This window comes from Corvus hawaiiensis, chromosome 3 (assembly GCF_020740725.1).
Source record: "Corvus hawaiiensis isolate bCorHaw1 chromosome 3, bCorHaw1.pri.cur, whole genome shotgun sequence".
NCBI lineage: Eukaryota > Metazoa > Chordata > Aves > Passeriformes > Corvidae > Corvus > Corvus hawaiiensis.
In genome coordinates this window covers 73,440,604-73,512,692 of record NC_063215.1, presented here as the reverse complement: position 1 = coordinate 73,512,692, position 72,089 = coordinate 73,440,604, and the positions used below count along the sequence as shown (strand labels likewise).

Genomic DNA, 72,089 nt, shown 5'->3' with positions numbered 1-72,089 from the left:
TGTACTAAGACCTAGGAGTGAATAAGGGACAATATTTAGGGTTTGGAGGTTGTAAAGATGGGTGAGGTTCGTAGAGAAAGAAAGAGATGGAGATTCAGCCGGGAAGCTGTCACTGTCTCTCTCTGGATTCTGGACTGGTGTCATTTAGATCCCAGCTGACTTATGTGGCTCCAAACTACATGGTTTGATTTCTTTTTTACTTGGTCAGGGCCTTAGCCAAGGACTAGTTTCCCCAATATGAAATTCATTGTGCCCCCTTTATAACCTGCAGTCTTTTAATCTTATCTTCCTTCAGTTTTCCATATCTGTTTTGACATCATCTATTCTTGTACAATTGAAACTGTACTGAAAGAGGAGCTCTTTGGACTACTAGGGAAATCCACAAAATCCATCAAAAAATATTATTCAAACATAAAAAGAGCCAATTTAGGCTCAGTGAGATCTGATGCTGGACTTCTGTAATAGCGTTTGCAGCCCCAATTTCTGTCCTTGACTTCCTCTATTTCTTAATTTTTTACTGTCCTTTGTCCATTCCTCAAGTGCATTTCCTCTTTGATCAATTTCTTAGTTTCTTTATTTTCCCTATTCCATGTGTAAGAACCGGTTTTTTTGTTGTTTTTCCTCTTTCTCTTAGGCCTTACGCTTTCCCTTCCTCTACCTTTTACCATTTTTCTGACACTTGCTTCTTCTCCCCCTCCTTCCTTCCCTCACCACTCCTGGGGCTCAGCTGTGGCCACTGGTGACCCTACACCAAACCCACAAGTGGCTTACAGGTGTTCAGGGAGGGGACATGACCCTGTGCTCCCCCCAGCTCAGCCTGAGGGCACAAAACACTTGTGTTCCCATCTCTCTGTATCACTTCTCCCTGGGGAAAGCTGAGCAGATGCTGGACTAGACAGCCCTGGAGCCACCTTCCAGCCTGAGCAACACTCATGCTGAAGAAACCTGCATGGCTTTTTCCCTGGATTTAGAGCACAGCAGTAATTTGCTGAATGTGAAGCTGTAATTAGGGCACATGAGGAACCAGAGCCCAGTTCCAGATCTGGTACTTAGACCTTTAGTGAATTGACTTCAGTGTTGCTCATGGGGACTGTTGAGTCTCTGGGGGAAGGATCTGTACTGGAGGGCTGATTTAAAACTTTTCTTCTCTTACAGTCAAGATCAAATATCTTATAACAGGGAACACTCCTTGCCTAAGGGGCTTGATGTTGTCCTGCTAACAACAATATTCCCTGAATAGATTTTAACATATTTTTTTCCTTGTTAACTTAATACCACTTGAAAGTGGTATTTGAAAGTTTCCTTTAAATGCATTTAGACATGTCCCTGGATGATCAATTACTGCAATTCATGTAAAGTTCTCAGGCATGAGCATTCCCTATGACAGCAATAAATGAAATTTGGTAATAAACTCTTATAAATCTATTAAGGTCTCTCAGCCACAGATCACCATTGTCAGTTCATATAATGCTTTCCTAGCTACTTAAAAGCTGTATTACATGCCATTACACTTAAAATCCCACTTACTATTAGTCCACTTAACAACCTCTCAAACATTTGGGATTGAATTTTACAGTCTCTCATCAGTGCCTCTCTGAGGTTTATCGTAACATTTCCTCTCTAAATGTTTCTGTGGTCTGAGAAAGGATTATTCTCATTGAAGTGTCATAAGCCTTGCTCAGCTGTCGGCAGTTGAATGATGGACCCAGACTGGCAGGGAATCTGAATCGTTTATTCAAAGGAATGAGTTGGTTTTATACACTTTTCTAGGGCACAGTATTTCCTTATATGGCGTGACCTATCCTGTGTTGCCACATCAGCAGCACACTTTCTCAATGTCCTTCTATGGGATGGTCACTCCCTGTTCACTCGTCTGTCAGCTCCCGGCAGGCTCCTCTCCGTCCGGGTCTGCTGTGTGACACCTCCTCTAACGCGGTCCTGGCTCGTTGGGTTGAGCTCTGGCTTGTCCTCGGTCAGAAGGGACCCAGTGTTACTTCCACGACGTCCCCAAAGAATGTCTTTGGTGGCAGGGAAAGGCGCTGGTTAGATGCGCGTGCCTGCTCCTCCTCAGAGGAGGCACGACAAGTAGCCGATGACTAGGGCTCGCATCGACCTGGAGGCAAAGCAATAGAGAGGGACCTCCGGTGTGGGTTCCAACACAACTATCGCAGGAGGGTCCAGGGACCAGAAGGGCCCCGAGGAGGGTTGTGCACACCGTTTTATAGGGGCGTGGAACAACGCAGGGAAAAGAGAGGCAACCAATGGGATACAATCAAGGGGGAGGATAAAATCTAACAAGAACCAATAAGGGAGACAGGGAAGCAGGAGTCACAACAGGGAGGAACTTTCTAGAACAGGGGAAGGCGGTTTGAGCCCAGGTGCCACCCAGGGCGATGCGGCCTAGACTTCGGTGCCGCTTAATGACCCACCTTCCGATCCACTGTCTTGGGCGGGGAAACCCATCCCATGGATGGCCCTGGCTTGATTGGCATTGAACTGCTTAAGCCCATTAATGGGCCCCCACAACACTCCTCCCCCAGGGTCCCGTGGAGACAAGCCTCTCTGTGCCACCATGTGCTCTTTTGTGCTGCCACGTGCCTCTGCAGGCAGGTTTTGCAGCTCACAACTCAATTCTCTCTCATAATTCCCCATAATTCCCCCTTTTCTGTTTTATTCAATTAAGAATTATGGCAGTGATTGAACAGATAGAACTTTGAGAAACAATGTAAAGTTGTCTGAAACTTTTACCATCAGAGTCTGCAACTGTCCTGTTTCACAGTAAAGACTTAGAAAGTCTTTCCTAGGCAAGTCTTTTAAGTTTACTTTGAAAGAGGGTCCAGCTTTTTTAAGATCAAATTAGCAAGTCAAAATGACTTGATTACACTTTTAGGGCAGAAAGACTTGGGTTTGATGGTATAATCCCTAGTCAGCCACAGCTAGGGCTTGGCCAGAGCCTTAAGCTTTGCCTGAGAGGGTTTCTCTAAAATACTTATAAAATTGCTTAAAAACTTTTTTAATATCATTCTGAATGTGATTGAAAAATTAAGAACATATAAACTTCTTTACAGTCCTTTCGCAGGGGGCACACCCCATCTCTGCATTCCTCCTTTTCTGTTCTAACAGTATGCAACACAAGCATCTTTCAATTTACTAAATTCAGGAAAATGTGTAACATAACATGCAGTTTTCTTACTATGAACAGTGAAATAATACATCTAACAGAACAACAAGCACTCACTGAGCAAAAATAACCAAGGTAGTATCATCAACTGCTTAAATACTATTTTACAGAATGTATATAAATCCAGGCTTTGGACATTACAATTATGATAACATTAACTTTCTAAGAGGTTTTAAAAGGTTTCAAAAAGTAACAAGTCTAATTCTTGCTTAAATAAATAGCTTACAAATTATAATTATTATCCATCACAAAAAGCAATCAGAACAATGCAGGGTATTACAAGGTGGTGTGGTAAAAATGCCTATGGACCAGCTGCAGGAACAACATGCCTAGCCTGCAGCCATTCCCGCACAAGCTGGTGCAAATGCTGTATGCTGTAGCCTCCCCACCCCTGGGGAAGGGGCTATGGGTCCACTTAGTCCTTTTTTCCAGCACAGTATCAGCTTCCAAGAGTCAGCAAGGAAGGGGAGCCTTAGCTGTAAGAGTCCGGTCCCGCTGGCTCGCGCGGGCCCCGCCAGCTCACCTCTTCATCTCTCACATGCAGAGAGCCACTTGCAGCCTTCGAGCTGAGCGGAGCCGCGGCCCTGCCAGCTTTCGGTGCCGCCGATCCCGCCCATGGGGAGCCGCGGCCCTGCCAGCTTTCGGTGCCGCCGATCCCGCCCATGGGGAGCCGCGGCCCTGCCAGCTTTCGGTGCCGCCGATCCCGCCCATCCGCGGCACGGGAGCGGCTGCTGGGCGCAGCCGTGGCGGGGCTTTGCCGCATGCTCGCCGCTATGGCTCGGCACCGTGCGCTCACCGCCGCCGCGCAGCTCTGCCATGTGCTCGCCAGTGCCGTGCAGCCGTGCAGCCGTGCAGCCGTGCAGCCGTGCAGCCGTGCAGCCGTGCAGCCGTGCAGCCGTGCAGCCGTGCAGCCGTGCAGCCGTGCACTTGCCGGCGTGTGCTCCCTGGCGTCGCGCTCGCTTTCCCCCCTGCCGCTGCTGCTGCTGCACTTTCGCAGAGGGCAAACAGAGATGGAAAACGCTACCAGGACAGGACCTCCCGGCTCCAGCCACTCACCGTGACCCGACTCCAGCTGATGCCGCATGACGCGGGGCGGCGGGTGCTTCTCTACGGTACCGTCTGGCTTCCCTCCTGTGTCAAACAGTCGGGGGATGAGGGGCCACCTTCTGGTTCTCCTCCCACAGCCCCGACAGACTTACGGTCGCTCGCTGGCGGCACAGAAGGGCTCGGCACAGCTGCTGCAGTGACACAAGAGTCTTTATTTGTCCAGTCTTTGGGTGCCGGATGCGCCATGAGCGCCTTGCACACTGTCGTCCACCGACATAAAAGCTCTGTCAGCACTGTGTCACCACGTGTGACTCGGTCCCACAACGCGTCTAAAGCGTCCCATGTCCAAGGATCAAAAATATCGGTTCTAACCAAAGTTGAATCTCAGTTTTTTGCCCAGAACAAGAGTCTGTTCAAATCTGTAGACTCAACTTTCCTGCCATGTTTCTTTAAAATCCATTTTAACGTCTCTGGGATGTTCTGTTCTTGGGATACTCCATCCCCTACATTCCCCATGGCTCACCTACAACTTGTAGGGATTAATCGCTGGCCAGCGTTCCTGCTTCTTTCAGCAGCACTTCAAGTCCCACGGGGCTCACCGACAGCGTACAGATAGGCGTGTAGAAAATTCCTCACACAGGGCACCATTTGTCGGCAATTGAATCTTGGACCCTGACCGGGAGGGAATCTGAATCGTTTGTTCAAAGGAGTGAGTTGGTTTTATACACTTTTCTAAGGCACAGTATTTCCTTACATGGCGTGACCTATCCTGTGTTGCCACTTTCTCAATGTTCTTCTATGGGATGATCACTCACTGCTCACTCATCTGTCAGCTCCCGGCCGGCTCCTGGCTCCTCTCCGTAGGGGTCTGCCGTGTGACACCTTCTCCCCCCAGGGTTCCGCGGACACAAGCCTCTCTGTGCTGCCATGTGCTCCTTTGTGCTGCCATGTGCCTCTGCAGGCAAGTTTTACAGCTCACAACCTAATTCTGTCTTATAATTCCCCACACTCAACAACTCACTTATTTCTCCCCTCTCTATTCTTTATGCCTTTTTGCTTTTTCTTACTAGCCCATTTATTCTGTATTCCATTCAAGCTAACCCGTCTCAATGCAGATGACAGCCTTAGGTCCTGGTTGTAAATCTTCAGTGCAAATAGCCCTAGATCCTGCATGTTACTTGCAGCACCAGGAAACAATAACTTCTGGGGATGTCATTGCCTTTGTAGCCTTAGCTGCTGTTGTCTTATAAAATAAGCTTTACATCTCTGCTTTCCACTGATTATCTGTAAAAATACACAGCACTCTGAATCTGTATCATCCCAACATCTCTCCCGGACTAATGACCCCACGTTCAGGTGGATCAGGTATGCTGACAGACCCAGGCCTGTGTTTCCAGCCTGAAATATATAACCAGTTCTCATCTAGTGTTGCTGGCCAAGTAAAGTTCAAATAGGCTTTGCTATTAGAAAAGCCTCTGGAGCATGCAAACCACAGTGAACTGGAACTATTGGTTTGTGTTGTCACCCTCAGATCAGAGGGCTTCTGAATTTGCCAGGTGAGGCACGACATGAGTTTTACCTTTTTGTCATGCTTTCTGCAGGCAGCTTCTACAGGAAATGTCTGACAAAGTTCCCCCTGTCTGACAAAGTTTCCTGGGCAAGTACATAACTGCTCAAGTTTATGGTGATTTTTCTCCCTGTAATGAAGGACATCAGTATTACGTTGTAAAAGCAGCCATCCATAAACATTACAGCATCATGCTTTTGCAAGGACTTTTGTAGAAGATCCTCACAAACCATGGGTTTGCCAAGAATCTGAATGCAGATCGAGGATCTGCTTGCCAGAGCCAAGAAAGGTGGACCAAGCTAACTGCTGATCCTGTCTCTACTCTTCCGCTTATCCTGCCAGTAGCTTTTTTCCCAGTAACACTGCACTGGACTGCAGGGGTACAGGCTTCCTGTCTTTCACAGCCCTTGCTGCTGGATCAGCCCCATGACTGGATATGGCTCAGCCTCTCCCAGGCTGCTACCCTCCAAGACCTGTCTTTTCTTGTTGTATAGCTGGCTTTGTCATGAAATAAGGCTTTACCGACAAAATGCTCCAGCTTTTGTGGAAACACAGGAGCACACTGTACACGATGTACAGGTTGGAAAACAACTCTGGCAGAGAACGGGAGCACTGCTGTGTGATCAATACTGTCCTGAGCTTTTTGCAGCTCTGCTCAGCAAGGGGCAGCCAGAAAGCTTCCAAAATCACCAGGACAAAGCTTTTCCCAGATAACACTATTAAGATCAAAATATGTCTTTCTATTCCTACATCTGTGTAGTTTTAATTAGGACTTTTTGGCCAGGGGTGGTTTTCCTCCCTCACTTGGTGCTGTAGGCTCCAAGACAGTTTTTTCATGTTCCTTGATGATATGAAATGAAATGAAATGAAATGAAATGAAATGAAAAGAGATGGTGCCTCAACAAGACAAAACAAAAGGGCAAGGACACCTTTTTCAGCAGAAGAAAACCAGCCCGATGATTAATCTCTGCCACCTGAGGCGCAGACACAGACAGCAACCTCTGCGTGCTGGTACACAGCCACCCAACAGCTGCCTGCCAGCCTTTTAATCTGGGACTGCCCCTTCACCCCCAAGGGAACTGCCTGCTACTGGAGGATAGCAATGGGGAATTAAAGGCATTTGCCTCTCAGTTGCTTCCATAGAACATCTGGGTCTTTAGCTAAAAATTACAATAAGGGAAACTTTGTTTATGACTTCTAGGAGGTTTGGGGACATACCTTGCTCTCCCAGCCCCGCTGCATGGGCAACACTCTGGCAAAGAGGCTAAACATTCTGCTGAGGGTGGAATCACACCTGGCCCTCTGCAGCCTGCTCCAGAGTGGTCCTGCAGCCTCACCTGCCCTGCCTGCTCCTGTGGAGATGCTTCCATTCCCATCTGGTCTGCGCCATTTCCACAAGCAGCAAGCTGGGCTGGAGCTTCTCCAGGGAAGCAAATGGCAGAAGACAGCACAGTCTGGTTCTCTAAACTGCTTTATTTTTGGTGGGAAATCTGGTTTGTCACACAGAAGCTTGTATCACCTGCAACCTATATATTGATAGAATTACCCCGGATCAAAAGGTAAGCCTTTTCTGTATATTTAAGCTGTAGCACTAGTGATTTTGAAATTTCCTGAAAGCCCCTTGCATGCTTTTTTCACATCAGTTTAAATTAGGTGGATGATGATATAATTGTCATCTCTTTGTTTTGTCTTTATGGATGCTGTAGAAGGGATTCTTTTCTCTTTTGCACTTTGGTATTTTTTGGTCTTGGTATTATTAGGCTGAGGCTTCAAACAGCTGAGTTGTCTGGAAGTTCATATTTCCTCAGAAGAACCATTTGGCTCATCTGCTGATGGCAGAGAGCAAAAGTTGGCACACTTTCAAAAGAGAAAGCTTATTTTACCAGCAGCAACTGTCTTTCATTCAACCTGGACCAGGAGATAGGAAGCCAAGGGACTGTTCAAGAAGCAATTCCAGGCAAATTACTATCTGAAATCAGCTTTGAAAGAGCTGTGATGAATGGCAACTATTATTTCTTTGAGTTTTTGTCTTGTCGTTTTCCCCCCTTTTGTTCTGTTTTTTTTTAAAAGAGAAAACTAGAGTCAAACCAATCTTCATTCAGGAGGAAAGTAGAAAGTATATTGATTCAGTTTCATGTCTTTCAGATTATTCTTCTCTCTGATTTGTGAGGTCCTAAAAGGACACTTTCCATCACTTTGGAGAGGTGATGTGTCCAATATTTGAAATTTGTGTATTTTGATTCCTCAGTGATTTCCTTGACTTAGAAGTTGGGGTTTTTTATTATTGTATGGTATCTAGGCTTGAAATAGACCTATGAATAAGCCTATGAAATAGCTTTTGTTTTATCAAGAGACATTCTTTCATTCCTTTAATGAAATAAATTTTATTTTCATGTGAGATTGTAATCTTGATTCTCTCACAGCTTTAATTCTACTGAATGGAGGACTGTGCCCTGTGGCTACACTTCTCAGAAAGGGAAAAGGTCCCAAGTAGCAAAAGGTACAAAGCAGTAACACTGGATAGAGTTCCTGTTTCCTCCCAGCTGGTGGTCTTGGAGAAGAAAGCAGATGTGTTGCACATACTGAATGCTGTGCCTTTGTGTGTGTACGTGTGCCTTTTCCAGTTTATAACATGCCAAAACTTGGAGCAGTAGAAAACTGTACAAGAGTTTGAAAAGTAAGAACTGAGGCAGTAACTGCAGTGCACCCAAAGTCTAGGTCATATCGTTCTCCACCAAGAGATCAATTCTCTACTTTGCTTTTGTGGTCTTTTATTGTAATAAAAGTCCTGAAGAGGGTACATGTGCATGTGGTTCTCCATGTTATGGTGCTGGCTGAGGCCACGGAACGCATCCTGCTCGTGGCCTGCAGGAGGTTGTGGTGACTCTCCTGCCATGGTGACCCTCGTATCGTGGTGGACACTTGAACGCATGTTCTAGTGCAGTAACATTGCTGTGCAGAAGTAGTCCAGAACTCAGATGTACTGTCCTAGGGCCACAGGCTGGGCACCCTGGTACCCACCTCAGGGTAGTTTTACTGCTGAAGGCATGATGGACTCATCCACTTACTCCTCATCATCCCATGGAGGTCAGCATCTCTCACAGCTCTTCTCTTACTGTCTTTCTCATGATATGGATGCCTGAAATAATGCTATGGCAGCCTAGTGAAGACTGTAATGGATATATAAAACATCTATGCTGTGTGAGTTGAAAGATCGACCCAGCCTCCAGCTGTGCCCAGAAGCAGGTCCTTATGAGAGAGCAGGACAAATGCAAAGTGGTACCTTCCCAGCTACAGGTTTTTATAAAGGGGCTTCCTGAGCCAAAGGTTGCATCCAGACAGTCACATTTACTCACCACTGGTGGACGTTCATGCTTACATGAATTTGTCTGATCCCTTTTTAAATTCATATATGGGTTTAGCCTCTGCAACCTGCATGAGCAGTTAGTTTCGCAGTTTAATTAGATGTTAGGGGAAAAGGCATTTCTTTCTCATTGTTTTAATCCTGCTGCTGATAATTGGGGTGCCTTCTAATTGTCATAGTGGGTGGAAGATTGAGTAATTGTTCCCTGTTTACTTCAGTTATCATTATAAACCTCTATTATCTCCCCTCGCAGCTGTCTCTTCTTTTCAGCTGAAGAGTCCAAGTCTAATTAGTCTGTCCTCATTTCTGCAAGGCTGAAACCAGCTCAAAATAATTGCCAAGCATGATCCTAGCACACTGTCCAGATCACACCTACAGTACTCTGGAGGTTATTGGGCTGCTTATAAAACCAATGCACATCTTTACAAGGCCGGCTGTGAATGCAAAGGGCATGTCCAGGGTACTCGGAGCAGAAGGATAACACAATAAATATGTGACATTTTTGTACATGGTGTCACTTTTGATCAGCTATAAGGTGTAACTGAATGTACTGGTAAAGACCAAGTGCTTTTATGTATACAGGAAACTTGCACCTGGCACAGAAACACCTGAGAAGATGCCAAGTAAACTGTGCTTCAATTCTGATTTCTGCAGAATGGGAAAAATTAGGACAGACCTTTAACTGGCAAAGTTCAACAGTGGGAGTTCTGCAGTGGTCTGTTGTTTTGTGACATGGATAAATCCAGCTGCCAAGAAATGGATTGGGTCATCATGCACCAAGAGCTAAGATGTTTTGAAACTAGATAAATATAATTTAAAGGTGTCAAGATTATATAAAATCATGTTAGTAAATGAACCACAGGTACAAGAATTAATGCCTTTGGTATGCTTCATTCAAACTAGATGAATATCGGAATCCCACTTGTCTTAGCCAAATCACAAGGAAGGGGGTTCTGTCCTTTGATTATATTCTTCTCCCTGTTACACTTTGCAAACTAATCTTTTAATGTTCACATCCATTACAGTATGTAAAAATGAGACAGACATAACTTCATCTATATGCATTTTAAAATCAATCTGATTTCACCAACAAAATTAAGAATGTGATTGTACTGAGTGTAAAAGGAGTCTGCAATCATGAAGCTCCAAATCTGCTGAAATAATGTGTATAAGTTTCAAGTGAAGGGAATTTCGGTTAGATTTCACATGTAACCATGTGTCTCGGTTTTGAAGACAAAACTTCGGGAGGAAACACTCTGGAATGAGTGTCTCCTCCGAAGGGAAAAGGGCTTCCCCTTTTCCTCCACCAATAAAACAAGTGGGTCACAGCAAGGGAGAGTGGAAAAACCCAAACTGTTTATTAACACACAAACAAAATAGAGTAGAACAGGATAAAAAACCCCTCAAAATACAACAAATTCCTGGAGAGGGAACAGACACGTGGGCTAGGACCAGCCGGGACCACCCCACAGGCTCCCTGGACTGGCAAGGGGGGAAGGGAGGCAGTGAGGCAAGGGGAAGGAAAGGGAAAAAAGAACAAGAAAAAAAACCCAACAGAGCCTTTTCCCAGCTAGCTGGAGCACAACAGAAACCCAAAGAGCAGCACAGCACTCCCAGTGCACTCCCTGCCGAGCCCCTGAGCCGCTGGGCCCCCGTTAAACTGCCCCACACTCGGTGCTGTGGCCCTGGCCCCGGGTCCATCCTAAAGGCCCAGCGTCCTTGGGCATCGAGCGGGCGGGTAAGGAATAAAGCGGCTTCAAAACGTCACCCCAGGACACCATGGCACTGCAACGTACTATATATTCAAAATAATCACATACAGATTTCTGTGCACAACCTGAAAAGAGTCTGAATTTCTCTTTAGAAGCACTTTTCCCTCTGACAGTATTTGTCTTTCCCCTGCCATACACACAAACTGTGTTTTCACTTCCCACGTGGCTGTCAGGGATCCAGGAGTTTGGGTACCTCCAGGCACTGGCCGGGCAGTGGCACTTTGGCCTCCTGGGCTCCTGGTCCACCTCAGTATAGACTGTTCCCTTCCAGTTTATACAAACTTTAGAAATACAAACTTTAGAAATCTGGAATACTATTATAGAAATTTGGAAATTTCTAGAATACTAGAAATACTGGAACTGGAGGAAAACCAGATTTTGAAACATCTGGTTCAATTATCTCTGTGAGATAAAACTGACCATCTCTTTCTCACTCAATTCTAAATCTGAGGCATATTTCAACCAGGAATTTTGTCACGTGCAGAAATTCAATAACCTTTATAAACCAGAGATTTAAGTTCTGTGATGAGTCCCAGATTTTCAGATGACATTTAGGCTTAGAATATGGGTGTTGTCTGGGCAGCTTAAAGGGAGATGGAGGGAAGTTCCTGAATGGATGTGATGTATCCTAAAAATAAAGAAAATGCAAGCTGAACACCCAGCTATGTAAAGAAAAACAACAGGCAAAGATAGCCAAAATAAGCAAAATTGAAGAAATACCACTTAAGAACCCAGTCAACTAATGAACATTCAGATCTTGCAGATTTAAGTGTGGAAAAATGGGATGTGAAAATGCAGACAGGCACCTGGGGAGTGATATTCTGCTGGCTTTGTACTTGTGCATCGTGGGGCTGCCATGCACAGGCAGAAATCGGGCAGTGAGGAGCTGAGTGGCCCAAAGTGAGTACCCTGAATTTGCTCCCAGAGGTGCTCAATCCTGGCCACCTGGAGCAGGAGGCATCTTTCAGGCAGTTTCTCCACACTGAAGATAGCACTTGCTGGACTTAACCTTGGCTCTTCTGAGGTCATTCTGCCTTGCCTTATTTGCCCTTCATCACAAATCAAGTGTATCTTCACCCACCTGAGTGTGAATTATCTCTCTGGTAGTCAGCAGCACTTGCAGAATCTTGCTGGCCAGCATCTTTTAAATTGCTTGGTATTTTCCACATTATAAAGATTATTTGTACAGTGACTGCCAGTTGCCTCCTCCTTATCCTTCTTCTAGGCTAATAAAAAACATAGCTATTAATAAAGTCAAGAAACCTGGTATAGTACTTCCTAGATCTGTGAGATATCATGCTACCTGGTTATGGAAAATCAATTTTCAGACTCTTGAAATGGAAAGAAAACTCCCTAGTGCAGCAAAATCTCAAATGTTCCTCCAGCAACAAATTAAAAATTAGTTCAGACTTTGGGACAGAGTCCCACATAACTGTTTTCTTCTTTGCTTTTCTAAAAGTGATATAGCATCCTCATTTATGTTCAAGGAACTATGGTTAGCTTCTTGTTCTGGAATTGGAATATTCTGGAATATTTCAAGGCACACATTTAAGGAAATGTAAATCCTGATATCTCATGGGTGGTGGGCTCTTTCAGTTTCCTTTAGGATTCAGAAGGCAGGCACAGGGGGTACCAGTCCTCTTGAGTAACCTATAGCTGAACATAAAACCTACATCTTGCAGGTAGCTGAAAGGAAAAATCCTGAGTTTTCTGTAGTGTGGGGCTACTCAAGGATGACACATGGAAGCAGGTAGAAATGCATTGGTCCTGAGCTTTCATCTGTTCATTCCTTATGAGTACAAAATGAATTTGAAGTGCAAACTGAGAAGAGTTTTACAAGCACTGAACATGCGTGTAAATGATTACCCAGGCTGGGTGTTAGTAGCAAACAGATACTGACGTGGCAGCAATTTCTTAACTCCTTCTTTCCTTTCTGCTTACCTGGGTATCAAGGAATGAATTGGGATGCATCAGTGGCTCACCCCAAGCCTTATGGAAATGTCCTCTCTCCTACATGTGATGCTCTGTGTTATGCAGCTGGTGATGTGCCCCCTTGATCTCTATTTTGTCTCAGTTGTCATGTTTGGAGTGTTATAGGTGTGTTGCACAGCATAACTACGTGGTGTGTTACATGCTTTAACTATGGAGTAAAGCAATAAGGAAGGAAAGGATCAGAGCCAAGACAGAAGCAGGAAAAGCATCTGTCAGGGAGTACAGCCTTAATCTCCAGTGACTTGTGCTTGCATTGATGTCAGTCAGCATGAAGTGTATGTTCTTACATGTACCTGTGTGATTCCTGGTTGTTCTTATTTTATGTCTGTACTGCATTGTTTTCCCTGCAGCAGTGTGCCCTGGGTAGGTCTGATCCTCTGTCAAGGAGCAGAATTAGAGACAGTGGGGCTGTGTCAGTGCAGCAGAAGTCATGCTGGGGTGGTAGGATTGTCAGCAGCAGCTGCTCTCAATGCAGCAGGGCAGCTCTCAGGAATGCCTGCTGAGTGCTAGAAAGATGCTTCTGATACAATCCCAAGCAAGCAACAAGGTTTATTTTGGTCAGTCTGTGACTCTTTTAATTACAGATGATTCTGTGATTTTGGAAATCATCTCTCCTCTTTATTAAAGACCAAAAAATTCAACTGTTCACCAAATATAAACCAAGGTGGAGAAATGGTGATATGGAACAAAAAGTGCTGGAACATATAAGGTTGATATATGTTTTGTGTGTTAAGAATCATGAACATCCATACCCTGAGAGGCTGGTTTTTCTTGCTGTGCTTAGTGGAGATCTAGTACAAGGAGAAACAGAGCATCTACTGATTCACTGATCTGGTATGTAGTAGATTTTTCAAGCAATATCCCCAAAGAGTAAAAGAAGAAAAGAATGTCAGTTATTGCATGCTGGAGACACAGTGCAGAGACAGTAGATCCAGCAGTCATTCTGTGCTCTGCTCCTTATTTCTAAGAGCTACACACATAATAGTAGTTTTAAATTCAAGCGTAGAATTCACTTTCTATTTACATGACATCAAACAAGTGTCACAGGATGACTCGGTCACTGGACAGAATCAGTTGTATCTTACTATGAAATGTCAAAAACCTGCTGTGTGCCACACCACAGGTGTGACAGGGAAACTGGGAAATCAGCCTCATACCCATTTTAAAGGCTCTGTTTAAAGACTCCCAGTCCTGATCCATGTCACAGACACTGCACAGCAGCGCTCCTACATGGAGCTTGTGACCCAACTCTCACAGCTAGGGCATTTCTGGGTCATGCAGATCACATTAACGTGCTTAAGTGAACTGAGGCATCCTTCCATTGCAGCTGAACTGATGCTTGCATTCCTCATGGTATACTGGGAAGCTGAAGGTCCTTCATATGTAGGTGGGACTCCTCTGCAGGCAGAGCACACATAGCCCTAAACCCAGTAGGGCAGAAGCCCTGAGGCCTTCAGCCTTTCTGCTGCCAGTGTTTGCAGCAGTGATCACTGCACACCACACTGAGGGGGCTACTGTGCAACTGCCCAGCAGCCTCTCCTTCCCTGCCTTCCCACCTCAGCTCACCTCTCCCTGTGTCCAGCTCAGCAATTCACAGAATTGAATCACCAGGTTTTCAAAGGCTTTCCTTATGAAAATGGCTTTGTTTAGATAGAGCTGCTCCTTACGCTCAAAACGTGCTATATTTGCTTTTGCTTTTTTCCTTTGCCGATCCCCCTGGATCTACTCCATTCAGTCCTGCTCATTGTTCAGTTAAGAACTGAAATGGGAATGTGATCGTTCAACCCAATACTGAGGGCCCTGAGGCACTTGATTTCTCTCCTATCTGTCGTAATGGCAAGTCCCCGCATTTATTTCCCTGGTGCTTTGCTGTACTGCTCTGGTGAGAAAGTCATTACCCTTTTCAGGAAAAAGCTCCATGGCATGTAGTTGTCAAAGGCCTGAAAAGTCAGAAAGCTGTTACTTCTGAAACAAGAAAGAAAAAAAATGAAAGAAATGGAAAAACAGTTTTTGGAAGCTGCAGCAGTTTTCTCAAGGACAGCTGTAAATGGCACTTACTGCATACAAATAGGAGCCAGCAATGATGAAAAGAAAGCAACAAATAAACAAATCAATGACAATGCCAACAAAAAAGCGTTCAGCTGCCAAGAACATACTTTATCTCTCATTAGCATAATTATTGCTTAGAGTTTCAACTCCAAATGCCACAAACAATTAAAAAGTTATGTTATGCTTAAATATTTTGTCATTTCTTGGCAAGAAGGCAGGCTTAGGGAGAGGAGGGTATGAATTGCATCCCTGCCTTGTTCTATGAAGTTATCTCACTCTTTTGAGGAATTACCCTCTTGCACTGATAAGCCAATGGCAGCCAAACCTGATAGAAGCCAACATGGCCCCCCTGGAGCAGAGAGAGTAGAGGGAGCTGCTGCCAAACTGCAGCAGCTCTTAGATTTTTAAGATGCTGGAAACAGAATCAAGAATTTTCCCCAAAGAATATTTCACACTTTTTACTCCTAGGGAAAGGTTGGGAGAGGCAAAGAGCTGAGATTGGGTGAAGGAAAGTTGTTTCAATTGTTTATCATGGATATTGCTTCAGCTACCTCTTTCCCCAAACCTTGGAGCCTATATAGACAGAGCCTAGGGACCCAGATGGGCAGTGAGCAGAAGTTTGGTGTCAGCTGGGAAGGAAGCAAAAGAGCAAGCAGTTGGGACTCCCTCCAGCCAGAGAAAGGAGACAGGATGGCATTTCCTAGTCCTCCTCAAAGCACTCCTTTTAACTGTGTATAAAATTAACACATATCCCTCTAAATGTAGCCTTATATTTAGGCAGTGAAAAACCTCCATGAAGACAGTAATTTCTACTCAGCCTAGTCCATTGCATTTAACTAGGAAAAGTTACTGGCGTTTTGAGAAGCAATGACCTTCTTGAGTCTTTTATGAACGGATAAATTTGAACTGCATATTTCTGCCTAAATACTGCGCTTTCTTGTCTCAAGGATGGTCCATATTGTTTCCAAAATAAATTTAAGGGAGCTTTGCTGGTAACTTCCCTGGGATTAAAGTCCTGAAGCTGAGTGAGTCATGTATAATGGATCCACCTCTGAGAAGTCCCATCAATTAAAAACCAGGTGTGCTGCAGGAAAGTGTTCTGGCAGCAAATCACCATCAGAAGGACCTTTCAGAGTCAAGTCCACCCTTGTTTTATTGCAGGGGCCTGCTGGGTCATTACCTTCGGAAATCAATTCTAAAGTGTGACAGATGCTTTCAGCTTGCAGAGCTATGCACTGTGGCAGGCACCAAAGAGCTGCAGTGCTGCTGTGGCTTTTGTGGAGTTTGTGGATAGCTGGTGGCTATAATTAGCAGAGCCCTTTATGCAACTGTCATGTCCCTGAGAGAAATCAATGCTGCAGCATTGTTTTACCTTCCTTGCCTTACCTAGACTGCTCTAAATTGAAGTACAAATGCAACCATGAGCTGCAGGCTTTGAACCTCATTTTAAAGAGCTTCACTAATGTATTACATGTTTCAGCCATAGTATCAGGCGGTGCAGAATAAAGCTTTTGCTCATATAATTGCCTGGGGAGACCTCAGGGCTGGGAATCTTTAACAGGTTGGACAGATGTTTATCAGGTATGACACAGTATCATTTATCCAGTTGGTTGGTTTAGAAGCCCCCCAGAGGTCCCTGTTTTCTTTTCTGTACGTGTAGGATGATTGGGTTTCTTACAAATTGGTTGGCAAACTGGAAGACCAATAAAGCTTAATTACACTCCTGTGTGAATTCCCTTACATTTAATAATGTGGATGGTGTTTACATTTCTTTCAGGAAAAGCATGTACAGAAAATTTTCCCTCCACAGAGTTTTCTGTTGTTGTAAATCTTACAGGACCAGAATACCTCTGAGACCTCCAAAGCTTTGACTGAAATTGGCTGGTTAATACAGTAGTTATTAGACAAGTGCTGACACATCTACATGCGAGCAAGCACAGAGAGTGATAGTGAGAGCCCTATTACACCATGAAATCAGGTTGAAATGTGAAGCTGATGCAGGAGCCTTATGAAGCAATTTAACAAATGACCACTCTGCGGGGGAAACAGGAGGAGGTACATAAGGTTTTAATTACACTGGTTATGGAGTGGATTTTTAGTGCATTGCAGCCATAATTTTGTGGTAATAAGGAAATTCAAAGCCATCAGAAGCTCTTCTTAAAATTTTCTCATTTATTTTGTGTCACTGGTAAAGGAACCTGGGTGTACCAGTGTATCTGATTCCTTTATAGTAGTCATCACTGGTAAAACACTAAGGACTGTAATATGAACTAAGGGCACATTAAGTGGGATTAAAACAAAGCACAGATTAATAGCATGAATTTTATGTGGAATTTTATTTTCATATGCTTCAATGCCACCTCCTCCTGAAGGCAGAATAAGAGTTGCAGGTGATGAACTCATGCATGAGTTTAGTCCATGATTTTTACTTACAGAAGGTAAAGCTTTGGGGTTGTATTTGACTACCTGTGTACCATCGCAGGAGTATATCGACCCTAACATCTCTCAGAAAACCACAGGAGAACGTACCAAGGAATGTTAGTTAGCTGTGTTTTTTCATAAAACTCTCTCTCTCTTAATAGTGACGAACGAATGGGGGAACTCCTTTGAATCTCAGAGATTGTTGCAGATGATCATTAAAAGTGTGGGTTGGAACACTGAGGACATGGAAGAGGGAGCACATCAAGGAACAGCATCCTCATTAGAGCAGAGAGTGATGTATTCCACACCCACTGGAGGTAGAAACGATGCCTTTCTTTCCCTATCTGCTGCTGACACAAGAGGGGATAAGTAAAGTCAAAGGAATCACACTGAGACCAGGTCAGAGGAGCTAATGAAAAACTGTGTGGATCTATCTAAAGAAGTACAGGGTATTAAAACAAAACTGACCAAGAAATTCAAATTTATCTTTCTGCTGTGGTCCTTGCTTTTCCCAGTTTGTGCACTGCTTGCTTTCTCAGTGTGCATTTTTACAGTTTCATGCAAATTTATCCCCAGGGTTTCCAAACAAGAAATGGCAGAATCGGATGGAAATATTTTGCTCATCTTTCATTTACCTGCAGTAGCTCTTCCCTTCTGACTAAATACCAAATACTGCCTGTAAAATAACAAATGGGATGCACTGGAGTTCAAGACTGCAAACAGGCTAAGGAAAAAATGTGCCATTAATGGATGCAACAGGCTAATGCTGTTAAAAATGCCACTCAAGCTTCTCCTGCCTTCCTCCGCACACATGCATTAAGAGGAATCATCCAGGGGAAGCCACTAGAATTTGATGAACCTAGCCTTATTCCAGCTGATTTGATGGGCAGGGTGGAGGCCAGTGGGAGCAAGCCCTGGAAGCACAAGTTAAAATAGATTATTTGTCCATTCTGTGGCTTGGGGTCTTCTGCTGTCAAGTCTTACCCACTGATGGCTTTTGCTGGTCTCTGAGATGGAGCGTGATGAGGGTCTATGCCTGTTTCCAGACTGCACTGGGAGTTTGAGACCTCTACCCTTATTCCAGCTCAAAATGGTGAGTGAAACATGCTGCCAGTGTGCTGCCATCCCTCTGTCCTCTCTAGGATGTTTATGCAGAGCTGGAAAGGTGGACACAGCGTACTACTGCAAATGGCAGCATGCAGACAGCTCTGTCCCAGTCAGACTGCTCAGGAGGGGTAGGGTAGCAAAGAAAATACGTTGTTTTGTGGGGTTTTTTTTGTTTGGTGTTTGGGGGTTTCTTTGGGTTTTGCTTTGTTGTTGTTGTTTGTTTTGGTTTGGGCTTTTTTGATATACTTGTTTTTAATTAGCAGCCTATAGGAAAAGAATCACTCTATGCAAAATAGTTTTTCCCTTGGTTTCTTAAACTCCCTGGTGCCACCTGTTTGTAGCGCATGGTGTACTAATGCTGGATACAAGAGTCCAGCAGCTGGGGTAGGTAACATTTTAATAATTCATACATGGTCTGCTTGTCAGAGCTGTTTTCTCTCTTTTCACACCAGCACACCAGCGCTTTCCTTACGTGACAACTGGAAAGTTCCCTCCAGACTACTACTGTGCACAGTCACTCCACACTGCTTTCAGAGCCCAGGCAGCAGATGCAAATGATCAAGGATGCATAAATCTTCAGCAGAAGACAAGGCTGGTATGCAATGAAAAGATGAACCACTGATCTCTGGATATCTTCCTGTCTTATCCTGCTGCTGGTTATTTTAGCAATTTCAGCAGCTTTTTGAGGTATACCAACTCTACAGTTCGCTGCTGGTTCTTGTTAACAAAGATTCTTGCCAGGGATCATTTCTGATTAAAGGATTAAAGCACAAGGATGAAATTGAGAGAGAATCGATTTTGATTTCCAAGTCTTTAGATGCATGAAAGATGTTTTCTTAGCTCTGGAGTCAGAAAAACTGTATCTGTGCTGATATGTGTTATGTTTGCTTCATCCAGCTGCTGAAGAAAAGAGGCTTCACTCCCTTTGAAGTTTACCCTTCTGAGCTTAGTGCTGGTACAAGTAACTGAAGTGGCAGCTTTGCCCTTTGAAGATGACTCATTTCTGTCTCAGAGTTTCCTTCATTTTTTCCTTTGGAAGCTGATGTAGTTAAGGGAATACAGAGCCAGTGTGAACTCAATATCAGTAAGGCTCTAAAGTCCTGGTAATAAGAACACTGTAATAAGCCAAGTGAAGCAGTAGCATTATCATCATCAGATTTCATTACATCTAGCCCTGCCAGAAAACTCTTTATTTGTTCTAGTCTCTCCATGGAGTGCTGTGGTGTTGGAAGTGGCTCCCTCACCATGACTACAGAGGGGTGAGTCTTGTAACTTAGCACTGCCATTAGGTACATTAACCCAGTTGAAGCAAACACTCTACAGCACCCCATCAAATCCATTCACACACCACAATTCCACTAGCTCCTCAGAGATATGTAGTACTCGACCCATTTCATCATATATTTTACATTTTCCATTTAATTTTTCTATGTTCTTAATTAGCAATTAATTTTACAGCATCATTCTGTCTTCTTGATTATTCAAACTTCTTTTCTTTATGTAATATACTATAGACAGATTAAAAAAAAAAAGTTAAAAAGTTCAACCTCTCCCAGCCATTTTCATTATTAATTTAATCCATTTCTCATTTTTAATTGCCATGTTATCTCTCTAGCTCCCTTCACACTCCAATATGTTAGGGAGAAAAAACCCATCCAGACCAACCTTCTGGTTTGTCCTAGCCCCTTTGGCTAACAGTAACTCATTCTAGGGTTTTAATTGCATTTTTAATTAAGGCTGCTACAGCTATTGGCTTTGAGCCTTTCATCATGCACAGTAATTTTTTAGCATGCAAAGTAGTGCACACTGTTCAACAGGGACAGCCTCTGACAGAGGCAGAGATACAAAGTGGAGCATGTTATGTTGTCTGCTTTAAGAGCCTGGGCAGGGAATATGGAGCTGTTAGTTAATTTCTTTGCTGTCTCACATGTTTGGGTTTAATTTAGTCACCTCATCACTGTCTCAGTTCTCTGCTTGTAAAATATCCTCTCTCTTCCCAGCTAGTGGCACAACTACTCAGAAATAACTCAGCCTCCTTCTGCCTCAATCATCCTACCATTAACCAGCAAGTTCCTTGGCACACGCCCTCACACAGGTACCAAATAGCCCCTGCCTCAGTACCATTATTTCTGGCATTTGCAGGGTGCCAGGATGCCTGCCTTCTCTCACATGTGTGCCAAACCCCTGCATCAGCTATTTTCTCATATATGAAACTCTTATCTACTGCACAGAGCCCAAGAATGAATAGAGTGATGTGGCTGCCTGTCCCTACCTAAACCTTGCTCTTCCTCTGCACATTTGCACATCCTTTGTGTGATCCAGGATAGGAGTGCATGCTCTCTGCTGTGGACAGAGAGAAAATCCATCCTGTCCCTGCTGAGTGCTGCAGTTGTGCCACCTTAAGCAGAGCGGTCACACCCCATTGATGCCCAGCTAGTGTAGAGGACGCTCACCTAGCTGTGGGTTCAGTGATCTGCTATTACTGCACTGTGTATGACTCATCTCTCTGACCTTGTGTTAACATAAAATCCAGACTGGTGCTAATGGGAGTCGTGTTTAAACAGTTGTAAGGGAACACCCTTGACACTGCAGTCATTAAAAATGGCATTATTTCATTTCCAAGAGTGCACAGATTTTAGCTTCCACATCCTAGCCAAATTCTAACTGAGTATTTATTTTTTGCATCTCAGAGTGGTTTCTGTCATTTTTTCTAGCAACCACAGTTTTGCTTCCTACCCTAAACCCTATTAGATAGCTCATGTACTGTATATAGTGCCACACAGAATGAAGCTGTTAGAGTACTTGTATATTGGAAAACATTCTGAGAAGAAAACATATAACATTCAAACATAAGAATGTATCTTATTAGTAATTGATACATTCTTCAAACTGTTCTGAGTGTTCATAAAATGCTCTGAGTTTCTCTGATGCAATGTGAGCTGTGAGAACAGTCATTGCTTACACAATGCTTACACAAAACAGTGACACACTGTGTAATCACAAATGAACCTGAGGTGTCATAATTGCTCTGCCTCCAGATTCAGCAGATTTCACAGTGCACTACAAAAGCATAACCAGTAATAAGACTGCAGGGTAATTAGTTCAGTAAAAGCAGGGTGGACTTCCTGTAAAACAAGCTAACATACCTCATTTATTTCAGCTTCTTCAGGAAAATCTCTTCAGGCTTCTGATAACCACTGAGCCAGGAGCTGACTCAAGCACAATGTTTAAGGAACTGGTATCAGATCAGCCTGTCCCATGATGAACCCCCCTGGCTAGGTTCTGAGGAACAACTGGTCAGGTTGGAGCGCACAGATTCCCCCTGCCCAGTGGGGACAATCCCAACAATGAGAAATGGAGCAGCTGCACAGAATAATTCTAGGAATAATTCATTTATAACTTTCAAAAATTACTAGCATTTTAAAGTTAGTTTCCAGAAAAAACCTACTCACTCTTGTATGGCACCCAGAAAGGTTTATTCCTATGGCTTCAGCTGTCAGAAGATGTTTGTCCAACTAAAGTGTCAGGTATTAGAGAAGTCCCAAATACCAATTTTTCAGTGATTGTTGTTATTCCTTGGAGCCAGTCATACTCATCGGCATTCCCATGAACAGAGGGACATTTTTCCCAGACAGAAAGAGTTTCAAAGCCCAAACTTCCTTCCAAATGAAGAATTTCTTCTGGCAGCAGAATATCAGGATACAAAATGTAAGTGAGGCTTATCTATTCATCACAGCTACTTTTCCTCAGATTGTGTACAGAGTAGGGTGCACTCTCACTGGAAACGAAGCACAGCTCTATGCTGAACCATGAATAAGGCTCAGTGACTACAAAGAGACACATGCTCACCATGTTTTGGCTGTTCAGACTTGATGCTGCAGAACAGCGGCCTATGGGTTGAGCTGGTCACAGGGAGACTTAATTGACAGTTCATTTGAAGGTCTTACAGGGTCAGATACAGAAGTCCTCTAAAAATCACTACACGGATTCCACACCCAAGCTTAACAATTACCTACATTCTGTTCAGTGGGAATCACAAATCACCAAGAATCACAAATCAGTCCTTGTGATGCTCTTCCAGATGGCAAATCCAGATGACAAGCAAAGAGGTGTTGTTCTGGATGTAAAGAATATTCCTATCTTTTGTGCTGCTGGGGCAGGTACATGACAGTGGTACTTGTAAGTAAAATTTGGGAGGTAGTTGAAACAGTCAGACTTAGTGATATTTCTTAGAATTCCACCAAGTCACTTTTAGAAGCTTTTAATGTGTAATTATTTGTAGATCCCTGCTAGTGATTCATTAATGCCAATAATTTCTTTACGAATCTTTGAGTTTCACTGTATTCGCACATACTCAGTTTTTTAAGCTGTCTCCTTTCTACTTTTCCTTGATAGTCAAAACCTTGTTTTCTAAGTGTTTTTTTCTTTTTTTGGTTTTCATTACTTTTTCTTTTGAGAGTTTTAAAATAAATGTTTAATACAATGCTATTTATTAGAAAATTGTAACCCTTGCAGGCTTTTGAAGCACTCTGTGGAGTTTAAAGGAAAATTGTATCTTCTGTAGAATGTTAGAAGAAGCCTCAAGAGTATCACCAAAAGATGCGTTTAACAGTTCAGAGGTTTTGATAGCAATTTTCAGTAGGACCTTTTGAATTTGTCTGTAATTCTCCTGCAACTTTAATTAGATTTCTTGGTACAATCTCAGCTCACTATTTGTTGATGGATTTGCTGTACACCATTTCCTTGAAAGTTCATGGCCTGAAGGCTGAATTGTTACACATCCAAGACCATTCCCTTTGCCTTATTTGGGCACTATCAATGGGCCTTAGTAGGAGCGTATAAGCAAAAATGGGAATTAGCTGCTATCTCTTTGTGTTTGGGAAGACACAAGTGATGTGTCTGAGAAGACTTTCAAAGTCACAGGAAGGAACCACTTCTCTGATTTCAGTGGGTGTTGAGCTAGATGGTTTCCAGAAGGGGAGTTTCCTTGCAATTTTTCAGCCTTTGAGTAATCTCTGTAAACCTCTCTTGGCTGCTTCATGTGCTTTGCATTTTCTTTGTTCATCTATTTTTAAACAACCAGACAGACACACTATTATAGTTTGATTTATTCTTCAATATTGATTTTTAAGGGTGGCATATGATTTGCTCCCATGACTGTTTGCAGTGACAGATCTTTGGAGTCAGGAATTTTTGATAAAAGAAATTGCATTGTTTCACCAGCCACATGGTCTGTAAGCAAGGAGAGCCAGGCAGGCTGGATCACCTGAGCTGCTCACACTGGAAATCATGGCTGTACTTACATGACAAGTTAGTGAAAGTCCATGTATATGTCCTAATTAGATTTGAAATACCTGAACTCAACATTGTGTGGTACAAAAGGTGCCAAAATGGCAGATGCTACCTTACCTACATAATGTAAAAATTGTTCCTTTTTTCTTTTTATGCCAGCATTTAAGGTTAACAGTTTAATTAGGTTAAAGTTTCAAGTACAGTCAGAATTCATGTGGGCTGAAGCATGATTTCTGGCTAACAAGGGGAACTATTTCTTCTGAAAATCAGAGGTCCCAAATGGAAAATATTTCCACTGCATTATAATTCAATTGATTTAAACACAAATCCAGCAGTGGCTGAACACCTGAGAACAAGGTGTACCTGGTAGAGGAGGGGATCAACTCTGCTTTTCTCAAGGATAGAGGCATCCACATCAGAATTGCAGGTGTGACAAACCATCTACATTGGTCTTGTTTACTCTGCTCAGTGCACCTTTACTTCCCATTCCCCTCACCCTGTCACTGCTCCGAGACTGATTTGGGAGGCATATGTGAGCTGGTCAAATGTTAGAAGTGAACTGGAAGACAAGGAGGGAAGGATCATGGAGGCTTGCAGCAGTGCAGCAGCTACTACATGAGTGCACATCACCAGGACACACAGCAGAGCTGTGAGGCGGCCAGGGGACACCACAGGTTTCTTGTGTGTCGTCCTCCTCTCTCCATCTCTCCACCCTATACATATCCTATGTACTATAGGATATGTACCCAGAAGACACTAAAGCACAGCAATGTCTTGATAGCCACATGAACCAGTAATATGGTGCCAACAGTTTCTTTAGGAGTCACTTTTTATCTTCAGTATATTTTTCAGAAAATATGTCTCAATTTGGAAACACGGGTGGACGAGTAAAAAACCTAACCTAATAAGTGATGGCATTATTGTAGGCAATAAAAAAACCCAACAAGAGCTGGTCAGTTGGCATCTTTTCTACAAAAGGACAGCTATATAAATATCTTTCATACTAATAACTTCTTTTTCTTTATTTATATAGTAAGATCGCAGAATAAGAAAAAATATTACAATTGCTGAAATTCCACTGCTCTTTATGTAGAGTAAATAGCACTTCATATACACAAGCATCACTTGTAAAATACAAAATAGAGACATTTATAGTAAAATTCTGTACTATCCTTAGCTACAGATGAATAATTTTCCTCACAATCTTACAACACACAATACATAGAGAAAAGCAAATGAAAACAAATTATGCCACAGGAATGAGACTGAATCAACTATTAGATTATCTTTTACAGCTGATATAAAGAAATACTCTCCTAAAAGCAAGCCACAGGGTCATAATTTTCAAAAGGGGAAGGCTATACTCTGGAACTATATACTTCATAAGGACAACGGTCTGCAGAAATGCTGAAAGGCACTGAAAGGAGTGACATTTAAACCTAATTATGGACAGATTTTCTAACTCAGCAGACAATATAATTTCCTCTATAGTTCAGTGAAGCTATTTTAAAAATAGGTTTCCTGATTATTCTATTTTCATAACCAGAACCATTACAATATAAAATGATGAGGTGAAAATGCAGTTTTCTGCTCTAACATGAAGCAGAAGAAATATGTCTTAGGGGGTTCATTTGGGGGGCTGGAGGAGAAATCTTTTCTTGCTGCAAAGCATCACACCATTTGTCATCAATTTAATGTATAAAAGAAGTGCCTTGGGAGCAAAGTCACAAAAGTATATTGCACAATTGTACGTGAAATGCTGTGATATATATTTTTCATAAATATTTAATCTTTTAGGGTCGTTACATCCAGATTATCTTTCAGTCTGAAGTTCCCAGAAGACAGGGAGGATTTATATGCTCCTGTGGTAATAGCCCATTTTGTTCCCCCAAAATAATGTCTATCTATCACAGAATATGAATGGGAATGTCTAAGCAGAAAGAAGCCTGTGGCTAAAAATTTTGGAGTGTCTATCTTCATGTTTCAGAATTGGCATTTAGGGAATGAACCACAAGACTCTTGGCTTTCCTGAGCTGTTAGAGGTTCTTTTGTGCAATAGTCCTTCAGGCCTGTTGTCCCCTTTGCCAGTGGAAAACCATACATGAGCCACATAATGCCACATGAAGGAGAAGGCAGCAAGCAGTAGCTGCAGTGTCCCTGGCACATGTCACACATTTCCACCACAGCCTGGACACCATGGGAAGTCACTCAGGCCAGCTCTGCCTGAGGTGCTATGCTGGAAGGTAAGGGCTGCACACCAGTAGGATTCTTCATCCATTGACATTTAAACTGGAAACAACTGTTGTTCTTTAGTGGGGAGTAATGTTTGTTGAATCTTTAGCAGGGAAGGGTGTCAAGTAGAAAGGGCTGATGGTGACTGGCATCAGAGTGGCTGGGACATGGATGAGTTTTGGACATGCCTGCATGCATACAAACATCCAGAAAATCCTGCAGGAATTACTGACAGGTAAAGAGTGTGGCCCAGAGAAGGAGCAAGGTAAGACCCTGCCAGGGAACAAAACCTTCTGGCAGAGGCCAGCTTGGAAATCAGACATCCCTTCCACATGCTGTGGAAAAATACTTTTTCCCTGTGCTTTGCACACAGACTTATTTGCTGGCAGCAAGCAACTGATTCCATCATTGCTTTCTCCTCCTTGCAGTGACTCCAGTCACTGGGGATTAGATGTTCAGGAGGCAGGCAAGTCCTTCATGAGACTGCAAAAAATGTACTGCTATCAACTGTACATGTCAACTCCTAATGATGTCAGTAGGGGTTTGCTGGCATTCCTGACTATGTTATTAAATGCCTCTCCCTATCTCATGGTGACTGGCTTTCAGACACAGATCTTCTGTTTCTATGGCTCTGTTTTTCAGATATAAAATGAAAAAACCAGAATTTCCTCACTCAGAGCCTGTCAGGAGATTAGAAGCACAGAAACTTTCTCTCTTTTCAGTATTCAAAATTATTAAGCTGTTCAGTAATTATGGTACAGTAATATCTTATATTTGATAAATTTTGTGGCTGAATAGATAATAGCATGAGGATATAAATATTCAATAAGATTGAGGTTCGTTGCAACCCTGGACCAAATTGCTATGCTTTTGGATAGTAGGAATAACCATCACCAATTTCTTCATCAATATAATCCCATACAACCTCACAAGTATGATTCTTGTAACTATTATTACCTGATAAATAGTACTTCCCTTCTAGTTGCCTTAAAGATGCCTAAACTCCACAAGATCCTTTCATTGATCTTGGCTAGGGGAGACTTGTCCTTGCTGAAATTCTGACAGGAGCTCATTCAGCCTCTAGCCGCTTGCTGTATATCCTGCTTGAGTTCTCGTGCTTGCTTCCCTTGTGGAACGGGACTGAGAATCCTCTGAGGACTAAGGGGTCTATTCAGCACTAACCTAAATGCTTAGTATCAGTGAAACTTAATGTTAAATATGTATTACCATGCACTAGTCTCACAAAAATCTTGCTGAAATGTTCTTTTATCACAGCCTAATTCTTCTGGTTTCGCTCCTTAGAACGTACTACGCCTTATATTGAATTATTATAATCAAAGCTCAGATTAACTAAAGAAGAGTATACAGCCCCTAAGTTACTTCTCTCTTAACAATAATTTCCTTTTGAATTCAGTAATAGGTTTTGGATGTACTGAATTTCATCAGCAGATTTATTTTTGTTCACCAACAGTGCTTTGTACTGTTGTAGGTAAATGGCACTCGATTAATAATGCTTTTCAAAAAGAAACATTTAATGTGGTGTGGTAGGCACACAACATATGAAAGCCTTTGTATTTTATAGTCAACCTCGACATGGTAAGAATTTACCTGTAGTGAAATAGAAGACATCAGTACAATGTGAAAACTACTCATTTGTCCCTTTGACTAGCAATATTAAAAGTTACTCTTACCTCCAATAATATTAGGGTTTCTCTTTTGTCTTTCCTTCTCTGTGCACTGCCTAGAAGAACACTTCCCTTTACTTAATAAACACAAAATAAAAGTAACTGTCATTTTGGCAATACATCTGATTACTATTAGTTATAACTTTATATTAATCATTAATATTTTGATTGGTTTTATGTTGATGAGGTGTATGTTGTTGACTTGGAAACAGAGGTTCATCCAAAGCATAAAACCTGTTAGGAAGTTTGTTCTAACACTAAGCTGTATATCTACTTGTAGATACAAAAATGCCGCTAGCAAGGATTTTCTTGCTATTTTCCAAGTCCGTGAGAGACTTCTCTCTCACAGAAGAGGTAGCAGAGTTATGCAAACGACCAAACACCTGCAGCCTTGAGAAGCCTTGTTTATGGTACAGTAGAAAAATATTTTGACAATGGATGTTTTAGGATTTTAGCCAATCACCCCAAGGGGCGGCTGATCCTTTGTCCAATTAGACTATGAAGAAAAAAGTCTATAAAGAGTTCATAAAATAATTAAATAAATCAATCTTGCTGCACAATTCCTGCCTGCTGGATCTTCTTTCCTCCTCCTCCTTATGGCTGCAGGACACAGTGATATACCCTAGCGCTGCAGTAATACCTACTGTCCCGAAATTAATTTAACACCAGTTAATTCCAGTTTCACAGGAAAACCTATGCTAATGGTCAGTTCTGCAGCCTGGTTTAAGATTTGATCATTAGTTGTTTGCACTGAGGTAATGCTTAGGTTCAGGCTTCATTCATGAAAGGATAGCTTGAAAAATATACATAGTGTTAATTTTATTTCATTTTTATGTTTATGAAAATATAGTCCTAAATTCATTTTACGGGATGTGTAGAAGAGGACTTTAGGAGCAAGAAGAGGCACAGGTAGGACTAGTTTAAACAAAGAAGTGGGGGAGGTAGAGATAATCACAATGCAGCATAAAAAGAAAATCTACAGTTGGCAATGTTCAAAAGGGCTGCAAATGTTAGGTCCCAACCTAACATCTTCTCAACCTTTTTGTAGATCTGTCTTAAAATCAGGTGTGAGACATCAGAGGACAAATGGTGGCACAGTGAGAAATGTGGGGTTTTTTCCCTGGAAACTGGGGTATTTCAGTCTTTTATTCTTTATTCCTGGCCAGGCTGAAGACTTTTTGAAGGATAGCAGGCTGGATTCTGGGAAAGAGATTTTAAGAGGAAGGAAGGAATGAACTTCTAGCATGTGTTGTAGTTGTTTCCTATATATGTCTCATGAGTCAGACAGAATAGGATCAGGTCACTGATACTTGTTTTACCGTAACAACAAGAAAAACAGATTTTGGTGATAGGGGTGGTGGTGAGGTGTTGTTTCTAAATTGCTTCATGCATTTTTGAAAGTACAGGGGAAAAAACTGTCTTGCTATTAACAGAGGTTCTACATTTTAAGTCATTTCTTTAACAGCCTGTAGGCCAAATATCTTTTATATTTCTATACCTGGTAAATGTCATAAGAGTGTACAGTGCACTCTGATGGAAGTGGATAAATCAATGCTACTATTGTATTATATTTAAAATTAAGCAACCTAATAGTATAAAAGCTCATATTAAAGTTGTCTTACTTCACAGAAGTTTTTCTCTTTGTCCTGTGATGTTCTTTCTAAGGTGTACCTTTCCAAGGAAGAGTGTAGAATTTGGCCTTGCCGAAATTGTATTTTTTGTAAACTTTGTAATATCTCACATGGCTCAAGATTTGTAAAGGTATAGGGCTGAATGACAAAACCTTTCTTTTGTACTTCTGATTGGTTTGTAGGTTGATTGAAAGTCAGTGGGTGATAATAAGATTCAGCCTCAGTTTTGATTGATGAGTCAGATGACACAGTTGAGAAAAAGTAGGACACTGTAGCTTGTGCTCCCTCTAAGTGGATAAAAATAAAGGACTAAATTTTCAAAAGATTCAGGTCACTGAAATAGGCTTTGGTGTTCATTATAGCAGGTGCATGTGGCAATAGTACCCATGGGCTGTTCCAGACATTGGTTCAGTGAGGCAATGAATAGCACTTATTAAAATTTAACATTGCTGAGGCAGAAGGGTTGCCTGGAAAACAGACCTGTCCAAATAGCATGGCGAGGTGGGAGTATCACAAATTAGATGGTTTTGCCTGTGTTTCCTCATCGGCGAGTAGTAATTCCTGCTGACTTCATTGTGGTAATGTGGGCCTTCAGCTACAAGGAATAAATGCCATGGCTGAGGGTTTCTGGTGTGTGTTGGTTTGTTCTGCACTCCCAGAGAAGAACTATTAGGCCTCTGAGCTATCAGGACCAACCACAGAAACACACGGATTTGCCCTGCAGGAATGGTGAGAGAAGGGTGCTCACCCCTGCCAGGTGCTGGCTGTAAACCCTGTGCCCAGAGAAGAAGTTGCCTGGGTTCTCCATCCTCCTAGGACATTTTCAGGGAAGCATTGAAATTTATGCCACCCTACAGTTAAACATTAAGCTCCTTTGAACTGTAGGATCCAATCAGCACAGGAAATACCCAAGGTCGTCTCAAGTGTTGTTTTCAGGTATGCCTGAGTATCTGGGTTAGAATGTATTTTACATATTAGAGGCTGAAAAGATGGGCTTCTCATCAGGATTGCTCTCTAGGAGTCTAGAGCCCTGAAAAGCCAAGCTGCAGTACATCCTAGCTATCAGCTACGGATGCAGCAGGAAACAGAGATCCTTTCCCAGATCTGCAACCCGACTTCTTCCACAGTTGATTACTTCTTGGGCAGCATCTAGGCAGCATCTGAAACTCATCCTAAGAACCTGCCCTGTATGATCCACATGCAGGCAGCCACATCCAGCACCAGACTTCCCTACTTCAGCGAAGTATCTTGGCCTGGAGGTGATGTGCACTATCCACTAGGTCTGTGGGCTGGAACCATTGTGTTGCAGGCATCCAGACATTCACTGCTACAAATGATAACAGCTTCAGAAACATCTCCAGTCTCCAGAGCCCAGCTGCCTAAGGCAGAGTCAAAGAGTATCAGTGTCCAGACCAGGCTCCAGCACACCGGCCCCAGTACATCCAGTCCAAGCGTGCACATGCTGTTCCGTCCAAACTCACAGCCCAGGGCAAGGAGGCCTTGGAGAGCAGTGCTGGGCTGTGTACACATGCTGGGGCCCAGGAACACAGAGTCAAATGGAGCTGAAGCTGAAAGCTGTTTTGACAAGTTAATGTGACCTTTCCGTGAATGGGTAAGAGGGTGCGTGAGCTGTCAGAGAGAACGTCACCACTGCTGGGTCCAAGATTTTGTCTGCCACTGTAATACAAGCTCAACTCAGCCTGTTGCATCAAATTGATTAAACAAGTACAAAAATTCTACAGCAATGCAAACTGAATTAAAACAGGCAAAAGGATTTGCCTGATATTCACCAACAGCACCACTAAACTAAGACTGGGACTGGGCCTCAGTTAACCAAAATCAGAAACCATGAAAATATAGCCTACTAAAGTAGCCTAACTACTTTTTTACTAAAAAAAAGTAATTACAGACAGACCATTTAGTGTGTAATTCTTTCTGGGGCTGTGTGTTTCGAAATTGACCCAGAGAAAGCTGGTGGGCTTTGCTGACACTATCATTTCCTGGGTGCCCAAGAACTGGTACAACATCTTCAAGACAAAACCAAAATTGGTCCCAGAACTGGTAAGATCAGGATGGAGGGCTGGACACCCACAGTTGTGTAAGCCCACTTCAGCTACTGCATTCTTTTATTTCCCACTAAAACCACCTCTAAGAGCAGACTGCCAACCTGGGGGAAGAAGGATAAAACATTCTACAGAGTAGATGGAAGAGATATAAAGTATTTTGTGACTTGAACCCTTATTTTTCAGTATGAAGTATTAAGTATATTAACAATTTTTCTTCTTTTCAACATCTTGAACAAGAGATTAAAAAGACCAATTCTGCTGGGTGACTGCCACAGGACTTAGGAGGACAAGGTCACTTTATTGAAAACACTGAATTTTATTTAATGTAATTCTCTAATAAGGTCATGTTGACATCCTGAATTCTCTGAGCTAGTACACTTCTTTAGTGTTAACACATTCCTACAAATAACAGGTAATTACCTTTCTACAAAGATGTGGCACAACTTAGAATATAATAGTGAGGAGTTTGAGGAGGCATGCTATAGATATAATTATATCAAACCATATATGTATATACATGGATGCATGTATTTATGTACATATATGCAGCTCTCATCCCCATTGGACCTATACCTCTTGGAGAAACCAAGCTGCTTTCTGGATAATGTCATTGGGTAAATCTGATGGGAAATACACATGACATTACTTTTTCCATTACATGAAATGCTTATCTTTATAAAACAGTTATCTATCAGTTATTCTACCTGGACACCAAGATCATTGCTTAAATATGAATACTTACTGAAACTCTAAGGAAAATTACATTTATGCTAAACAAGGATGACTCACTCAAGAAAGAAATTGTGCCTGACCATGCATATAAACTTCCTTGATTCTAAGCACTACTACTTCATGATGTAAACCTTCCCCTAAAAATAGCTCCAAACTAGGCACATTCATTCCTTTGCTATCACACATCAGTGGTCTTAATCTTTGTGGACAGTGTTGCACCATTAAGTAAACAGCATAAAGTGGTCTTTTTTTGAGGAAATCACTAAATCTCAAGCCTTCTCCCTTCCCTCTCAAGTAGAATTTAGCCAGGCAGGCTTTGTTGGAAATGGCATGAACACAGACAGAGGTTTCGGTGACTCTTTTTCTTCCATGGCAATATTTCCACTGTCACCAGTATGGCTGCTGATAAATTTTAAAGACCTAAGTACATCTGTACTCTCTTATTCCATCGTCCTGCCAAATTAAGATGGGAATGCATCCCCTCTTCACAGATTACTTTCTCTCCTAAAAAGTCAGGCTCTGTTTGTTTCAACTTTTATAAGTTTTACTTTATTTGACCCAAATCTAGATGATTCTGTTTAGCCAAAATAGAAGACCTTACCCATTGGAAACAGAACACATGGCAACCCATCTGACTGCTTCTCAACTTAACTACTTTTGTGTTAGTGCCTGTGAGGATGTGATTCTTATAAATTCACATCCTGCCTGCCCACAGGGCCATGACATTCAATCAGAGCCACTAGCCAACCTTGTATTAACTTCTGCAAAAGCTCGCAGATTGAGTATTTAGAAACAATCGCTCAGAAATATTTTCTTCTATAAAAGAAATGTATTATTATGTTCCAGCCTTCACTTAACAGATTGATCAAATTGTAAATGATTCTACTTCTCAGTTTCATTTAAGAAATATATTAGGGGCAGAATCGTTAATAGAAGTGAATTCAGAGAATCTTACATTTATGGCAACCTTTCTTCATGTACTCATCATTTAGGACTGATCAGTCAGTCTTTAAACTTGCTATAACTGCTGAATTTATACCCATGCCAAATTTGCAGAACAGTCCTGAGGGACAAATCAGTTCCCTGTTGCTATCCAATATTCAGCTGTCAGGGTGACACAGCTTTGATACTGCCTCATGTTCTCCCCACGTACGTGTTTATTGCCTCCCACACTGTCCTGGTTCATCCCACCGTTCCTCACCACCACCTCCTCTGTTCCCTGTACTGTGAGGTCATGATGTAGGTATGCCAGAGCAGAACAGGTTTGGCAGGATAAGTATTGCCTGGTAGCTAATTTTATTTACCCAGCTTCTGGGACTTAAGGTTCTTCAACACAATGAGAGGAAGGGCTTTTTCTTCCAAGACTGATTTAAAAGTTTTGTGATCTGGCCATGAGACTACTCTTTTGGGGGGAAAAAAAAGGAAACAATCCTTTCAGTCAGCCTGAAGCTTTCTGTGCCTCTGAGTAATTTTCAGTTTTCTTTTTGGAGTTGAAAATATTTTATAGTCTTGATATTATTAACAGTGCCAAACATGGGCAGTTCCCTTTCCCCAGACACCTTCCTGCTCACAGGATTACAGCAGCAGGGCCCTAGTGTCAAAGCTCCTCTTTGGCTTATGCCACCCACCACAGACCAGGCTCTGGGCACTGGAGCACTGCTGTGAGCTATTCTTGCTTGTCACTGAAGCTACTATTTTTATCTATTGTCATTTTCATTCACTGGACAAATGACTAAAGTATGGTGATCCCCCTCTCTGGTCACTGTCTGCCACCAGGCTGTCTTCCTCTAGCCACCTTCTCCTTGTCTTCTGGTGTTTCAAGCCCTTCAGCATTTCATTGGAAATGTTTCAGTAATTAAAGATTATTCTAGTTAACCAAAAATCTTGGAGAAAAACAGACTGCCATTAACACAAAGCCTCTTTACTTCTCTCAACAGAAAATGTCAGTGATTCATACAGCTCTGAGAGGGCCTTACACTTCTTATGTACATGAGAGGATTTTCTCAGCCTCTGGACTATGCTATGGACTGCTAGCACAGAGATGTGATAGGGGAGTTGTCCTACCTCCCCAAGCAGCAGAGTTAGAGACTAGTAACTTTCTCTGTGGTTTTCTAGCACCCCAGGAAACACCTGTGGTTTCTGTCTCAGTTCCATGGTGGATTAGAATGTCTGCCTTCTTTTCTGCCCATGTAGACAGGCAGCTTGTATTTGCATTTTCTGTAGCTCAGAGGGAGTTTTGTGCAATGGAGAGCACCAGTATCTACCAATAGTGGGTTTCTTCACTCTGCTTGCATCTGGGCCTCTCCAGCAGTAAGGAGCCCAGCCACCACAGAGCATAGCTGGTGGACAAGCGATGTGATGATGTGGTACACTTTATTAACTGGATTCATGTTTTATTAAGAGGAATGATCACAGTAGAATGAAACTTCTGCTGGGTAAAGGCTGTTCTGTAACAGCCTGCTCCCCAATTTCAGTCACTCCCTGCTGAAGCACGTTGTGACATCCTGTTATACAGGACATAACACAGAATTCAGTACACTGAATCCTTGACTGGCCTAGTTCTTGACTAGCAAAACAATATGAAAATGGATATAGCATGCTGTGGAATGAAGCTGGAATGCCATAACTGCATTCACATGTGATACTATCACAGTAAGTACAACCACTCAAGATCAGATGAATATGAAGACACCTTTCTATCCCAAAGAAATCTGTAATTAAGGTATCAGTTATGTTAAGCGCTTTGAGTTAAGCCATGAACATCAATAACAGCGGCTAAAACTCAGACTGTCCAGATGTTTGCTTTGGAAGCAAGAACTGAACACTTTGGTGATACACTGTGACGCTCTGCCTTTGTTCCCCTCAGTCTATGCCTCCAAGAAGCTTTGGGGATAAAATTTGAATTAGAAGAGTATTGCAGGCTCTGTTCAGCAGAGTCCTCCTTTTCTCTTTAGCCCAGCAAGCCTCCAAGTGTGAGAGGCTTCTAAAAATGGAGAATGACTGATTCATAAAAATGGAAAACTGAAGGAGGCTGGTAAATAAAACTGTTCAGCTACCCAGCCACGGTTTCCTATAACTGAAGAGAGGTGTGTTCTTAGGCAAACATTTTCTAACCTTTAAACAAATATTTGGTTTGAAGGTTGGGAAAATACTGCTTTATAGCAAAGACATGACCACAGCCTATCATGAATACCACACGTGTGCTCCTGGCACATCATCGAGAGTCTGCCTGCTTGGCCTGTCTCCTGTGTACCTCCCACATCCCCCAAGCGCTCTACTGACCAACCATTCAAGCAGCTGCTGTTTGCATGTATGAGCACATTTACATTTTAGTCATGAAACAAGGGGGTGGGGGATGCGCTGAAGCCCCTGGAATGACCCAGCTGTGGCTGGCAGTGGGAAGAGATCAGGAACTGGATGAGCCGTTCTGTCAGGCCAGATTAATCCCATAGTTTCATGCAGCTGTTGTATAAAAGGAAATGTTAATATATTGTTTTAAGTTCCTAGACTGAAAAATTGTTTTGTCCCTTTCATTTTTCTATTCTTTTCCCACAGTAGTCCTTAAAGCTTAGAGGGGTACCTAACAACTTAAGATAGGCTGCTGGGTTTTATTTACCCTGTCCAAACTCCCTGGCTCAGTCCTAGTAAGTTTCTAAATTGCAAGCTACTACTTTGTGTCTGTATAAATTGCCATCAGCTGAGAGGTGAATAGCAGAACTTTGTGACCAGGGAATCTTCTCTCTCTCCTTTACCACAAGCTGTCTTTATTCACCCTAAGGGACACTTTGGGAAGCTATAATTTTTACTGGTCTTTTCATCTGGTGGGGAACCTCATCTGGCAAATTTACTGTGTGGTTGCTGGTTGGAGTTTGAGATGGATGAAGAAAGAAGCATTCAGAGTGAAACTTGTGAAGATCGCTGGCTGGGACTGCACAGCGGGCTGGCTGCACAGCGCATTTGTATTCACTGTGGATGCTGCCCTGAGCACTAGCCAGGCACTCCACACCATTAAAAAGTGTCTGCAGGAGCCCTGCACAGGAGCAAAGACTCTTTTAGCTTGTCTGGGGAGCTGCTGGAGGTCAGCTGGTTCAAACTGCACCCCCAAACAGGCCCCATTTTGAAGTTACAGACCTGAGGGAGGACTTCAATGCCTTACATCTGGGTTTCTCCTTGAACTCATCACATTCTGCACTGAATGAAATTCAGCCTCCTGCTTCACACTGCGTCACGTTATTCCGCGTTGAAACGTGAACGAATGAATAAATAAGTAAATCATAACAAAAAACAATAGTGGAAGGAATTGCTGTTTTGGGGGGTTCTCACTGCAGGGGGCGGGGAGCAGCGGGGCAAGGAAATCTCCAGAGACTTTTGTGTGGAAAGGGGAATAAAGCTCCGACGCAGCGCGCGGCGGGGGGAGGCTCTCGCTCGGCTTCTCTGAGCGCCAGCGGGGGATTCCACGCGTTACTCGGAGACAAGGAACTGCAACGAGAGAAAGCGCCGGCGTCCCAGCCGGCGGCCGAAGCGGCGGGAGCAGCATCGGCAGCGGCAGCAGGAGGGGGAGGCCCTTCCTCCCCGCGTCCCTCCCTCCGCCGCGGTACCTGCGCCGCGCCGCCACGTGAGCGCCACATCAGCGCCGCTCCGCGCCCTCCAAGTCAGCCAGCGGCTGCAGAGGGGGTAGGCGGCGGCCGCGCTCTCCTTCCCTCTTTCCCTCAGCCCCCACTTCCCTCGGCGGCCCGGCCCGGCCCGGGGCTCAGGCGGCCCCGGCTCGGGAAGATGCTGCAGTCGCTGGCGGGCAGCTCCTGCGTGCGGCTGGTGGAGCAGCACCGCTCCGCCTGGTGCTTCGCGCTGCTGGTGCTGGGCTACCTGCTCTACCTGGTGTTCGGCGCCGTGGTCTTCTCCTCGGTGGAGCTGCCCTACGAAGACCTGCTGCGCCAAGAGCTGGGCAAGCTGAAGCAGCGCTTCCTGGAGGAGCACGCCTGCCTCTCGGAACAGCAGCTGGAGCAATTCCTGATGCGGGTGCTGGAGGCCAGCAACTACGGCGTCTCGGTGCTCAGCAACGCCTCGGGAAACTGGAACTGGGACTTCACCTCCTCCCTCTTCTTCGCCAGCACCGTCCTCTCCACCACGGGTAAGGCAAAAGGCGGTTCGCCCGCCGCCGGAGGCCTTCCGGGGAGGCCCGGACCCCTGAGGGCCCCGCGGCGGCGGCGGGGCCGGTGTGGGGCAGCCGGGGCTGTGGGCACGGGCCGGGGCCGCCGCACGCCCAGGACCGGGGGCACGGAGCGACCGCCGGCCGCGCACCGGCCCCGCTGCCCTGGGCGTGAGGGCGGCTCCGAAGGGAGCGGTGCTTCCCAAACTCTCCCGTGCGACAAGCATGTTTTGTGTAGGATGCATCACCCGTGTTTGAAACCCCCCCGAATGCAGCGCCAAGAGCCCGGTTGCCAAGTACCCCACCTTGAAATCGTTGGCGGTTTCGAAAATCCGGCGAGGTGCCCATCTCTTTCTTTGAACTTTTAAATGCTTCTAGGGGTGTCTTCTTAAGCTCTTGGTCTTCTTTGCTTTCTCCTTTGGTTTTTTTTTTTTTCCCCAGGCTGATTTTTTGCAGTGGGAGGGGGAGGGGGGGACACACACGGATGGACGGGGACGGGCTGCGAACCTGGTTGTAATGAAGTTAAATTTCATTTTCATATTTTACTGTCAAGTTCCATTTAACATTTGCATGTAAGTGACTGAAAGACAATGCTTTTTTTCTTCCAAGTAGTGATTTACATTGGTGTTTTGAAAAGTTCGAGGAAACGTTCCTCTGACCATAGTTTTTACAAACACTTATTTTTACAGTAGTTGCATTTCTCATACGATCATAGTGGACAGCTTTCTCTTAAAGGATGAGTGCAAGCATTTGTGCTGGGAAGTTGGGCTCTGGTGATTTGAATGCAGGTCACTGCCATAAATAATAAGGGCTTATCAAATAAGAAAAGGTTTAAAAAAAAATCACCCTGACATTTGTACAACCAGAAAGGGCTTTGTGTCTTGGCAATATATTGATATTACTATAAAAGATGCACTGTTCCTTTTTTCTGTTTTTCTTCCTTCCCCTGCCCCCAAGTTAGCACAACTGATATTAATAATGACATTTAATAATTTGCTTACCTGATCATATGTTAGTGCTTCCTGACTGATCTCAAACAGGCAATGCTTGTCCTATAAGTAGTTGTCATTGAGTATACAGGTTAGAGTCATCAGGAAGTCTGTGTTTTTAAAAAGTGAAACAGGCTTATGGATGTTGCCACAGCACCTCCCCTCCCCAGTTCTTAGTTACTAGCGTTAGAGTTTGTAAGAAGAGAGAAAGTGACACACTTGTGGCAGTTAAATGCTTTCAGTGAAGAAATTTCTATGCATTAATCAACATATGATAATAGTCCTGGTGAAGAAAAGCATGGAATTGTGATAGTACTTCAGCACTCAATTTTTTTTCTTTCCTTTTTTTTTTCTTTTTTATTCAGTGAAACTATAAAGCACTTAAAGCTTAAGGAGTTGAATTGACCTTATAATGCTTGTTTTCATTCCTAATCAGTTACACTGTTAGGTATTTTGTCCAAGAGCTATTTTTATATTCAAATGAGTTATTCTGTAATGTAATAACCCACATTTTTAAAAAAAATATATTGAAAAAAGTCCTGTTTGGTTGGTTTTTTTGTTGTTGTTGGTTTGGTTTTTGGGGTTTTTTTTGTTCGTTTGCTTGTTTTGGATTTTGGTTGGTTTTTTTTTTTTTGATGAATCAGTCAAAAAGTGTTCACAGTTGGGACAGAGGGGGTGGGGCTGAGTTGGTAACACCTTAACGCTTCCTGCTGATACACAGCTACTGGATGTTTGGATTCACCAGTACAGCTTAGACAGGGACATCTCTTTCCCACTGCACGTCTGCTGAAGGGCAAGGTATAACCTGGCCCTGTGTGTTCAGCTGGCTTGATCATCGAGGCCTTACAAGGGAAGAAGACCCAAGGAACCATTGTCCAAACGGAAAACCTTTTGGAAAATGCCACTTACATGGCATATGCTTAGAAAACCCAGAGGTCTGACATGCGTGAGTTTTAGTTATTTCTGTCACCTTCATAAACTGAAGTCATCCAGTCATCATTGATGTAATAGACCAGGCATCAAGTGGTGGTTCTTCCTTTTGTGTCTGATAGTCCTTTGAGTTGGGCCCTTTTTAACCAAATTTGTCTCTTTCTTGTTTTATGCAGTGGCCTTTAGCTGTACCTAATTCCTGTTTAATATAAATTAGAGTTTGTACAAGTAGACAAGATAAAATGTAAATCCAGACCAACAAGGTGTGTCCAGTGCGTGTTTGAATTCTCCCCAGAGCGCACGTATTTCTGATGAGGTGCATTTTTTTCCCCTCAATTAACTCTGCATCTGAGCAAGAAATCTTTCAAGTCTCTTGAAATGGTCATTAAAATGAAAGACAGGCAGAAGAACTCACCTGGCCACCTCAAGCAGTTGTTCAGAAGTGTTTGAACATTCAAAATGTGCTGTATTGTTATAAACTGTACACCTGAAATGCCCTCTCTTTGCCAAAAGGCAAAAGCAGAAAAGAGCAAAAGCAGAAAAGAGCAAAAGCAGAAAAGAGCAATTGCTGGGTTGTTTCTGTGTGTGAGTGAAATTACAGGGAGCACCCGGATGTTCCTTGTGTTCAGCTGACTGAATTTGTCTCTTATATGTAAGTAAATACACACCTACCCCTTGTGCGGAGGACAAGGCTTCTTTCATAGCCTTTCAGTTTTCTATATAAAGCATGTAGGGAAAGTGTTTAAATTTGGCAACCCTGACTTGACTTCTTGTTCCCTCCCGTCCTTATTATAGTCTTTGGCTTCTTACTCACTAGAGAAAATCCTTGAAGAAAATGATAAAGCCAGTTAAGACTTTGAAAAAAAAATCTTAAATGAAAGGAGATTGCAGAATAAGGCAAATTGCTACTTGAAAGCAATTAATATTACTGTGCACATGGGCTGTCACAGGACTGTCACAAGCTGCCTGAAGGACGGGCAAACAAAGGGCAGTGAAATGGACTGGTGGTGAGGCTTCAGCAGATTGGAGCAGTGACTGGCAGCAGGTTTCTCTTCTGACTTTATTCTTCCCTATGCAACTTAAGCAGTTGTGCAGAATGCCATATGAGCTATGTGTAAGATGAAGCAATTTGGTCATTAATAATTGACAGCATAAACACTAAGAATATACAGTTGTGTGCATTTAAATAGTGTCTGTCTTGGAAACTCCCTGTAATTAATACCTGACACACATCTATGGTCTTTGCTTGTCTCAGTGCTAGATGCCATCAAATCATCATACTGAAGCAGTTCTTTCTGGTTGGCTTTGTTGTGGTGCCATCTGTACTAAAGTCTTTTATTTCTAACAATAAAAATGAAGTAATTTTTTGCACTTGCCTTTCCAGGTGGTGTTTTCACTTGTCTTGGCATGCTGTCAGTGTCTAACATTTTATCCCATATTGGCACAATATGGGAAAACTGCATTACACAAGTTGTAAGCAGAACGAAGCAACCAAAGAAATTGATGCTGGTTGTGTTGACAGATATGAAGAGTACACTGCCTTCCGCTTGTTGAAGGAAAATAGGTAGGGAAGGAAAGGAGCTGCTGTTTTAGGAACTTGGGGCCTGTAGTTTTATGTTTGTTTCTGGAAAGACTCTTCTCAGTGTGTGGATATCCCATGGCATTTTATACGAATGGACTGTAAGTCTTATTCTGACTGTCCAGCTTTGAGTATTTTTCCCTTCTTCTACAAGCCTTGCTATCTACAAGCATGACTGGAGATTTCACATAACACTTAGATAGCAGAGGGCTGCTGAGAAAGAGCTTCTTTGGATCCTTATCCTTCTCTGCCGTGATAGGGTTGGCAAGATACCCATTAGAAGGAAGTGAAGATCTCCTTTGCAAATCTCTAAATCAGGACAAGGCCAAGTGAGGAGAAGTTGCCTTGTCTACAATGGCAATGCATGTTTTAAATTTTTTGATGAAGGTCAGCTGGCCTCTCATTTGAGCCACAGGAGTTCAGACAATACAAGAGGAGAGGACTGTTAGTATTCAACCACTTTGAATCCTGTAACATGGTTGATGGCAAAGTGGTTTGTGAAAGCAGCATCTCCGCAATTCAGCCTGTACCAGTCTCATTGTAGGTGCTGAGGATGGGTATTGTGCTGCATTCAGGGAATGTCACCCAGGATCCATAATGTACTGAGTCTGGGTTTCTGCTTGCTGTACTCTGAATGGAGTAAGGAACAGTAGTGATTCAGTAGTTGCAGATAAAGGCTGACAGAGGCTGTTACTTTGAAAGTGCTTGGTTGAAGTGCTAGTAAAGATACAATACGGCTTTCAGGGACAGTTTTGCATTCAAGTTATTTAACTGCCAAGCTGTATGAGGAGTTAATGCATATATAATTTGATTTGTAAGGGTGTTCTCTTACAAAAGGGTGTTCTCTCTCTCTGTTAGGTCTGACTCTCATAAGCATTGCTACTGACGACTTAGAAGAGAAACTAAACTATGCCTTTATTTATGAAAAGTAACAGGCTGTGAGTCTCTGCTGGAGTTGGTACTACAAAAGAACGTACTGCAAAGGAACGTATTCCTTATGAAGAGACCAGGGAGAGAGAGACCAGGCAGTCTGCATCATTTTCTCCATGTTCTTCTCGCAAGTGCTTTATTTTCTTGCCTTTCTTTCCCCCCAGGGGAACAGGCCCCACATCCAGTGCTTGTTCAGTGTGCATTACAGATCTTAACAAATTCATAGAAGATGAGAGAGTGCCATGAAAGCATCACAGTGGAGCATTACAAAGACGTCGTAAGATTTGTAGGCTCTTACAGTAGAGCCTTCAGGTGGAAGAGACTACTAGGGTCTCTCATATCTTACAGAAAAATGTGAATATAACTTAAATAGATAGCATAATAAATAAGAGGATAGTTCACTTTAGAGGCTTTAGGGAAAACAAAGGGTTTTGTCCTATGCTTGAATTCAATGTAAAATGCGTATGTCACTTCTGCTGCTGTCAGAATATGTGGGCTGTGTCCCTGGTGATGCCTGTATTATCTCATTAATACACACCAAATAAATGTGTTTCATAATTTATACCAAATATTTGTCTAGAGACCTGACATACGATTTTTTGTTGCCTCTTATCTGAAAATATACAAACTTGTGATGGATTAAAGTCAGATCTGTCTCGCTGGTAGTCACCCCTGACTCCAGCAGAACACTGAAGCTTCATTGTGCTGTTGCTCTGACTGCAGCACTCATAGATTATTTAAATTGGTGTGATGAATTGCAGCTATTCATCTGCCATTGAGTGAGAATGCCAAACGTTGGGAATTTTGTTTCTCTTTTGAGTTGTTTGTTACTTGGAAACAACATCTACAGGAAAAGGTAATTTGCTGTGGATAATCTCGAAGGCAAAGGGAGGTTGTGCTGTGCTCTGCAACAGAGTGGTTTTTATACAGGAGAGCTTCTAAGAACAGCAAAGGAAATTATAAGGTAGGTTGAGAAGGATGCCAAAGGAGAAGGATTACATTCAGTAAGCCAACTGGTAGGATCTGAAGCCAAGTGGTTGAAGCCTACAGGGTTTTCTGGAACAGGGTAATCACAGCTACTGGCCCCAAGGCTGCTGGCCACCAGATCAATAGACTGTCCTGGAACCAGGCGCCCTGAATATTGCATGACGTGGTATAAACACAAAGTCAAAGAGTCATTCTGTCTGCCTGTGCCTGCTTTCTTCTCAGGGGAAGTTCCTTCATTTTATGCTCATGGAGCAGTTCCAGACTTGCTGCTGTCATATTTTATTCTGGCCCTGGGGTTAAGATGCTGTCGCTCCTGGGATGTGGGAGGTTTCAGTTGAGTTCAGCTTAATGTTATTCTCAGGACAAGGATTTGAACTAGGGTTTTCTAGAACTCCTTAGGAAGAAGAGACAAAAAGACCATCAGCTAGGGAAGCTGTGAAAGAAGTTGGGTATGTATGGACTAATACTGAGAAAGTATCTTGAATGTTTCTGATATCTCTGCCTTAAAACACAAAATCATGGGAATGTTCGATGAAATAGTAAAAAATTAAAAAATTTTCACGTTTAAAACTAGAAAAGAAAGGACTTGACAAGTTAAAAACCCCAAGCAAATAAAAAATCCCACAAAACAAAACCAAGCAACCCTGCCAGAACACACAAACCAAAAATGTGTTGTGTGAATATCTCCAAAACCCCTGTATTTTTTTCAAAATCAATGATAATAACCATTTTTGAGAAAGATATTAGGCTCTGGACTTCAGGACAGAATGCACCGTCTGATAAGAGATGAGTAACGGAGATGAGTTACAGCTGGCAGATTGGTCACATTATCTCTTGTGTGCCCAGGACAGATGTCTTGTTTTCTCTACTGAAGTAAGCAGTATCAGGGAGGAAATCTGGGTCTGTCTCTGTCTTGTGTTCCAGGCAGGGTGGTAGTTCCTGGTTTCTCATGGGATTACACAGCAATCAGCTGTGCCAAAATCCTGCTTGTGCTTGCTGAAAGAAAGGGTGTCAAAAGTCGCTCTAAACCAATATTTGGCCTGCTTTACAGGCCAGTGAGTAATAAAAAACCATCTCCTGACAGAAACTGGAGAAGCCATGGATTAGCAGGACTGTATTATTGTTTGGAGCAGTGCTGGCTGCTGATGGAAGGAATGTGTTTCTTACAAACTCTGTCCTCACTTCTGTATCCTCCAGTTCCACTTGCTTTGCTAAATTCCCAGTGATGAGGAGCCACCCCAGCAGCTCTCAGCAGGTGCAGGACTACAACTGCTGCCTCTGTAGTCCTTTTATGTTTGCCCTAGGGTCATTATTCCTGTCTGAAACACAAACAGTTGAAAAGCAAGAGAGTAATCTCCTCCAAAATCGCCTTTCATTAAACATTTTCTATTTTTTAACCCTTTTGTAAAGCTGGAATTTTTATTATTATTCTACTGACATCTCCAAATCAAATCGTAAGCTAAAAGTCATGTATGCTTTCAGAACAGGACTTCTAAAACTTAACAACCAAATCCTGCAGTTCCTGACCATTACATGGCAGGATTTTCACTTTTATCTGAATGTAATTTAAAAAAGGTCTTTTAAATCTGTAGTTTCTCCTGTTTTCATTTATTTGTTGGCTGTTTTGGTTCTTTCCTTGTTTCACTTTGGCCCACTGCATTGTCATTTTAATAATCTGTGACGTTTTTTGGATAGAGGAACATCATAATCTATGGACAAATGTCTCTTTTAGTCACTGCTTCAGGTTAATTATAAAGTAGGTTACAAGCTACTTAGCCATATGAAGACCAAAATATTTATTGGCCTGCGAAGAAGTGGAAGTTTAGCCTTTTGAGGAAAAATTAGGATTCCTATGAGAGTTTTGATGTCTTCAGGATTAAAGAACAGTAATAAAAAGTTTCTTGGGAATTAGCTATCTAAATCCCTACTGTTTCTGGGTCTGACCTGAGCTGCTTGAGAGTTATGACATTTGTGCAAAATTCAACTGAAGACCTACAGTAGTTACTGATGGTGACCCAGAAGATCAAGGAGAAATGTACCAGTTGTCTTTTTTACTGAAGAACCTTGCCTAAACCTTAAACAGATTGTTTCTTGTGAGGACAAAACAGCAATGTGGTCCTGGTTAAGAGCAGGACTGAAAGGAATGAATGGAGCAAAGCTTTTCAAGTGGCTGTGCTTCACAAAAGTATCAAAGTGCCTCTTGGAAGAACATGCAGATTTCCTTTTCATTGGAAAGGAAAAGATACACATCTCTGAAAACAGTCTGCCAGCGCCCTTGTAGGAGAAGCACTTACGAATCCAAGTGGTACACCAGCTGTCACCAGACTCCAAGCATTTACTATCTGATGCTTCCTAAGAATTACCGTAGTCCGTACTCTAAACGGATTCTGTGCCAGTCACTTGAGCAGTTTCAGAAGTTATCACATCATTTTTGAGGAGCCAGGGAAATGCCAGTTGCAGGTTAGGCTGGGAAACAGGTTTTGCCAGTGGAACAAGCCAGCCCAGTAGCCCAGTGTTCCAAATACTCTTTGCTTGTGTGTGAGAAATTGAGTCTGTGCCCTCTGACAAAGTTGCATACTATTTACTGCTAGAAACTTTAACAGCAGAATTCCATCTTTCTCCTGAAAATTGAGAGTCCAGACTGTTACGATAACAGCAAGTAGAGGCTTTCTGCATCTTTCTGCTGTCCTCTACTACAAATTGAAAACTTCTGGCATGACCAGAATCTCTGTATAGAATGTTTTCAAGCATAATTTATTATCATTGCAAATGCAGCTTTTGAGAGCACTGGTACTATGAGAATAGGGTTTTGTCATATATTTTGCTCCTTGTGCATTTCATGTCCGACACACTGAATGTTTATTCTGAATATGTTAGAAATAACTCAAAACTACAATGAAAAGGTTAAAATGCACCTCTGAATTTCATTCTACTTGTAGTATGAGTACCTCCTTCTGTGCCTTTCAATTATTTAAAGACTGTTTAAACTGACTCAGCTGAATAACCTTAAATTCTCTAATAGTAGCTTCTTCACAGAAGGTTTCTAAGACTAGATGTATAAGTTAGTTTAAGGTAAAAGAGGGACCAACCAACCAGAATTAGATATTGAAATGATATGGTTAAGACACATCATTGTTCACTTTCTTTTTTTTCAATAAGCAGAATGAGAGATGAATGTAGTTTCAGAATTGTGGCTTTTGCAAAAGAAAATACATTTCAGGCAGTGTTTAGATTTTGTGATTTATTTTCTTTGTTGTACTGGCTGTATGATATTTCTAGTTGTTGTATGTTGAAATGACTGTAGAAGTAGTCCTTTTCTCAGCTTTATTGAAAATGTTTATGGGAGCACCTCTCCTATGAGAAAAGGCTGAGAGAACTGGGATTGTTCAGCCTGGAGAAGAGAAGATTCTGGAATGATTTCATTGTGTTCTTCCAGTACCTGAAGGGAACCCACAAGAAAGCTGGAGAGGGACCTTTTACAAGGGCATGTAGTGATAGGACAACAGGAAACGGCTTAAAACTGAAAGAGAGTAGGTTTAGTTTGCATATTAGGAGGAAATTCTTTACTGTGAGGGTGGTGAGGCACTTGCAGAGGTTGCACAGAGAAGATAGATGCCTCATCCCTGGAAATGTTTAACGCCACATTGGATGAGGTTCTGAGCAACCTGATCTTGTGAAAGGTGTCCTGCCCATGGCAGGGGGGTTGGAACAAGATGATCTTTAAGGTCTCTTCCAACCCAAATCATTCTATGATTCTATGAAATACATACTAAAACTATCATTATTTCCAAGTGTGGGAAGATTTCTCAGTATTAAGAGGCAAAAGTAATCCTTCAGAAAATCTCAAACGGTGCGGCAATGACTGAAATGGGACTTACGTAGGATTTTATTTTAAAGTCTGTATTGAATTTTCTCTTCCGTGACACTTGGTCTTCTACTTTTTTGTCCTTTTAAAACTACATGACACACTATGAGCACATATTTTGCTTGGTTGAGCTTTTAAAATGTGATTGGCACTCTTAGACATTGCAACATGCAGTAGTAGTGCCAAGGTCCGGAGGCAAGTTAGAGTAGGTATCCTCTTTTGTTTACAATATAGTTTGAAAAGATGTTACTTTAGAGTCACCAAGTGCAAACACAGAGCAAAAATATGATTTCACCTCTTCCCCGGTAGGCTGAGACTGTACTGTATGTGGCTTTAAAGTGGGGAAAAAAACCCTTCAGAAAGTAGCAACATGTCCAGAGATCTGCTAAAAATTAAATAGCTTGGATGTTTAACTCTTGGGGACTTCATTATAGAAGTCTATACATCTCCCTCCACAAAAGGGAGAAGAGCCTTAAAAATTGATCATTGTATTTAAGATTAATATGGGAAGGCCTCGGAATCTCTGCTTAGTATATTTTTTAAAGTAGCTATTTTCCCAGCTGTATGCTGTACAAGAATGGCATAGACCTTTTCCTTTGAAGCCTACAGCCTAAAGGAAATGAGAAAACTCTAAAGCAAACCAGAGAACTTCCATCTCTTATAGAGTTTCAGAAGCTGTAGGCTGTATGATTTACTAATGGGCAATTAAATTTTAAACACTCCACAGCAGGTCTTGTTACTTATTTATACATATTATATAGTTTGATGGTTAGACTTGGTGATGCTAGAGGGTTTTTCCAACTTTGACAGTTCTGTGATCAGTGATTTCCATGGTTCTGTTTTTGGTTAGTGTTGGAATGCTGACTCAACAGTATAGCAAAAATGGACAGGACTCAAAGAAGTGTCATTGTGTTCCTGTTTGAAAATCCCAGCTACTGTAAACTGTAAGTGGTGCACAGAAATTAACAAAATGCTGTAAATAATTTGGGTGATTAGTACTTAGCAATGAATTTCTCTAATGTGAGGATTGTTTAATTTACCTCTGTACATTTACACATTTGTTGAGAAATCCAGGACTCCAGCCTGGCTCTTGGTCCACTGCTGCAACTCTGGTTGGGCAACCAAAGAACCATGAACACTACAGGATGTTACACTGTGTAAATCAACAATTCATGTTGATAAGAAAAAGGTAAATCCGAGACTTATCTCAGGCCTCAGATTTAGGGCCTTAGTTTATTATTGGAGTTGTTATGCATTTACATTCTGCCTACCTACAGTGCAAAGATACATCTTTAGTTTTCAGTTGTATCTTTTAGTGCAGCTCTGTTTACTTAGTGAAGCCACCTGAATGTTCAGGTCAGGTTTTCTAGCTGCCACCTGAGAGTATTTTGTATGCTGCTTTGAGGACATTGTCATTTATCCTAGTAGTTATTGGTAGCCATGAATCTCAATCAAAGCAAAAGATGGAAGCTCTCTCAACATCTCGAACAGAAGTTTGAGCCCCAGGTCTTAACCTTGCATTATACCATGTCCTTGGATGTCATGAGGGAGATGGGGATAATCTTTCACATTTCTGAATAATGTTTTATCAGTAGATCTTGAAGCACATGCATACCAGGAACTGCTTTGCTGATTAGTGCCCTACTGTTATGTTCTGCATCTTGAGAGATTACAGTGACATTTCTGTATGTATTTTGCTAAAGGATGAACTAAGACAAAGGAAAAACAGTCATGAAAAACCATGTATGAGCCATTAGTATGGTTGAAAATAGGAGCCTGTGTATTTTGTCTTGCAGTTCTCCATTTCTGCTGCTGGGCTGTGTTCCCATACAGTAAGCTGATTTCCCATCCTGTGGATGCACTTCAGCATGCTTTTATTTTCTTGTATTTGATGTTGGTTTTTTTCCTTTAGTAATAGTTTTTCTGCTCAGTAATATTAGAGGAAATTACAGCTACTTGAAAAAGGTTTTACCTAGAAGCCATATCAAAGTGTGCAATGCACATTTCTGTATCTTTCCTTCAGTGGAGAATCCAAAAATATTGCTTCTCCTTTCTAGGGAATTGCTCAGTTGTGTACTATGTGTAGAAAACAAACTACACACCAGACAATGCTGCCCACATAGCTGACCAAATGCCTGAGTAGCCTTTGTGAGAAGGTGGCAGTATTTTCTCTGCTTTAGCACGCTGGATGCCTCTCTTTACCTAGTAAAGGGTTTGCTCCGGGTGTTGCAAAACAAAATGGGCTGAGCCTACCTAACAGCTTTGCCAGCGGTAGGAAGATGGCTTGGATCCCCGATTCTCACCCTGGGGTCCAACCCTGTGCTAGGTGTGTTGCCAACAGGACCACAGCAGTAAGCCAAGTCAGTTTATTGGACTGGAAGAAACATACTCCTTTCCTGCTGGATTAGTTTGCTCTGAGTTATTACATTTGAGTAAACTGCAACCAATACAAGAGCAGCCAGAACCAACAGCAACTTTTTTCCTAGTGGTAACTCTGGAATTAGTTAGGCATTTCATGTAGCAGTGTGGCAAAAGAAAGAATCAAAAAAGCACAGTCAAATTGTCAACAGATATATAAGAAAGGCACTGGCAACCTAAGGAAGTGTTTCCTGTAATGCTAATGTATCTGACAATTGCTGGCTGTCCCTTGTAAAGGAGCATTATTTCAAGCAGGATTAAAATGTCAGCAAGCAAAGCTGAAAGAATTTTAACTGGACTCCTTTTTGTTAATTCAGATGCCACCATTAAAATATTCCTATCCCGTGTATCTCAGGTACACGCATCTCCAGGGGAACTTCATTTTCTCCTGCTGGGTAGCTACTGTTATGTGGTAAACTGCATTGTCTTTGAAGTTAGTAAGGAAGCAATGCAGTCATGCCATTGTAACCAGTTTACAAATTCTTATCATTGACAATTGACAAGACATTGATGTTGACAATTACAAGAAACTGGTTGCGTTCCTAGGACCAGACACTTGCAAAGAAATCTCTCCCTTGTAAAGATGTGTTAACTATCAATTTACTCATTGCTGTTCAGGCTCTTCAGTGCTAGGCCTTTATTTTGGAATTACCAGCAATTTTACATTCCCCTCCCCTTTATGCTGAGGTCTGAGAGATGCCATGTAAGCATCCTGCTTTCCTTACAGAGTCACAGGTTGTGTCAATCCACACATTTCATGTTGGTCACTGTTTGCAAATGCAGGTGCTGGCAGGAGGGTGCTGAACATGAAACCTTCAGACTGGATGATTGCTAAGCATTTCTGATACGTGTGCTACCTTACTGGAAAGGGATTTAAGGAAATGGGTCTCAAAGTCATTGGTCAGTGTCGATGGTCTTTGACTGACTTGGTGAGTCCAGAGTTGTGATTGGGCAACTGGAGTATTTTTTGATGAATTGTCATACTGATTTAATGTTGCCTGCTTTCATCGTATGCAGGGCTATCTTAGGGCTATTCTGGCCCTGAGAGGTTGGAATGATGTATTTCCACTAGGAAAGTCATGCTATAGTTGTAAGAATTTCTGGAATCGTCAACTATCCCACCAAGAGACATTTTTGTAGCTAAGTGAAGTGCATTGTTTTACAACAAATTGCCGTTAGTCTAAACAGACAATATATAAGGTTTGAAAACCACAGAGTATTTAAGTTGCTCTGTGTCTTTACATTGCTGGCTAAATGTCTTGTGTATGTAGTTTACGTGTCTAAATGCTACATCCCTATTTATTTCTAAATACTTTCTTCTAGATAAGCAAAAACCTCTACATTTCATTTCCTTGTGAACATAAATAGTATGTTCAACTACAGTTCTTTTCCTTTCTCTTTATATGCTGATAGGACATACAGTTGTGATTACCCTGGGTGTCCTTATTCCAGTGTAACTAATCAAATTTGTTTCCCACAATTCTTGTTTGCTATGTGGGATGCCCTAAACATGTGAATAATTGAATAGGACTAGTGTATCTATAAAATCAGTTTATGGTTCAGTAAACCAGTTCTCACAACAGTTAAAGTATTTTCCCATTGAGATTTGCAAATTCGTGTTCTATTTTGAGCTTGATGAAATGGTGGATATATTCAGCTAGACTGTATTCAAATGAGAAAGTATCATCGAGTATCATATTTAGGACTGTGATTTAGAGTTTTGAGTAAGTAATCTCATGTGTAAAAGTATCTTACTTTGGTCCTTATGTAAATATTGTCTCATAATTTATCTTTATTATTCTAGATAGAATGTACTTGCATGAAAGTGGAGTGTGATGCACTTCAGATCTGTGTGTTTTTGCTAGTTGCTTTAGTGATTTTTTCTCTATTTGTGTTAAATTGTTTTGCTTCTGTTTGGCTTTATGCGTTGTTGAATTCTTCATGTTTCTGAGAAATAGCTATTAAAACAGAAGAAAGTAATAGGATTTATTCACATGGAGATACGTTATGGTGACTGACTGACTTATGTATGAAATATTGAAGTATCTTACAAAAATAGGCAAGGACTATGTGTCTTCCTCTGCCAAACAACAGAGCTGATGCTCGTAATTTCCCTGAGTTCCACATGTCAAATCAGTAACAAGATTAGAAGTAAATATTCCTATTCCCCTGCTGTATCTGGTAGATAACGCTTTCTTCTACGTGAGGTTGGATTTTAATGCAAAGATGCTGCTTACAGATTTGATTTTAACTCCACAGCGTGAAATGGCTTAATTTTTTAATGTTGTGTGATAATTCCTTACTGCCCACAATACTGCTTTCCTTTACTGTTTTCGTGCTCTGTTCTTTCTGATGGTGCAATAAAGCAATTTTTGTTTCAAAGTGGAGGTGGAAAGCATACTAATTTGCAGCTGGTTGTTTCTTTTTATTTCCAGATGGTAGGAAGAAAAGCTGTGGTTCATTTCAATGCAAGAAATTATTAAGTTAGCAAGACTAGATAGGTATTCTTCAGTGATTGGATGTGTGATTAAAACACTTCAGTAAGTGCCACTGCAATGCATTCAAAGCTTTTGACACAACCCAGGGTGCATTTGGGATGGTAACAGGTGTGAATTATAAATTTTTAGAAATCTCTTTTCCAGTGAACTGTAGCTGGCTTCAAGCAGAGCACCACAGTGCACAGGTGCTGGGTTCAGCAGTGGCAGCTGGCACATCCCTGGGGTATACTGTGCATACTCAAGGGCTTACAAGTGGTGGAAAGCTGAAGTAACTGATAGAACTCTAAAACCTGTTATGTGAAAATTAGAGCCTGTGGAAAGACAAAGTTGCAGCATGAAATGAATCCATGGTTCCAGACCTTTTCTGGTAAGAAAAAGCTCCTTCTTCTACCAGTCTCTTCAGAAAGTGTGTGTCCTCTGAGCTTCACTGCCAGTTAGATCCTATATGCATCTTAGCTGCTAAAAGGAGTTTTTCCATAGGTGCAGACTGCTGGAATTAAAGACAGAATCTGGATGTGTAAAATCTATTGTGTGAGATACATCACTTCATGCTGCAGTCAAGGTGAAAGTCTCATCGTGTTTTTTCACCAAATCAACATAAGAAGATCAATATCATGGACAAGCTACTGGCTAAGTCTAGTAAATAATGACACTTCTTCTCTGCCAAAACATTGTCCTTGTTTAGGTTTTTTTCCTACTTTGAATATTTCAGGATGTGAATCTGAGGAAGAACTAGAAAGGCTTGTACCCTGCCCTGGTTTCAACTGGGACAGAGTTAATTTTCTTCTTAGTAGCTGGTACAGTGCTCTGTTCTGTATTGAGTATGAGAATAATATTGATAACACACTGAAATTTTAGTTGTAGCTCAGTAGAGCTTACCCCAAGTCAAGGACTTTTCAGCTTCCCATGATCTGCCAGGGAGCTGGTACACAGAAACTGTGAGGGCTCATGACCAGAACACCTGGCCTAAACTGGCCAAAGGGATATTCCATGCCACAGAACATCATGCCCACTGTATGAACTGGGGGAAGTTGGCTGGTAGAGGCTAGTTGCTGCATGGGGATGGGATGAACATCAATCAGCACGTGATGAGCGCTTCTGTGTGCATCTCCTGTCTGTCTTGGATTTTATTCCTTTCATTCTCCTTTTCATTATTACTATTATTATTGTTATTATTATAATTATTATTGTATTTGACTTTGTTTCAGTTACTAACTTTTATTATCGCAACCCGTAAGTTTTACTTTTTATTTCTAATTCTCCTCCCCATCATGAGGGAGGAGTGAGCAAACAGCCATATGGTGCTTAGTTGCCATCTGGGGTTAAACCACAACAACCCCTTTCGATACCTTGAAGTTGGTGTTGAAGTTCTTAGGAAGGCTTTTAAAGAACCTGTTTCTTTGATTGCTTGTTAATCTTGATGATCAGTGGCTTTAAAAATGCATTATTATGGGAATGCTGTTGCACACGTTGCTGAACATTCCGGTGCAAAAACCTCATCTTGTTTTCCAGTGTTTCAGAGGACTACAAGTAAAACTTTCCTAATAAAACTCGTTCACATTTCTCTTTTATCAAATTTAAGTTTCTGAGACTTATGTAGTTTGTTCTATTAGGAAACCTTCATAATAAAGTAGTCTGTTGGAGCCCCTACTTTGATACAGATTTTTGACCATCTGTTGCCTAGCGGGCAAGTAAACCAATAAAAGAATAATTGGAATTTTCCCGGCTGAATTCTCAGAGGAGCCCTCAGGAAGTCTCACCTTACTTTTGACCTGCTGGTTGAGTTTTATTCAACAGACTTTTGTAATTTTTACTTCTTTCTCCATTGGAAAATGAATCTGAGATAACAGAAAATAACTGTTGAAACAAGAGTTTTTTTATTTATGCTAAATCTTTGCTAGAGGCAGATCTAAAGATGTTATGTTTGTATTTTGGATAGGTATTTCTAGAAATGTGCTGTTACTGGGAGTTCTGTGGGGGAAAAATAGCCTAACACCAGATGGATCCTGGTTTGATTGCAGTTAAACTCTTATAGGGTCCTAAATCCAGGATGACACTAAGAGGAACCGATTTCCAGTATAAAGACTTTAGACTTTAAAAAAAAAAAAGTGCTGTTAGCTTTTAAAAAAACAAGAACAAACACAAACCCAAAGGGCAAACCCAGAAATTCATGTACACCTCTTGACTATCATTTGTGATGGAAGTAAGGCCTGAATGCTTTGGCACAGAGATTTAGCAGACCTCTGCCTGCTGAAGTCAACATTTAGTCTCTGCTCCTGTCCTGTGAAGCACACAGAGGACAGGAAATCTTTAATGACACATCCAAAAAGCATGACTGAAGTTGTCAGGGCACTGTGGGAGTATGGGTCCAGCCCACACAGACTGCATGACAGGCTGGAAGTTTAAGCATGTCCCAAGAAAAAGGAGTTTCTCAACAGGCAGTCTGATAGGAGCCATGTAGCTGACAGGGTTTGAAAAAATTTGCTCTTGCAGGGTAAGTGGGAAAGCTTTGCCTGCTGTCTGAGTGCCTGGAGAACATAAACTCTTCCTGCAGGGAACATGTTCTTTATAAAGGAATATTTACTAGCCCTGGAATGGCGAATATGCCTCACCTAGAGCCCTGCCACCCTGTGTCACGCATGGTAGGTATCTTTCTGGTGGCAAGGAACGTGTGTTTTCAAGTAGACTCTGCTGGGAGGGTGTAACAGTTCCCTTGGGTTGATAATACCTGTTTTGGTCATACGTAATCTATCCGGGCAGGATTAGCAAGATCTGGTGTTGGGTGGTGGCAGGAAAGAGTGCTGTTATTTTCAAGTTAAAGTTACTATTTTTTGAGCTGTATTTCCCACTGATACTGTTGTTGAGAAGAGATAATATTGCACCAAACACTCATAATAATCATCTCAGGTGTTGGGGGGAGATAATGATTTCTGTACTTAATCTTATGTCTGTGTTTGGTTCCTGTGCAGTGGATTCCATCTGCTGTTGTGCTGCTCTAGTAACAACTCCTTCCTTGTACACACCCCCCACATCTTAACTGTTGATATGGGAATGACTTCATTGTTAGCATCACTGCTGTGGGGTTGTAATGTTTTTCACTTACTCACTTGCTCTGGGTAAATACTGTCTAAAACAGCAGTGACTAAATGGACAAAATGTTACTGCTTGCTGCCATTTGGAATTCCCATCAGACTGTAGGTGTGCCTTGCCTTGCATGGTGATGTGAGAGAGATGTGGATGATCTTTGTGATGACAGGAAATGTAGAATATTGTCATTAGAATTAGGCGATACTAGCATTTGTTGGGTTTGGCTCAGAGTTATATTTAGTTTCCCTTCAATTAATAGAGCATCCTTGTATATTATCAAGTGACCTGAGGTTCAGGTAGGCTCACAGACTTTTAATACTGTTGTCATTCATCTTATTGAACTATGATGGCAATTCAGAAACAATAAATGAAAGTTTTTCTTTCCAAAAATCGGGAGCCAATCAGGGAAGTATGGGGAGCTGTGATATTAAGCCAGTCTGGCACAACTCTGCTGTGGAATACCAGTGGAGGAGCTGATGCTAGGGAAGCAAAGAATTCAACTTCAAAATCTGAAGGCAGCTGAAGTCTGCCAGATTTCTTGGCCCTGTAGTTCTGTTTGGTTTCAGATCAAGAGTGCACTACAGTTCATTCAGACTTCCTGCTTTGGTTCACACTTGTGGAGCAGTTTTGGAGCATGTAGACTGGACTTCTTTCCAATTAAACAGCCTGAAGCAGTGGAGAGTACCTCAGCTGTTACTGAGCATCCAGCCTTTGTGAACAGAGTAGAGCAAATCTGAAGCAAACCCTGGCTTCCCTAAATGCAATCTTGAATTCAGGTACATGCTACCAAGTATTCCATACTATGGATCAACACTCACTGTGCTGTAATGCTAATGTAAACAAGGTGGCCATGCAATTCTTTTTATTCTGTTTGGTTTTTTCCTGTAGCTATACTTTGCGTTCCAATGGTCAAAAGAATTGATTTTGGCCAGGAATTGGCAGATACCCGATCCCTTAAGTAATATTATCAAATACTGCTTTTTTCATGACATTCAGATACAAGATCTAAGCGCCTGTTGCAACCAAACTATTTTAATGTTTTAAAGTTTTGCTCACAAGCCCAACACAAAAACATTTTCTGCATCTTGCACTTTCTCCTGCTGCATTGGTGGTATGTGGAGAGTGTCAAAAATTATCATGTTTTGAATAGTAAATTACCATCTATAAATATGTAGTGTCCAGGGATCCCCCTGCACTGACTGCAGCTTTTTTCTTCTTTTTTCTTGCTGATTGAAATGACAAGGTATTTGTACTACTTAATGTTTTTCCACTCGAATTTGATTAAAAAATGTCTTTAGCTTGCATTTTTATATTAGTATTTGTGGATCATGAGAGCAGCTAACTCAAAGGTGAAGCAGAGCAAAGCTATTTTTTGTCAGTCTTCAAGAACGTGGAGTTTTTTCTGGCTTAAAAGTCATGTTTATATTTTAATCTCTACATGACAGAAATGTATAATAATAATAAGTCACAATCATTTATACAAAAGTATGTCAGAATTTAAAGAAAGAAATAAATTAAAAGTTATTTGTGCTTTATTGTTACTTGTCCTGAATACTTAAGGTGACAACAGTTTCTTCTGCTGCATTATCAGTACAGAAAAAATGTGGAATTGGAAAGATGTGCCCAGCTTACAAGATCAATATTCCCGCCTTCTATACTTGTATATGTTTATATACAAAGGTGCACAGTAACCTTATATAGATTACAGGGTACAGAAATTTCTCCCTGAACAGCTAATTCTCCAGCATCAGCAGCTGTGTTGGAACAAAGGCAATAACCATCTTAACGCATTTCCAAGCTGAGAAGAAAATATTCCCTGGAGATCATGGAAACTGATTAATGGTAACCATAAATAATGTAAGAATTTCTGTGCCATAATTTTGGAATTATGAAATGTTTTTTGGAACTTGAGAGTTCACAGGAACACTAAGCTGCAGAAGGGGATGGCATATATCTCTAGAAAAATGTAAATGGTCTTAACAATAGCAAAAAAGATACAGAACTTCTCGTTGTAAATAAGTGGTTCTGTAATTTTTCTCTCATTAATAAAATTAATAGATACGTAACGTATCTATCTAATGGCTTTACTCTGATCCTGCTTGTTTGACTCATTTGAAAAGACTTAAAGCACTTTCAGTTTTCCTTGCGTAATTAAGGGCTGAAGGAGAGGCAGCAGCAGGCCCAGGTGGTAGAGAGGGCTCATGGTATGCTGGGTTCCACTGCGAGTCCTGCCAGCAGGCTGGGGGAGATGATCCTTCCCCTCTACTGAGCACTGGTGAGGCCACACCTGGAGTGCTGGGTCCAGTTCTGCACTCCCCAGTGCAAAAAACCACCATGGAGCTATTGGAGAGAGTCCATCCAAGAGCTACCAAGGTGGTGAAGGGACTGGAGCATCTCTCCTGTGAGGGCTGGGAGAGACTGAAGCCATTGAGCCTGGAGAAGAGAGGTTTTGTGGGGAGCTCATCAGTGTATATGAATACTGAAAGGGAGACTGGGTTAGGGAGTGATGGTGCAGGTGGCATATGAGTGCTGCTGTGTTGCACACTGCCCCTGTCAGATTGTTCTTTTCCACCTTTCCATTCATGTTCACTGAATGGCTTGTATTTTCTACTTAAGCTGGACATTTTGAAGACAAGGAAATATTTTTATTCTGCCTTGGTAGCACAGTAAGTGTGAAATAACCGAAAAGAACATAACCAGTAATGATAATTATTATGGGATACATAAAACACTTTCACATTAGTTTTAGTTTAGTTTTAAATATTTATATTTCAAGTTCTAAGGGCTTATTACATTTAGTTAAAAATAATATGTACACAAATTATTTGTTAAATACTAAATTTTTAATGTATTTTTGTATGGATAATTATTTTCCACCAGAAGTGCTACTCTGTTCAAATGTCCCAGTCAATAAGAGCCTTTGCTTTCTCTTTGTGGAGGACTCCCAGAGAAGACATAGAGTTGGGATGGGCTTATTGTAGGAAGGCTTTTTAGAGGACTAAGAACATACCCAGTAGGAAATTAGAAGCATTACTGCTTCTGCTACCAGGATATGTTGGATTTTTAAATTTTTTTATTTTTCTAAATTAATGACCACCACGATTTCTGAATGAGGATGTGTTGCAGGTCCATACACAGTAAACCCACTTTCACACAGGTTATTTAAACTGACCCAGAATATATAAGAATAGGAAATGAACATCAGTGTTTTGCTAGCACTGGTACAAATCCATGGGCTGTTTAAACAATACCAAATAGAAGAGCGTAGAGCAAGCTGTTCTTCTTCACATAAATATGAATAAAGTGTGAAAGTATCCCTTGTCCTCATACGAGCCTTTTCCCCAGTTTGATTCATTAGCATCCCCTTTTCCCAGCAGCTGTGGATACAGTTTCTTTGGGCAGGTGAAATACTGCTTCCTGTGCAGGAACAGACAAGGCAGATTTTGTATGCTTTGCAAGATATAAATGTTCTGATATACAGCTGTTCTGGTAGAAACTGATTTTGAAACTGGCTTTGACCACAGAAGTGAATGTATCCATGCCTCATTTCTTTGATTCAGGTATTTCTGACAGTAAGCCAAATTACTCATACAAGTATTTATTTATTATTTAGTATTAATTACTAAACTGACTGTGTTAAAAGCCATTTCATCTTTTCTTAGTGCAGCAGATGACATTTGTGAGCTGATTATATGAACACGATCCTTTCCAGGGCAAGTCCAGCCCTAGCTGGCAGGACATTGATTCTGAGGAATTAGCAGTCTTTCTCTTTGATAACTAGTGGCAGCAAAGAGCAGGCTCAGAAGGAATCAAAACTGCATACCATTAGGAAATGCATGTAAATCAGTGCATTGGACTCTCTTTGGAGTTTTAGTTGGTTGGTTGGTACTTTTGGAAGAAGTCCCCTGACTCTAGAAATTGGCAAAACAAAACAGTTCTGTTCTGAGAAGTGATTAGGTGAGATATTGCTATGAAGAAGATGTAATATTCATGGTTAAATTAATTTAAATATTGTTTTACTACTTTTATTCCAGTGAGGTTTGAGGGGTATATTATTACTGAGGAGAGCTGGATCAGCACCATACTAAATCATGTCATCTTGAAGTCTAAACCGCTTCTAAATCACCTTTTACTGGTGCTGTGTGAGAATGAACCTAATGAATATTTTCTTCAATGACAAAACTGGTTTAAGAGGTTTCTGCCACTCCCTTCATCACGTCTCTAATTGTGCCAGTGCAAGTCTTTGAGGACTGCATAGCAAGCTTTTATTAGTGAAGTGAACTAGGTTTCAAACAAATCTCATCATCATTTTCCCTCTTTTTTTTTTTTTCTTTAAGCAGATTATTTCATCAATTTAGTTTACAGGACCTCTTCCTCTTCCTTCTTCTAATGAACACAAAATCAGTTCCATTAACTCAACTGCAGGAGTTGAGGAGGTAGTAAAATGTAATTTCCAAATGGATTTCCTCTGCTTAAAAATGCCTGTCATAGTGACATGTTTCCTCTTCCTTTCTGCAATGTAGGTTAGTGTATCTCAGCCTGGCTGGAAATCAAAGTTCTCTGATTTGTTTAGCAAAACTGTGTTGAGGAACTTTTCCAAAGTATTTAACAGTGAAATACATCTTTTTTTGTAAAACTAGGTCTCAAACTATTCTTTTCTATTGCAAGGAAGAGCATAGCAGCAACCAGAGTGATCTCTCTTACTGCGCAGATCTACCATCACCTGACATTTCCTTTTCACCTTGGAAGATAATAGACCAGTTATGAAGAAGGATGTATTTCACTGTTAAACATAGTGTAAAATGTCAAAGGCTTATAAAAATAAAAGTCTAGAAATTATGTAAATATTATCATTGACCATCTTCATCATACTCCAGTGAGTCATGTTATGCTTGGGATGAATTAAAGATTTTTGCATAACTTAAAAATATATAGTACATGATGTACCTAATTTATTGGGGCAGTTTGAGATTATGAGCTGTCTTAAAGGTCTGATGTCTCTTCAAGGACGCTGACTCAGACCAGCAAAGGGATGAGCACACTTGTGTTATGCTGCCACATTGCACAGTGTGATTCTGCCATTTCAATGAGTGTGTTGGGGAGGACACTGGATGTGCTGAATATAACCCTCTCCACACCCTGAGAAACGCAGTGGTGCTACCCAGGGCTGGTGGTGTTGCAACAGGTCACCTGGGGCCAGAGGGAGCTGTGGCTTGACAAAATTGGTAGCAGAAGAAAAGGAGAAGAGCACCTGGCAGAAGAAAACAGACAACACAAAACCATTGATGGTATAATTCATGAAGGGAGAGGAGTGAGCTTTTATGCTGTGGACAGTGTCCCCCATTCATGTGAGCAGCCTATGAGAGCAGGCGTGGATGGCTGATGCCCTGGGAGCATAACGGAGGGGTGAGGGAGGCAGCGCTGCAGCCTGGTACACACCTGCCAGGCTTCATCACCAGAGCCTGGGAGAGGCTGGCTGGGGAAAGCTTCCGAGGGCTGTAGCACTGCTGTTCGCCTGTTACTTGCCTCACCTGATGACAGATCCCTCTCCACCATTCAAACTTCCCCTCTTTGGGCATCATCTGGGGACTTGTGTGGAAGTCTAGGCTGGGTTGTTATGACACAACTGTGGCACCTCTGCACTCTGGCACTAAATACTCAATTCAGGGTTCTGAAAGACCTGTAAGGCAGCTACTGCCTCTTAACACAGAGAAGAACTCAGTAATGAGCTACAGGAGGGACTGAACTATGGAGAGACAAAGCAGTGATGATACACAACCACTTAGATTGGTCAAAGCAGTGTCTGAGAAGGATGAAAGGAGTAAACACCCAGTCCCAGCAAGTGCCAAGCTAACAGAGGATGGAAAAGCGTGAAATGTTCATAGGCAATGCTGGGTTTGATGCAGGCTACTATGAACTGGACATTGTTGGAAGCTACCTGGAGATTCTGGAAAACAAAGTGTGATGGTGTATATAAAAATGGAGAGAGAAAATATATCTTAACTGGAATATAATGGCCAGATCTGTGTATTTATCTACAAAGTGATCTAACAGGAGCAATTAGTCACAGGTAAGACAGAAGAGAAAATAACTGAAAGAGGAACTTGCACAAGAGGGATACAACCCACTGGGAAGTGTAGAAAAGTCATGACTAAGCCTTTTTAGAAAGATGTAGGAACAGAAGACTAACTTGAAGTACAGTAAGTGGAAATTTTTTTACTGAACACATCATTGACCTGTATAACTCATCACCAAAGTAAATGTAAAAAGGTTGAAGTATTTTAAATTATTTCTAAAAAGAAACACTTTTGTATGTTGTCACTTTTGTGACAACATTTAGAATTACATCAGAACAGATTTATATGAGCATGTAATAGTAGAAATCCTCCAAGTCATAAGAGAGTAAGTGACCTTTAAGGAAAAAATCCCTGCATGTGAACAGAACTGAAACACAACTCTCAACATCTTACGGGGTTTTACTCTTTGTGTAATCAATCCAGTATGGTCTATCTCAAGACACTGAGCTAGATGGATCATTGATCTTATTCCATTTGGTAAATTCTGCTGGTGTTGGATGTATTCTTTTTCATGATTTCTTTTTTTAAAGGAAAAACACCTCTAAACTATGAATAGACAATGGAAGGGATTATTTGTAATATCCTTTATCTCTAGTGTCAGTGTGAGTAGCAGTGCTTGGGCAGGTTATCTGAGGGTTTGATTTTTTGAAGGTCAGTGCTTTTAAATGGGTGATTGTTATCTGATGTTTTCATTATACAATATAAAAATACAGTGTTCAAAAAATCTTGTTTTTCTTCATAATTTGTAACATAGTTATCAGACATGCTGCATTGCTGATTTAATTCTGGTCACCTATAGCAAATGTTCTTGATAGAATAAAAAAAAGTCTTCATAAGTAGTCTGTGGTGGCCGGTGAACTTACGTTACACAGGACAGAGAGTTTTCAGTAAGACAAGTCCCTAGTACCACAAGAACCTCTTTAGGTTTGGGTGACCAGAAAGGCTTCTCCCAGGATGCTTGTTCTGTTAAGTTAATCTATCCCAGTTTGGCTTCCCCGGTTGGCTGTCAGCCTTGACCCCCCCTTGTCACTCCCCCAGGGGTTCCCCATCGGTCCCTGTTCCCTAGTCCCGCCATTTCCCTGCCCCTGGATAAAACCTCTGAGTTCAGCCTTGTTCTCCTCTTTGTCTCGGTGACCTTCGACAGTGCCGAAGGAAGAAATGCTCCTGTTGGAACATAAACAAGGACCCTTCCTGCTTCTTTTGCCAGCGACTTCGTACTGAAGCTAGCCGTGCGTTTGTGCGTGCATGCGTGTGAGCCACAGAGCCAGACTGAGACAGTAATAGTAGTCCCCTTTTGGTGAGCATCATTTTTTCATAGCAAAAATAATACCTTAGGGTTGCAACTGTAATGCTTCTGATCATGGTGGTTTCCACTGAAACAGGCAAATGGGCACACACACCTCCCTGAAGAGGACACAGTACAAAGAAGTACAAACAGGTGCAGGAGCAGTGATGGGAGGCAAGAGAGCACAAGTGTCTGAAAGGAGACAATGAAGTATCTTGTGCCTTTGAACCATAATTCTTTTAAAGTATGGCTGTGTTGGTTTGGGATGTTTTAATGACTTTTGTACAGTGATAACTAAGATTATAGGCATTGTCAAGAAAAGTTACATAAAAGCTCTTGCATACTGGGAAAAAATAGGAATCCTTTTCTTTCTCACTTGCCATAGCCTCATAAATTGTGACTGTTTCAGCTCAAGATTTTCCATATAATTATTCCCAAGCAGTGCCTCTCTTTCCCAAACACTGATCACTCATACATTGCTTTTAGATGTCATCTTACTGCTGCTGGTTGAAAGTAAATTCTCTCCTCAGTCTGAAACTGTCAATGCTCTTTAGTATGATAGTTCCTGTAATTGGTAGGAGCTGGGGAGCAGAGTGTTCCTCCAGACTCACTTCCTCAGAGCTTAGGTACATAGTGTGTAGCAGTAATTTCTGTCCTTCAGAAGGAATCATGAGAGAAGTATCAGAGAAGTAACAGAATCCCTCATCCAATCCAAGAAATGAGCCTATTGCTGCCTGGGTCAGCACAGAGGTTGGGATTAAACCACCATCAAGCTGCTTTGTGCGTAATGATCCAACAAATGTGTCAGATACTGTTGTTGGTATGCATGCTACAGATGTTTGTGTTCAAATTAATGAAAGCTTGGATTCATTGTACAGTGTGAACATATGTTCAATTTAGGAGCCAGGAGTTTGCAAGGGACTTTCTAGGTCTGCAAGCTCAACTTCTGCTTGTCATGTGTAGCTTCGTGTTCCTGCACCATCTATAAAGTTAGCAAGCTTCATCAGGCTTCATTTTAACACAGGCATTTGGGGCTTTTTTTTCCCAGTTCTGGAAATGGATGGCTGCTCCAAAACTCTTCTCTGAAGCTTATAAACCTTCTTCTAATTTCTAAACTAGAAATGTGTTTATGTTATATCAAAGCTTTTTTTTTTTTTTTTTTTGCTGGCACTGTTATTCTGCATCTAAAGCATTTCTTCTTGCTGGTGCTTGTATGCTGATGCATTAACAGGCAGATACTCTATCACTTTTCAACCTCCAGTCAGTTGTGCCAAGAAAGTCAGCCGTTTTATCTTCCTTTTAGAAAAAAGTCTCTATTCTTGTGCTGGTTTCAGTAACCCTTTTCTGCTCTTCTTCCAATGTGCTTGCATTCTTTAAGCATGGATATACAGAACGAGGTAGATTATTCCAAATGAGGTCTGATCTGCAGCTTACTCAAATAACATACCCATAGTTCTGCTTTACTGAAGAGATGGAGAAGTGCAGCTGCTTTTTTTGGTGTTTGTGTCACATGAATCAGTTTTAATTACCCTGTGATATACTCACAGCACTCTTCTCTGCCAAACTTGCAGTTGATTCTCTCAAAAAATATTTTCAGGGAAACTAATTAACTGGGACTGGTCTGGATGGATGTGAGATAGGGAAAGATAGCAAACAGAGTAGGAGAAGTGGTTAGTTCTTGAGGGAATGGTTAGTTCATTCCCCTAGGGAATGTCACAAATGGTGTTACTTGTAGATCTGTGTTGGGCTTGTGCTGTTCAGCTTATTCCTAAATGACCTGGCAGAGGGAAGTTTACTAAAGATATAACATTAATTAAGGCAGTAAGGATGGTGGAAGAGGCCCAGGGCAACTGGGCAGTAAAGTGTCACTTGAAAATGAGTGTGGATAAAACGTTAAGTCATGCTCAGTTTCATGTAGGAAGTGATGGGATAGGCCCTGGTGGATACAAGATCCAAGGGATCTAATAGACAAGGGCCAAGAAAGCGACAGCTTGGTGTTAGTCAGAAATGCCAGTCAAATCTCCAGCACCATTATTAGGCACGGAGTAGAACACTTCTCTGCAACTTCATAAATCTGATTGAACTGCTCGGTGGAGTTCTGATCCTCTTATCTCAAAGCGGATAAAGCAAGCAGAAGGTGAGTAGGAAAAAAAGCCATTAATTAATACGATTTTCCAGGGCTCAAAAGACTGAGCTTGGGTAAATAATTCATAATATCATTAAAATTCAAGTACAACTGAAATTTCCTGTCGGGTTAGCTCACACAGAGGAGTTACACCTCATGTGCTTCTTCTACAAGACTTTGTACATTATAGTGATAAGACATTTTGCCTGCCTCTCATTGTCCGGAAGTGTCTCTGTGCATATTAAGAAAAGGAAATGTTATTTTTTTATTTACTCCTCTGGAAAACTTAAAAAGCAATGACTCTATTATTAAATCCATCAAAATAGAGAAGAAGTCTCTTGTGTTCATATAAAACTTGAAGGGACTTGCGGAACAGCCAGTTTCACAGGAGAGCAGGCAGAGGGTTCCCAGGAGGCCTCATGGAATGTCTGCCTGGTCTAGTGCTGCACTGGGCAGACTGGGGAGGTGCAGAGTGAGTCCAGTTCAGAAATCAGAAGCAGCATAACCCTGAATTCACTGTGTGTTCTGCCTGGACTGCTCAAGATAGCTCATTGCAGTAGCTCTGGAAAATGCCTTGCTGTACAGCAGTAATGCAACCCAAATGATGTGGCTGATCTGGGGCTGCAGAATTGGCAGGGCCTGTCTGCACTTGCTTGGTTTGATATCAGTGTAAAGGCTGCCCAGACTAAGTTTCAAGAGATTGCCTTTTCCTTGCTGCAATGAAAAGAAAATACTCTTTTATTTTCTTTTTGGTTGGCAAACAGAAGAAAGCATTCCTGGTTTATGCTGGATTTACTGTTCCTTTCTGTGCTGACTTACGTTTAGAACCGAGTGCTTTCTGTCAGAGTGTGCTTTGGCAGCATAGCCACCTGCACTGGGTACAAGTAAATTGCACAGGTTTGTGACATTGGGATTGCTGGCTGTGATCAGCCTCTTGTACACCAGGGGATCCATTCCTGTACTCTGAACACATCATTGTTGATCCTCCTGGTGTGTAAATGGCAAGGCAAAAATCTAGCCACAGTGGCTAGATCCTTGGAGTTTTGATGTGAAAAATGTTTGTTCTGCTTTTAGATGCCTTTGATGGATTATCATTTGTGGAAGCATGGAATTAGGTAGTTTGGAATGCTGGCTATAGTACTTCTACGTAATTTAATTGATTTTTACAACAGGCGTTAGAGTGTGTTACTACAAAGTAGATGTAGGAATATTTTTGTGAGGTATTATCCCAGTTTACCGGATGGGGAGAAGAAGTTACTTCACTTTGTAAAACTAAATAAAAAGTTCAGCAGGAAAACCCAGAATTAAATACAAATCTCCTGGCATAAACTTCCACTCCTGACTAGGCCTTTCTTCCTTCTCTGAAGTAAGCATTTATACAATGATGTTCACAATTTTGAAATATAAAAATATTTGGGTTTGCTTGCTCATGGCTAGTACTGAGTTTTGTTTGCCTGCTTAAAACAGACCTTTGAACAGCATTTGTCAAGAATAGTGGAATTCAGAATTGGCAATAGTGCAGCTTGTTCTTCTCTCTCAATTTAGCTGATATCAGACTGGTACCTGAGCTCCTACGTTTAACTCCGTGCCTCCTCTGCTTTGTTCCAGGTTATGGACACACAGTGCCTTTATCTGATGGAGGAAAGGCCTTCTGCATCGTCTACTCAGTCATCGGGATCCCGTTCACGCTGCTGTTCCTGACGGCGGTGGTGCAGCGCATCATTGTGTACGTCACCAGGCGGCCGGTGCTGTACTTCCACATTCGCTGGGGCTTCTCCAAGCAGGTCGTCGCAATCATCCATGCCATGATCCTTGGGTTCATCACTGTCTCCTGCTTCTTCTTAATCCCAGCAGCAATATTTTCTGTCCTGGAAGATGACTGGAATTTTTTGGAGTCTTTTTATTTTTGTTTCATTTCCCTGAGCACCATTGGCCTTGGAGACTATGTGCCAGGAGAAGGCTACAATCAAAAATTCCGAGAGCTGTATAAAATTGGAATTACATGTAAGTGTCAAACTAACCAGCTAAGTAAAAGGCATTTTATATTTAAAAAAAAAAAAATGAACATCAAACTGGCAATCAGACTTCTCCTCTCCACTCTGTGGATAATGACCATTTGTGAACTGTCAGCTAGCAAACTGGGCACTAATTTAGGTAGCTCTGTAAAGAGGAAACTGTTAAGTAAGGTCAGTTTTCTTAGTTAAGAATGAAAAAGCTAGAACTAGAATGCCATTATTCTTCATATTCTTCATATGCCATAGCTACTTCCTCTCTTAGTAGTAGTAGGAAAAAAATGCTGTTATGAAAATGGTTAAGAGCATCTTGGGCTACCATTTCAGTGCATCACGGAACCAAGAACGTGATCCGTGGAACCTAAGGTCATCTCATAAGGTGAGATGACAGGTGGACAGAGACGAATCAAGAAGCAGTGGAAAATGAGGCAGAATAGCAAAGTTTCTGACTCCAGTTGTAACAGAAGGTAGCTGAAGCTTGCACTGGTACATACCAGCTGTCAAAGACAGACAAGTAGACTGAGATGATAGCAAAGCAAGACCATGAATGCTAAATTTAAATAGTTTGATTATATTTGACACAAAAGAAATCATGGTGATCAGTGATTCTAAGAAAGTGAAGCTAAGAAAATTACCTTTGTGTTGGTATTCTGAGTAAATGTATGCTGAGGGCAATATTTTCCAGTGACAGTGTTTTGAAGCATTGCAGTTTCTGGTATAGCTTCAGTCTGAGCAGTCTTTGGGTCATCAGAGGCACCAGTTAAAAGATCTGAACAGCCAAAGCAAACCTTTCCTGTCAGGTCCATTTCTTAGGCTGGTCTGCATTTGACTCTGCTTATGTGCATGATCCAGCAATCGTAATGTAGGCAAAGAATCTGTTAACTTGGTTTTGTGTTTTACCTGAGAAGAGAGGCTTTCTCATTCCTTGAAGCAGGGCCTTGAACTAGCCAACAGAACATTTTATTTTATTATCCTGCTAGGCCTCTTGCCATTGCAGATTTCCTCTTCTCCCCGTCATGTTTATCTTATGAATGGTAGCTTTTAATTATTAACCTGCTGCTCTGCAGAGTTGATTTGGGGATGCTAAATGATGAAGTGAATGGAAACTCACACGTGGCAAAGGTCTTGTTACAGGCTTGCTGTTCTGAAAACTCAAAATCTGAAGAAAACATTAGGGCTCAGATTAAAGCTTTTTCAAGCTGTAGAACAATTAGGAAATAAATTGTAGGAAATACTAAAAGGAAAAAGTAGCTTTTAGGCAAAGTTATGACCTTAGAATATCTGATTTCAATAGGTTTTAAGGTTATAACTTTTAAATTATTCTTTTCTTTTCACGTGAACAATTCAAGGAACCAAATAAAATGTTTTCTCCTGAACCTAAATTTTCTAGAAGACATTTTGGACTTCTACATCAGAAGATGCTTAATGAGTACTACAGGCTTTTCAAGAATTTTTGGGAGAACACAAGTCCCGTTCTAAATCAAGTGGCAATCAACTGGCCTGAGTTTCGGAGATAATTATAAATTCTCGGTGCAGATTTATAGATGCTTTTCAATTGGTATAGCGTTGTCAGTTCTTCCTTGTGTTAATGCATAGCTCCCATTTGATGTTATGATATAAAGCTTAAAAACAATTCATAAATTTTAGCTGTAGTGCTGATTGAGATCAGTATCCAGTATTAAAAAGTTAATTAATGGTACTCCTGGAAGGAAAAGGAGAGTGTTACTGCCAGTGAATAATCTGTAACTACAGGTGAAATATTTATGCCTTTAGGTAATGGAACAGTGACCATATGGAAATTATAATCGTTACTCTGTGTTGGATTTTCAGCACATTTTATGTTCAGCCCTTGGACGAGTGCGTTCTGCTAATAGTTATACGCTTAGCTTCTGCTCGATTTACTTCATTGAAATGATAAAATAATTAAGTAGTCATGCTCCTCATTGAATTGTAATGATCAGAAGTAGGGATCTAATGAAACACTGAGATTAATCAATATTCATTTTAACACCTTCCTTTAAACTATACATGCGTATGTTCGGAGAGGAAAAAAAAAAGAGCACGGTGTGCTGCTGGTCATGGGGATCTTCATTTCTGAACGTCTCAGTCTATTAGAGCTGGCTATTGCCTCTAAAAATAAGTCAGTCAGTACATGGCTGAAGTCATTGGTAATATATTTTAAATAAATCACTTCCAAGTTTTGGGTAATCTATATTCCTTAGTAAAACATTGCAAACATCCCCAAAAGATGGAGTAACTGCATCAGGTTTTTCAAATTCCAGGAGTAATTTTACAGTAATTTTTCATTTTGGTTTTATCGGGCTTGTACACGTTTCTAGTTGCTTTGTTTTTCCAGGTATTTCAGGGTGTTGTATGTCTAATAATTTTAGAGGAAAATAATTCCAAAATTTTCATTAAGTAGTAAGTGATTTGTCCTGCTAAACTGATAGAAATAACCAATGACCATAATTAGCTCCCATATTTTTACTTGTAATATGTAGGAATATTGTGGGAATTTTGTTGAAATTCTGTTTTTGATCTTTTGATCAAAATCTTTTGAAGGGTACTTAATAATGAAAGTCATAAGTAAGTAGGGGAGTGTGCATGTGGTAAATCTTAGTATTCTGTTTCTTTAATACCGTTACACGTTTTTTTCTCGTACAATTGTAATAGAATTGAAGCCTCTAGTATTACTTTTTCTGTTTATGTGGGGTCTTGTTGGTTGTAGAATTAAAAACGAAAAAACAAGGATATCACAGTCCAAAGCTCTGAAATTATGCCATAAAAAAAATTAACATACTAGTCAGAGATGACAGGGGTGAGAAAAGTCACAGGCTCAAAACTGTTCCAGCCCTACTTGGTTTGCTAATAATTAATTTTTTTTTTTTTTTTTTTTTCACTCAGGTTATCTGTTGATGGGCCTTATCGCAATGTTGGTGGTTCTTGAGACTTTCTGTGAACTTCATGAGCTCAAAAAGTTTAGGAAGTTGTTTTATGTGAAGAAGGACAAGGAAGAGGACCAGGTGCATATAATGGAACACGACCAGCTCTCCTTCTCTTCCATCTCAGACCAAGCAGCCTCCATGAAGGACGATCAGAAGGCAAACAAGCCTTTTGTGAATTCCCAGTCCCCAACTTCCAATGACAGCTCTCTAAACAATTAATACATGGGTATCCATACCTGTGTTTTGGTGCATTTATGCTACTTACCATAAGAAATAGAAAGCCTCATAATTTTTTTCTCAAAATATAAAAGCTGGAAGACTGTGCTACTTTAACAAGGATTCATCACTTCTGACATAGAAAAGACTTTTGGGAACAATGTGGGAGCCACCCTGGGAAAAGGGAATAAATGTAAGATGTGGCTGGGAACATAAGGCCATTTTGGTTGAGGGATAAGGATTTAGGTGTACCACTTTCAGAGATTCCAGAGAGAAAGGCTTGCACAAGTAACTTGAACATCTTTAGGAGACTAGGCCTTCACTGACATCCAGCTCACTGAGTTGCACGCCCCATCTTGTAACTGCTTGACAGCAGATTTTGGGATGTGCACCTTTGACAGTCGTAGTTTTAATCCAATAGGTAGCATTTTAATCTGGAAAACATTTTCAGAGCAGTATCTCTAGATCTGGTGGAAGGGGAATATCTAGGTCATCCCTCTATTACCCAGTAACTTGCAGGTGCAAACAATAATTCTAGGAAAGAAAAAACAAGACAGTCCCTCCTTTGCCCATGCCATTTACATTTAAATTTCCTATTTCCTTAAAAGGTCCTCTGATCACCAGAAAAGTTGTCCTGAAGAGAGTGTGCCTTGAGTCTTCCACGCTGTTTGTTTTTTTGTATGAAATACTTTTCTGAGAGATGGCGAAAACAATTCAAAGCTCTGGATGAGATGAGATGGTAGGGAAGGAATACAGATGCATTTCAGTCTTCTGAAATGGGCAGGAGCAGGTATTTAGCTGCATGGAATGGAATCAGCACATGCCACATATGACTGGCACAGTCATGTGCTTATGGCTTTCTCCTAACAGAAGGTTGAAATCTGTTCAGCAGAGGGACTCGGTGCTGTTCCTCTGACCGTCCAGCCCAGCATGTGCTCTGCTGAGCTGGTGGGTACAAGGAGGAACAGAAACAGCATCACCTTTGAACATAGCTCCTATTTCTTTTGCTTCTCTTGCTGGTACTTGGAGCACTTTGGAGGTGAAAGGAATGTTTCAGGGCAAAACAATTTTTCAGTTTTTCATATGGCAAGAAAAAAGGAAAAATGTCACATTTGGTTCGGATGGAACCGAATTTTTTTCCCCTTGGGAAAAGTCACTAAAAAGTCAAGATCTCGCTCAACTTCTGAAGCTGGAACCTCTTTGGCTGTAATAGGAGAGGTGTTTTAGTCCAGCTACCAGTCACTGTGCTGAATGCAGGGACCTCAGAGTGAATTTCGGTGAGCATGAGATGAGACTTAAGTGGTTGTAGTACTTGTCTTCGGGCCTTAAGAATCTTAAGATAGGGGAATCTTGATAATGCTTTGCAATGAACAGAAGATCTGGAGCACAAATAGCCATATTAGGACAGCCTCCCACATAGGAACAGTGTAGAGGAGAGCCTTTTACCTGCAGTGCAAGCATGCCAGATTGCCTGTAATTTGGCTTTTAGTGTTTAGAGCTGAATAATATTTTACTGTAAAAGAAAAAAAAATGCAGTGTGTCTAGATTTAGCGCACATGGGAAAAATACTTGAAAGTAAATAACCCAAAATATACTGTGTTTCAGCTTAATGATAGCTAGCATCAAACAGATTTTTATATCTTTACTGGAAAAACTTACTTTATGGTTAAATGAGCTGAAAGTCTTCAACTGAAATTTATATTTCTAGAAAATCAGAGCTAAAGGTTTTGGTTGTTTTGAATTTTATAGATTAGGTGAGAGCATATTGCATTTGCATGTTCCCAGGAAAGTGGCTATTTTTATACTGCTTAAGTTAACACAGTTCTATTTATAATGAATGTTAACCAATATATATGTACATATATACATAAATATATTTATATACTGTACATATATCATAAATCACCTGAGTTTAACAGATGTAGGAATGACATTTTAGATAATTTTTCCCCTAGTCTTCTCTTTATACAGTCAATATTTGAAAACTATGGCATAAAAATGACACTGATATAAAATAAGGAGTACTGTACTACAGGAAACATTTATACAGTTTTTTTCAGTGGAACTTTATTGATTTTTTTTTGGTACCTTAAAATTCAAACTTTCTTTTAATTTCTGTGTAACATTAAGCTCTAAAGGATATGCACAGATGTTAAATAATATACAAAGTTACTTCTGCAGCGTGTACACAAATGCGAAATGTAGACACGTGAAATGAAAGCACAGAATTCAAAGCAGAAGCGATAAACTAAGCAGTATACTGTGATTGTAGGTGAATATTTGTTATTTTAAACTTCAATAAAAAGTCTGGCTTTTGCCTGCCTGCACTCTGAAGTGGGATTATTTTCTTTAGTGGCATGTGTGCATTGAGGAAATCCTGTCTGTGTTTGTGCATCCTTTACTTAGCCTTCCTCAGCTCAAGGAGGCTCTGTTAATGCCAGTGTTGTACCTGACCTTGATATTAATTGTGGCTTAGTATTGCGCTGGTTATTCCTTAAAAAAAAGAAGACCAATCCAAGGTATGTTTGTTTTTGTTTCAGATGCTGACTGATTGTAGCAAATAAAAGTAACATAGCATTTATCATGTCCTTATGAACCAACTGCTCCAATATTTGAGAAAATCTGAAAAACTGTCATTGGAGGTTATCAGTACCACTGATGAAATAATGGCCTTCATTTCCTACAGCTTTTACATCTTCACTTGAAGCCAGCATATAAGATGAGTTAAAACTGGAATCCAGATCAGGAGAAAGATTATCATGCAAGACCCTCAGTATAAAGTGCATCCCTTACCTAGAGGCAAACTATGAAGCAGGTGCATGTAAACCCAAATGGAGAGCATGGATCATAAAGCACTGGTGC

The 72,089-nt window shown here is 41.5% G+C and overlaps 1 protein-coding gene across 1 annotated transcript; it reads left to right on the top strand.

The window, feature by feature from the left end:
• The first annotated feature begins 36,549 nt into the window (after positions 1-36,549).
• Positions 36,550-71,561, top strand: KCNK1 (potassium two pore domain channel subfamily K member 1). Its single transcript, XM_048298116.1, has 3 exons — positions 36,550-37,266; positions 65,663-66,058; positions 68,971-71,561. The coding sequence occupies exons 1-3, from the start codon at positions 36,912-36,914 to the stop codon at positions 69,228-69,230; spliced, it is 1,011 nt and encodes a 336-aa protein (XP_048154073.1). The 5' UTR covers positions 36,550-36,911; the 3' UTR covers positions 69,231-71,561.
• The last annotated feature ends 528 nt before the right edge of the window (positions 71,562-72,089 follow it).

Bases quoted from the DNA above. Each gene is read 5' to 3' on its own strand.
- KCNK1 (XM_048298116.1), top strand. From the start codon at position 36,912: ATGCTGCAGTCGCTGGCGGGCAGCTCCTGCGTGCGGCTGGTGGAGCAG. The intron at 37,267-65,662 runs GTAAGGCAAAAG...GCTTTGTTCCAG, and splicing joins CACCGTCCTCTCCACCACGG to GTTATGGACACACAGTGCCT. The intron at 66,059-68,970 runs GTAAGTGTCAAA...TTTTTCACTCAG, and splicing joins GTATAAAATTGGAATTACAT to GTTATCTGTTGATGGGCCTT.